General features: G+C 35.9%; 1 pseudogene; it reads right to left on the reverse strand.

Annotated features, from left to right (window-relative positions):
* Window positions 1-25,970: 25,970 nt before the first annotated feature.
* Window positions 25,971-32,769, reverse strand: LOC147917802 (uncharacterized; annotated as a pseudogene).
* Between the last annotated feature and the right edge of the window lie 39,320 nt (window positions 32,770-72,089).

Below are 72,089 nucleotides of genomic sequence, written 5' to 3' on the forward strand. Positions count from 1 at the left end.
ATAAAATGAGTTTCCCTTGAAATTCATGCATTTTAGTTTTGTATTTAAGAGCAACATTCTGAGGAGGACTTTATAGGCTTCCTCAGGCTGCTAAAAAGGTACATGGCACAGAAAAATTAAGATGCCTGGACTAGAGAGAAGATGATACTACTAGAAACACCTGGACTGAAGAATGTCCTACGCTCTGTCCAGTCATATTATTAACTCTTCATTTTTTTAAAAAGAGCTAGAATAGGGATGGACAGATGTGGTAACATGGGGAGGAGGCATTAATTTTCCCTTCCACAAAAATTAAACAGAGAGGAAGACTTTCTTTCTGAGAGTTTCAATTATAGATCCATAGAATGAACGAATTCCTTGGGAGATCAGGCAGGGATATTGATGCCTAATACTAATCTGATGTAGTGAGAGGGCTGGAATCAGCACCATGGCAAAATATAACAGAAATGGCGTGGGGGAGCACTTGCCTTGCCATTTTGGCAAGTATATTTAAGCTTCCTTTTCTATACACACGTTCATTCTTAAGAGTTTCAAAATTTAGAAAAGTAAAGTGAGACAGGATTCAAAGGTGTGGTTCTACTAAACACTTGAAGAAAACAGGTAGCTTGCTAGACCGTTAATGCCAAAGGAGCAATACAAGGTTGATCAAGATGACAGGGAAGATTATGCAGTGATGGCGGGTGGTGGCCGAAAGGTAGCACGTCATGAAAAGGGTTTGGGTCCCACCACTGAGCAGATTAATTTTAGTATTTTAAAGTGGGGAGGAAAAAAACAGAAAAGAGGGGCATATAATCTTTGAACCAAATTAATGTATCAAGTCTATTTGATTCATTTTGAGGCTCACAGAATGTCAGACAGAACCGGGAAGCCACACTGGCTTGTTTTAATAAGCTTTCCTTATTCTAAAAATGAAGGGAGTGGAACAGATACTTTCTAAGGTCACTGCTAGTTCTAAGCTTTCTCTGTTTAGAGCTTGTAAATTCTTTAAGAGCCAGATACAAGGCCCTGTAACTCCTGTTCTTCAGCCATCCCCCACCCCCTGCCCATAGCATGCTGTTCTAAACACATTTCTCAGGTTGGTGCTGAATCAGGGAAGCAGAAATACTGACTCTGATAACCTGTATTGACCTACTATGTGCCTGGCACTGTGTTAAATGATTTTCAGGCATGCCCCATTTAATCATCCTGTAACATCCCTAATGGGTGGATGCATTCATTTTACAAATGAAGAACCAGACCTAAAGACACAGAGCTCTCAAATAGCATAACCAGGTTTAAACTCAGGTCAGCCTGACTGCAGAGCCTGTCTGCTTCACTCTGTCCCTGTGCTGGAGATGCTGTGAAAGGTGGTCACTGCTGAGACCAGTAGAAAAGAGTTGGCTTACTGTGTCCTTGCAGCTGGATCTCCGTAACTTCAGCCAGAGCCAGAGACAGCTTGAAGCAGCTATTATCTGAACCATCTAGATAATCATCTAGTCCTCTGTGTGGACTAGTACTGGCTCAAGGTGACATTTCTAATGACTGTTCTGCACCTGAGAAGGCACCTACTGTCCTGAGGTGGAAAATAATTTTACCCAATAGATTATGGAGGCCCTGAGAATGAGAAGCCTGATGCTAAGAATAGCCAGTTCCCTTGAAAAACTGCTAACATAAAGTAGATCTCTATTTATGTGACAGCATGAATAAAATAGACTATTTTGCATTTATATAGTGCCTTTCCTCACATAAGAGCCCAGGGGCTTCGCTAATACAGCCTTACAATGAAACACAGCCACCTCTGGGAGACCACCAGGCAGACAACTACAGCTGCACAGCCTGTGAGACAGTGGGGGAGGTGAACATGGAGCTGAGGACGTCAGGCGCCTGTTCTGAATTGCACTGAATTGAATGCTGTGATCACAATACACGCTTTCAACGCCACGTGCCACAATATAGACACGCCCTCATCAATTCTCCAACTTGCCAACAAGAAGTAGAGAAGTAGGTACAAAGGTTCTGTTTTGTAGGTTATAAAATAAAGCAATTATTTTTAAAATTGCATTTTCAATTTAAGTTAAAATGGTATAATGTCACTGAAATGATAGCTCCTAATCTATGTAAGTAGCTCTATAGCTCTGCTTAACGTCTGTATATACGTACGTGTATGCGTGTTTTTATGTGGTTGAGATTGTATTGTACATTATACAAAAAAGAACTTTTTTCACTTGGCAGTCCTTAAGTATTTCTGCATATTATGGAAATATTATAAATATAATATAATGGCACATACTATATTTCATTTTCTGTATCATAATCCCATAATTAACTTAACCATTCCCTTTATATTATTTCTTTTTTCTGCTTATAAGTAGTGTGATGTATTTGTATGTAAACTTTGTATTCACTTCAGATTATTTTCCTGGAAGTGGAGTGACTGCAAGAAATGTGGTGAGCATTTTAAAAGCTATTAATACACATTGCCAAATCAGCAAATTAATTTTCTGAAACTCGTACAAATTTATATTCTCAGAAGCAATGTATGTGCCTATCTTAGTCCATAAATGCTATGTATCATTTAAAACTTATTTTCAAATGTGATAACCATATATATCCATTTTAAAGTCTAGCGATTTTTAATGATAATTACCCATTTGTTTCCTTTTTGGTGAATTGCCCATTTTTCTATTGGAATATGGTAGTCTTGTACTGACTCAAAATAGCTTTTTCATATAAAGGATATTAACTCTTTTTCTCTTTTATCAGAAGTAAAGCTTCGCTTGGTGTTTTAGAGTACTACCTTTGGAATCGTTCAACCTTGACTAAGCTCAGCTCACAATTTACAAGCTGTGTGATCATGGACAAGTCGCTTACCTACCCAGCTTCAGTTTCCTAAATTACGAAGTGGGGACAATCGGGTAGATTTACCATGAAGCCCTTAAAGGACCCTAGAATTGGGTTTGCATGGTTATACATTTTTGAAAAATTTCAACAGTAAATTTTGCAGTCTTTTTCCATTCCCATTTTCCTTTTATCACTCTTCCTCTCTATCACACATTTCCTCTATTATATTTCCCCTGATGACAGATTGCATTGTAGTAGCTCCAGGCATATTGGGATCCAGCTAAAAGGATACATTAGTTTGGGTTTAGTGGGATATTTTTATATGGTTCAGCACCACTTTTGTGTACAGCTTGCCTTCCTAGTGGAGGAATGATTTTCTGGAATTTTACACATTTGTGCCAACCTCCTGGTGTTCTGACACTAAGATGTACAGGTAGAATTTCTAATGCAGAATGAATATGTTCTCTGGTGCGCAGCACTGAAAGTGTGTGGTTAATGGGGGAGCACCAAGATTTGAAATGTATGAAGCCAGAAACTAATCTGTGGAAAATTCTCCATACCTTACCACTCATATATGAAAGAAACTTATTAGAGGTTTTCCTAAAGTTGGCGATAATCCTAAACACTTATGTAACATTATCAATAATGAGTTGAGAATCTGAAGAAACTTCTTTAAATTATCAATAATAAAAAATAAAATTGCTGTTTTTCTGAAAAAGCAGAGTCTGCAGCCAAAACATAGAGAAAAGTATTATAGAAGCGTCAGATGATTATTTAATTAAAATATATTTTTTCCAGATTTCATATTTGTAGGATCTATTAGCTTTTTCGAAGTTTGTATTTTGTTGTGATTTTCTCATCCTAAGTTAATATTCGCTTTCATAACTAATTTTGTATTTGTAATATTTTATTGTTAAATAAAATAGGGCACTTAGAATTGTGATAGCGTTAAGTCTTTCAAAAATCTGAATCCATATAGGCTTGCGTATATGTATTAGATAAGGTAAAGATCTAATTTTACTATTTGCCACATATCTAATAAATTTCTGCAACACCATTTATTGACTATCCCTCTTTCTCATTGATTTACAATGCTAATTTATTATTTGTTGATTATTCTATACATCAGGAGCTGTTCTTGGCCTGTTTTGGTAATTGAACTCTGTGTATTTTTGGTGCCAATAGCACAAGGCTTTAATAACTATATAATAATAATAAGCTTTACTCTCTCACAAGATAAATTCTCTCATTGATAACAACTCTGATTTTTATGGAAATATCTATTCTTTCTTGGGGATTATTTTGAATTAATTCTAACATCATTTTGCTTTTTCCCCCCCCGTTTCTTTCAAAAACTCCATTGGCATTTTGTTTGGAATTGCAAGAAGCTTTTAAAATAATTTGCTTAGACTGATCATTTTTACAATATTGTCTTTTCCTGCAGGAACGTGACATAGCTCCACAGTTATGCAAGTCTTCTTTTACGTTGCTCAGTAATATTTTGTAGTTTCTTCAAAATATAGTTCTTTAAATATGAAAACTGTCTTTCCTAGAAAGATTTGGATTACCTCAGAGTTAATTTAAATTACCTCAGTGTTAGATCCAGTTGGACAGTTGCCTGGTTTATTTGGGGGTTTGGTTTATTAAGTAATTTTCTAGAGTAAATTAGGATCCAAAAATGACTTCTTAGGCCTAAAAATATCTTGTTGGTTATTCAAATGTATCAAGACTGCTTCATTTCATCAATATAATTTTAATATTAGTTTCAATGCATTTAATTATGGAATTAAGAATCTGAAAAACATCCTTATTTGAGTAGTGATGCTCAATATTCCAGCTTTGGAACTTTTCTCAAAGGCCTTTCAGGGCAACTTAGTTTTATAACATGTGTGAGGTAAGATCATGCTATGGATCTTTTAAAAACACTTGTGATTAGCTCATGAAATGTGGTTATTAATGGGGAAGGAAAGAAGTCAAACACAAACCCTGTCTCCTTGCAATGTGCATGTTAATGGCTATAAGACTGATTTTTTTATTGACTGTGTTCGTAGGTCATACTAATCATAGCATGAGGTCCTCATTAGTGTTTTTATGACTAGAATATTTGGGCTGTCGATACTGTGGCTCTATCTTATCACACAGAATGACATCACTAATAGGTAAATTATTAAAACTTTCTAAAGAAAACGAGAGTAAGTTGTTGACCTTTGGAATACTTAACAACTCATCTAAAATGTTATATGCCTGTTATTTCCATATTTCAATATTATTGGAAGACTGATGGAAAATTTCTGACCAATTCCCATCCCTGGGAAAATGATAAGGAAATATAATCCACAAACCACTTAATCACCATCTAAAATGAAATAGAAAATGCAAAATAAGAAACTAATTCAAAATATTTCCAAGTTTATTTGTCTTTGAAAACTACAAAAGGTTAAAATCATATAATTAAATCATATAAAGTGCTCAGGACCATAATTTCTTCATCTGAAAATGAGGATATTAAGAGAGATTATTATGAGTTGCTTCTCAGGGGACTATTTGACTTTTTAAAAAGTGGTTTCGCCAGACTGCTTAAATTCTACTTTCAACTGATGGCTGATTCTATAGGTAAAGGGAAAATTGTGGCTCTAATCCATTCTGTCACAGTTATGCTCTTGATTCTGTTTTGGATGAAATATATGTATTCATTACATAGGTGGACATAATAGACCATATATAAATATTAAGGTGGAGAGATTTAACTAATGAATATACAAAAAATTGATATCAATAGGTTAAGTTAACCTGGAATGACATAACAATTGATTTTCCATCATAATTATTCCTGCATTTAATGGTATTTAATAGTTAAATCAATAACCTGAATGATCATGTTCATTATGTGTGCAAACAATACCATACTAGTTAGTAGAATGAGTGTTAAAATTCAGTACAACTAGGACAAGTTGCAAAGCGATAAGACATACAGAATATTTAATAAGAGGAAATACACTTATGGAAAGATAAAATATATAAGTGGAATTACAGATATATTTCTCAAATTAGACATAACTGAGAGTCAGCATCAAAGTGAACCACAAAATGAATAAATATGAAATAAATCTGATTCCATGTTAAAGAAAGTATAAAGCACCCTCAAATTATAATACATAAACAATTAAATTTTAATGTAAAATAAATTAAGCACAGTTTCAGGGCCTATAAATTAATTCACCTGTTCTTAAGTCAGCTTCTACACTTCTGAATCCTTGAGTTTTGTTTGATATGAAATATTTTAGGCAAACATGAAACTACAGATGATTACATAATTAATACCTCTTTATTCACCACTCAGCTTTAGAAATAATTAATACAGAATTTAATATCTTTTCAATATGGGGTCATTTATTTGTATTTACCTTAGACACATATCACTGTTGTCTCTCTTAGACTGGAAGCTCGGAAGCCAGGGACAAAGTCAATTAATTCATAGCTTCTTAACAAAAACTCAACTATATGCATACTTAATACTTTGTGATAATAATAATCCTCACAAAACCTTAAGGTACATACCTAGGCCTTCCCTCTCACTGTTAGTTACCTAAAAGTCATTTACATCTCCATTTATGTCTCTTAATTTTTTTCCAATTTTACTGAGATATAATTGACATATAATATAGTGTAAGTTTAAGGTATATAATGTGTTGATTTGATATACTTATATATTGCAATATGATTACTACCATAGTGTTAGCTAACACCTCTATCATGTCACATAATTACCATTTCTCCAAAGAAAATCTTAATAAGACAGATATAAGACATCTAAGGAAAAGCTGCAGAAATTTAAGTTTTATACTTTAGAAAAAATCTAAGGTGTCACTTAGAAATGGCCTACAATATAACAGTAATAGTAAATACAGGTAATATGCAGTAGTAAATAGGATTAAAGTAATTTTAATGAATAAAGGTAACTAACACTTATCTTAGAGTTCTTTAATCATAATCTTTCAGATGGTAGTGACTATGTCCTAGGCACTATACCAAGTGTATTTTTGGACTATCTTAGTTATTCTTCACAACAACCCTAGGAAAATGGTATTATTATTTCTGTTTTACAACTGAAGAAGCCGAGGCTGGAAAGAAAGTTTAAATTGTGTAAGGCCAAACACCTATGAAGAAGAGGGCTATGATTTTATCCCAGGCAATCTGTACACACTCCTAATCAGTCGAAACATCTCGCAAATTATTGGGAACTTTGCATATATGTAACATTTGTGTGTGTGTATAGTTATATTTTGTAATTAATAAAATGTGCCTGTATCATATCACTAAATAATCAAATGCTTCTTCAATTGCTTCTTTGTTTTTTTATAGCCCCTTTGCCATTTCTGTGTTCATATGGCCAGAATGATTTGGTTACTGCATCATGAGTTGTATCTATGCTTCTCTGAAAAAAATTGCGTCAATACACCATACTATTTCATACTATCACAAAAGTAAGCATTATCTATAAAAAATCATTTCCTAAAGAGTAAACATCATTAAATAGTGACTCAGTGGGGACAAGAGAGAGGAGAGGAGCTACAATGGATTAAGTCTGGGCAGAGGTCTGTTATCAATGATGAGGCCATCACTTATGTTGCATCACTCAGAGTTTGACACATATGGATAAGATAAACCAGCCACAGCAGTTGAAGAACTAGGATTATGGTGTGAAGGGTTGTGTACAAAGGCTGATAGTGGGGAACTTGTGGACCACTGGATCCATAATTTAGCCACTATGGCTGAGTCAAAGAGCAAAGACGCATAGTCAGACCTGGTTCTGTAGAGAGAGAGGTAGTGAAGATAGAATAGTGTGTGTTAGAGGACCCCAACGTAGTTGAGTGGCAAAGGCAGATTGAAGTGTGGGCACGTGGAGCATGTCCATGGCCAGTGTTTTGGATAAGATGCTGTCAGACAAGAGAATACTGGTGCAGTTGTCGTGCTTGTCAGCAATACTCCCCAAACTGCTTGCTTGTCTTTGGTTCTTAAGGACATTGTGAGTAACCTCTGACACCAGGGATATCAGGGACTCTCTGGAGGGCTTTAGGGACCTGTGAAAATTGTAATCTCACTCTCATGCATGTCAGTGAACTCACTAGAGAACTCTTGTGTCTCTCTCTAGCTCGGAAAGTCTATGCTTCCCTTATTCAGGCCAGTGCAGAGCTCTGTTGAAGCGGCAGCCAAATGACAGGTAACACACAAACCCTTGGCTGGATAAATAGACGGACGATCCTTGGAACAGGTTCTGTTCCAGTGATTTCATTTTCCTCAGATGGAGTGATACCTGGAGATTTAATCATTTTCACCAGTGAGTGGATGCACAAAAATACAAGACAAGGCAGGAGGGGGGCACAGCTTACAGGAAATGTTCGCATGTAAAATCTCTCTCTAAAGATAGGCTTTTAATCAGCCTTCTAAGAAATGAGAAAACTTGAATCTACATGATTTTTTAAAATTTTATTCTAATCCAGAGCATGTGGGGTTAGAGTAATTTATTTTTGTCTTTTTATTGATAAATATGTTGCTAATAGATAAAATATAATATTGTCATTTTGAAAATTCAGGGATGTGGAATTATGATCTCTATTGAGAATATGGCGGGCACTTGTAACTTGTTCTCGATGCCAGAGCCTCGGGATTTCTTGACCATCACTTTGTTTGCTTTGGTCCAAATAAACTTTTAAAAATATCAGGAAATCAGAGATCTTTCCAGCTAGGAAATTTTCATGTAGTGATGTTATTATTGCCAATATTTCTTACTATTCTCAAACACACATTTAGGCTGGGAAGTGATAAAATAAAGCACTATCATATTATAATTTGGGGAGAGTATGTAGATTCTAAGTGAATCTTTATATATAAAGGTAGTAGGAATGACTTAAATTTTCTTTTAATTTAATCAATGCATTCTTTGTTGCAAGGAAGACTGGCTCTGAGCTAACATCCATTGCCAATCCTCCTCTTTTTGCTGAAAATTAGCTCTGAGCTAACATCTGTGCCCATCTTCCTCTATTTTGTATATGGGACGCCACCACAGCATGGCTTGATGCATTGTGCGTCTGTCCGTGCCCAGGATCCGAACTTGTGAATCCTGGGCAGGTGAAGCAGAGTGCACGAACTTAACCACTATGCCACCAGGCCAGCCACAATGGATTCTATTTTTAAAATCCCAGTATATCCTTTGGCATATTAATTCATTGATCTGAGCACTCATTCATTTATCTATTCAAAAATGTCTTCATTCTGGTTAATTAAATTTGGAGAGAAGAGCAAAGTTTTGAGAATGAACTCCAGATTTTTAGTATTGAATCACTGAATGGATCTTGTTGTCTTTAACTAGAATGGGAAGCGTAGGTGGACGAGCAGACTTACAACTGATGTTAACGCTTAACCTGTCTTGACTTTCTCAGTGAATGGCATTACCACTACTCTGTGCTCCATCCAAATTCCCAGATGCATTCTTTACTCCTCACTCTTCTCACAAACCAAATCTAATCACAGAGATCTGATGATTCTAATTCCAAAAAATCTTTTTTAAAACATAGTAATTTGTTTTTTAATAACTTTATTGAGGCATAAATAACATACAACAAACTGCACATATTTAAAATGTACAATTTGGTAAGTTTTGATATGTGTACGCAGTCATGAACCCATTACCACAGTTACAGGAATGAACGTATCCGTGTCTCCCAAAACATTCCTCTTACCCCTTATAGGTCCCTTCTTCCCATCCCTGCTTAACCTCTCTCCTTCCTCAGGTAATCACTGATCTGCTTTCTTTCATTATAGATTATTCCCCACATTTAAGAATTTTATATGAATGGAATCATATAGCATGCTCTCGATTTCATCCGGCTTTTTTCACTCATTGTGATTATTGTGAGATTCATCCATGTTGCTGCATGTATCAGTAATCCATTCCTTTTTACTGCTCAGTTGTATTTTGTTGTTTGGCTTTACCACAATTTGTGTATTCATTTACCTGTTGATGCATTTGAGTTGTTTCCGGTTTTTAACTATTACAAATAAAAGTTGCTATGAACACAGTGTAAATCTTTATAGACATAGGCTTTATATACTCTCAAGCAAATATCCAAGAGTCGAATGTCTAGATCAAATAGTAGATATTTGCTTAACTTTAAATTTAAAAAAAACCCTGAACTGCCAAATTGTGTTCCAAAGTTGTGATTGTACAATTTTAGATTCTCATTAGCATTGCATGAGAGTTCCAGTTCTCCCACGTTCTTGCCAACACTAATATGGGCTATTTTTTTTTTATTTTAATTTTAACAGACTTTATTTTTTAGAGCAGTTTTAAGTTCACAGCAAAATTGAGAGGAAGGTACAGATATTTCCCATATACTCCCTGCCCCCAATCATGCATAGCCTCTCCCATTACCACATCCCCCACCAGAATGGCACATTTGTTATAATTGATGAGCCTACTTTATCATTATAACCCATCATTATCACCCAAAGTCCATAGTTTACATAGTTCACTGCTTGTGTTGTACATTCTGTGGGTTTAGACAAATGTATAATAATGTGTATCCATCATTATCATATCATAAAGAGTATTTTCACTGCCCTAAAATTCCACTGTGCTCTACCTATTTATCCCTCCCTCACCCACCCCCAGTCCCTGGCAACTACTGATCTTTTTAATGTCGTCATAGTTTTGCCTTTTCCAGAATTCCGTATAGTTGGAGTCTTACAGTATACAGCATTTTCAGATTGGCTTCTTTCACTTAGTAATTTGCGTTTAAGTTTCCTCCACATTTTTTCATGGCTTGGTCGCTCTTTTTTTTTTTTCTTTTTTAAGTGCTGAATAATATTCCATTGTCTGGATGTACCACAGTTTTTTTTCCATTCATCTGCTGAAGGATGTCTTGGTTGCTTCCCGGTTTTGGCAATTACAAGTAAAGCTGCTATAAACATCCTTGTGCATGTTTTTGTGTGGACATAAGGTTTCGACTCCTTTGGGTAACTACCAAGGAGTGTGATTGCTGGATTGTGTGGTAACGGTATGTTTAATTTTGTAACTGCCATACTTCCCTCCAAAGTAGCCGTACCCTTTTGCATTCCCACCAGCAATGAATGAGAGTTCCTGCTGCTCCACAACCTTGGCAGCATTTGGTGCTGTCACCGTTCTGGATTTTGGTTATTCTACTAGGTGTGTAGTGGTATCTCATTGTGGTAATTTGCATTTCCCTGATGATATATGATGTGGAGCATCTTTTCATATGCTTATTTGCCATCTGTATATCTTTTTAAGCGAGGCGCATCTTAAGATATTTGGCCCCTTTTTAAATTGGGTTCTTTGGTTTTTTATTGTTGGATTTTCAGAGTTCTTTGTATATTTTGGATAATAGTCCTTTATCAGATGTGTTTTTGGCAAATATTTTCTCTCGTTCTGTGGCTTGTCTTCTCAGTCTCTTGACATTGTCTTTCACAGAGCAGAGAAGTTTTTGATTTTAATGAAGACCAGCTTATTTCTTCTTTCTTTCATGGATCTTGCCTTTGGTGTCGTGTCTAAAAAGTCATCATCATATCCAAGATCATGTAGGTTTTCTCCTATTTATTTTCTAGGATTTTTATAGTTTGCATTTTACATTTAGGTCTGTGATCCATTTTGAGTTAATTTTTGTGAAGGGTATAAGGTCTATGTCTAAAGTCTTTTTTTTTTTTTTGCAAGTGGATATCTAGTTGTTCCAGCACCATTTGTTGAAAAGACTGTCTTTGCTCCATTGTATTGCTTTTGCTCCTATGTCAAATATCAGTTGACTATATTTATGAGCATCTACTTATGAGCTCTCTTTTCTGTTCCATTGATCTATTTGTCTATTCTTTTGCCAATATCAACATTGTATTGATTACCGTAGCTTTATATATAGTAAGTCTTGAAGTTGGGTAGTGTCAGTCCTCTAAATTTGTTCTTCTCCTTTGACATTGTGTTGGCTATTCTGGATCTTTTGTCTCTCTATATAAATTTTAGAATCAGTTTGTTGATATCCACAAAATAAGTTACAGGGATTTTGTTTGGGGTTGCATTGAATCTATAGATCAATTTGGGAAGAACTGATATCTTAATTAATGGAGGCTTCCAATCCAAGAACATGGGATATCTCTCAATTTATTTAGTTCTTTGATCTTATTAGAATTTTATAGTTTTTCTCCTACAGATCTTATACATATTTTGTTAGGTTTATACCTAAGTACTTCATTTTTGGGTGTGCTACTATAAATGGTATTGTGTTTTAAATTTCAAATTATATTTGTTCATTGCTGGCATATAGGAGGGTAATTGACTTTTGTATACTAACCTTGTATCCTCAATCTTGCTATAATCTCATTATTTCCAGGAGGTTTTTTTTGTCACTTCTTTTGGATTTTTTACATACATGATCCTGTTATCTGCAAACAAAGACAATTTTATTTCTTCTTTCCCAGTCTGTATACCATTTATTTCCTTTTCTTATCTTATTACATTAGCCAGGATTTCCAACACAATGTTGAAAAGCAGTAGTGAGAGGGGACATACTTGCCATGTTCCTGATCTTAGTGAAAAAGCTTTGAGCTTCTCACCATTAAGTATTACATTAGCTGTAGGCTTTTTATAGCTAATTTTTATCAAGTTGAAGAGGTTCTCCTCTGTTCCTAGTATTGAGAGTTGCTGTTGTTGTTGTTTATCATGAATGGGTGTTGGGTGGTCAGTTTTTTTCATTTTAGCCATTCTAATACATGTGTAGCTGTATCTCATTGTGGTTTTTGCTTGCATTTACCTAATGACTAATGATTTTGAACATCATTTTTATACTTACTTGCTATCCATATGTGTTCTTTGACAAAGTGTTTTTCAAATCTTTTGCCCATTTTTTATTAGTTTTTAAATTTTTCTTATTTTTGAGTTTGAGAGTTCTTTTTGTTTTCTATATATAAATCCTTTATCACATATAGGCTTTGAAAATAATTTCTCCCAGATTACAGCTTATCTTTTCATTCTCTTAATAATTTTTTTCAAAAAGGAGACACTTTGATGAAGTCTACTTTATCACTTTATTCTTTTATGGGTTACACTGTAGACATCATATCTAAGAAATCTTTGCCTAACTCAATGTTTCCAAGATTTTCTCCTAGAATGTTTATTGTTTTGGGCTTTACATCTAAGTCTACGATCTATTTTGAGTTGATTTTTGGATCTGTAGATCAATTTTGGGAGAACTGAAATCTTAACAATATTGAGTCTTGTAACCCATGAACATGGTATATCTCTACGTTTACTGAGGTCTTAATTTTTCTCAACAATATTTTGTAGATTTTAGCATGCAGATCTTGTGAATCTCTTTTCAAATTTATCCAAGTCTTGGTATTTTTGAAATTACCATTTTTAATTTAATTTCTGATTATTCATTGCTGGTATTTATAGATACAATGGATTTTTATGTGTGAACTTAAAACTGCAGCTTTGCCTATTTCATTTATCAGTTCTAGTAGCCTTTTTGTGGATTCTTTTGTGTTTTCTATGTCAAGTTGCCTGAGAATAAAGACTTCTTTCTGATATGGATGCTTTTTATTTTTTTGCTTTCTTTATTGCTGTGGGTAGAACCTATAGTACAATGTTGCATAGACATAGTGAGAGTAGATTTCCTTATCTTTGACCTGATCTCAGGGGAAAAGCTTTCAGTCTTTTACCATTAAGTATGATGTCAGCTGTGGGTTTTTTATAAATGCCTTTTATTAGGTCAAGGGAGTTCACGTCTCTTCCTCGTTGCTGAGAGATCTTATCAGGAGTAGATGTTGGATTTTCTCAAATGCTTTTTCTGTGTATATTGAGATGATAATTTGGTTATTCTTCTAAGTGTGTTAATGATGAATTATATTATTTGATTTTTGAATATTCCTTTGCATTCCTAGGATAAACCCCACTTGGTTATGTCGTATTATCTCTATATTGTTGGGATTGATTTGTTAAAATTTTATTTAAAATTTTTGCATCTATGAGACATATTGGTTTATTGTTTTTCTATCTTGTAATGCTTTTGTCTTGTTTTGGTACCAGTGTAATGCTGATCTTGTAAAATGAGTTGGGACATATTCTCCCCTCTTCAATTTTCTGGAAGAGTTTGTGTGGAGTTGCCAGATATTGATAATATTAACATATACATACCAATACATATACCATACAACTTTATTAATACTTGCTATTATTGTCTTCATTTTTATGGATGAGGAATGTAAATTACAAAGAGGTTAAGTAATTTGCCTAAGCCCACCTGTTGGTAAATGATGGGACCAGGATGTGAAACAGGAGGACTGACTCCAGAATTCATGCTCTTAACCATTACGGAATACTCTCTCTCAAATACAGCAAGATTTCCTAGGTCTGTCTGATTCCTAAGGTTTTAAAGAAAGCAATACTATCTTTCCTAGAATGAGGCAATTTTGGAATGATGGGCCATAGAAATATTCTTTTACTTCTTTTGGCTAACTTCTCATCTCCTCCCTCATACTTTTCCTTCACTCTACTAAAATAAGGAATATCACCTCTCAGGCTAACAACACATAGGCTTGAACACTAACTACTCTCTAAGGTTGCTGTCTCTGCCTCGTAAATTGTTGGCAGGAAGATACTGAAGTAATTAAGGGTTTGCTTCCTCTTTTTTTTCTGTTTGATGAGGTGCATTCTGGAGACGGAAGCAGCTGTTGAGCTCAGCTTCTGTTTCTTCTTCCCACAGCTGAAGACAGTTGACTTCCACCTGTAGGGTCAGCCACACCCTGGTCTTTAGAACAACTTCTTGGAATAGACAGCGAGATACAGGGACTCAGTATCGTGCCACTCTTATTGTTATTCTGATGTAATTTTCATAGTCCAGTTTTGGTGACTGAGCTCCTGCCGTATTCCTACATTATTCCTTAATTTTATAAGGAACCTATGGCCTATCCTAAATGTATACCTGATTGTGTCAATCTCATCTCACCTTTCTCAACCCTGTCTCTCTGGACTGTTCAATTCTAGGACTGGAAGTAAACAACCACCTAATTCAGAACCTGCTCATCTGTCACTTAGAAGGCACTAGATGACAAAAAGAAACACAGTCTTGCCTGTGACTCCCATTCCTGTGTTGGTGGCTCTACCACCTGCTGAGAACACTTCCAGAAACCAAATATTTGCCTGCTGTCTTGACTCTCTGGCTTCATCTGCCCACCCCTCATGTGACTGCTTGCCTGAATTAATTCCTGCAGCCTCACACCAGGCTCTGCAAACACTGTGCCCTGCTGAGAAGCTGTGTCTCCTTCAAACACTTGCAACGAGGTCTTTTTCCCTGGCACTTGTCTGGCCACCTGGGGTTGTGGTAGTTGTGGGCCCTGGATTCCTTGCTGCCCAGTCCTATTGTAATTAACGTAGCCATAGCAAGCCATGAACAGAATAACAAATTCTTAGAGCAAAAATGGCACTTTGGAGTTCATCACCACCTAACTGATTCAAGAATTTCCTCGACTCTCCCCACAAATCATTATCCTCTCTCTGCTTGAAGACTCTGGGGATGGGAAATTGCCAGTCTCAGGAGCCACTCTTTTCTAGCAAGTTCACTTTGAAAATTCATCATTCCATTGAGCCAGATTTTCCTTTCTTTTAGTTTTTACCTCTTATCGAAATTTCCTCATCAGGCTTAAGGCCATTAGTTTTTATCAAAACCTTAACTTCACACAGTGTTTGATTTCAGTACAATTATAAAGCAAATGATGAGTCAAGCTGGTAATCCAGACAACAGCATGCAAAGCTTTACTCAGGCACTGAGGACCTGGTAACCAGGGGTAAGTAGCTTAGCTCCATTTTTTGTTTCTTGTAAAGTGAGAAGCTGAATGGATCAGTTGTTCCAAAATTGTTTATTGGCTTCTTTAATGTGCCAACAGACTTTCAACAAAAACAAAAGTACTCTGTTAAATAAAATTAGAAAATGCAAGGTTAAGTAAATTAAGAGGTTTATTCACTGGAAGATTTCTCAAAACCTTTAGTAAACCAAAGTGTTTTAGAAGGCCAAGAAGGAAATAGATTAAAAAATATTTCACAAAACCTTCTCCGTAGTTTTTTTTTTATTCTTCCATTGACAACCTAGTAACAGGATTCCACTGAACCCTTCAGGAAATGCTGGAACTGATTTCTAAGGCCGAAATAATATGTAATTCTATGATGGAAAAAAGATTGCCTTTGCATAGAAAACTAAAAACAGCCTATATTTACATGATCAGATTTATACAAGATTTATTTATTTGTTTTTGAGGAAGATTGGCCCTGAGCTAATATCTGTTGCCAATCTTCCACTTTTTCTTTTTTCTCCCCAAAGCCCCAGTACATAGTTGTATATCCTAGTCGTAGGTCCTTCTAGTGCTTCTATGTGGGATGCTACCTCAGCATGACCTAATGAGCGGTGACTGGGTCTGGGCCGAGGATCCAAACCCGTGAACCACAGCCGCTGAAGAGGAATGTGCAAACTTAACCACTATGCCACTGGGCTGGCCTCTATATAACATTAAAATATCAATTGTTTAATATACATTTCCAATATCCCCTTTAAATCGTAGTGTAAAACTTACTTCTAAGACTTCCTCGAGTAACACCTATGTATCTGATCACTCCTGAACTCTGTGTATTCATCTGGTAAGAAATCAGTCTGCATTTATTGATTTTTGTATACCCAGGTGTGCCCTGTCTTCCTAACTAGACTCTTCAGGGTGAGAGTAACCTGTTCAGTTATCTTCCTTTCAGAGTGCCTTGAACAGTGCACTTCACATGTAGATAAACTCTCTCCTGATTTATTTATTTTCCAGTTTACTAATAGACCGATGTTTCTGAGAAATTTCTTTCCCAAGACTCTATTTAGTCTCATGATTTTTAAGAACCAACATTTAGCAATGCTTAAATAACTCCTGTCAATCATCTAAGTTGTTGAAAAGATGAGTTGAACTTTAAGTGATATTATTTTCTGTAGAGAACTTTAGTCTCATTTAATACTATACCCCAAGAAAAATATGCTATGCCATTTCAGACAGATTTCAAACTTCCTGTTTATTCCTCCTCCAGTGTGCCAGCTCCTCTGCAGAATGTAATGTCTCCAAATTGCTGAGACTGTAATTTCCATGACAGTGTCGTCCATCTCATTTCTTGCCTGTCCTTTCAATTTTATGAAGGTTAGAGACATTCTTCCTGGGTGTTTGTTAAATTGTTTATCTAGTGTGGAACCAGCTACCCATGCTCTGCACAGAATATTTTATGCAGATTCCCTCTTCCCTTGTTGCTGGGCTCCTCTGAAAGCCCGCAGCCACCGAGTCAGGAAGAGACACATCTTTGATGGCTGTTTCATTTGCGTTTAACCATATTTATTCATGTCAAGTTTCTGCTGCTTACTGGTTGGGCTCAGAGTATATGCTGTGTCAACAGACTGGGGCATTTCCTGTTTGGTCACGATTCTGCTGTATTTTTCTGTCTCACTCCAGTTCAGTGCACACAGTGGATCTGAGGTTCCACTTCATCAATATTCAAACCTGTTGTTCCCATAAGAAAGACAAACACATATTCACATGTTCTCTCTCTCCTCTCTCTTTTCTCTCTCTCTCTCCTTCTCTTGCAAGAAATTATGTAAAAATGAAATACAGTTTCCCCTACCAAATATTTAGTGAAGTGTGCATTTACATAGTCATTCGCTGATTCATGCGCTCAACAGTTATTGATCATGACTATGTACTAGGCAATTTGTTTAGTAGTAGGAACAAAAAGACAAATAAGACAAGATTCTTCCCTTTGAAGATTTTGCAAAGTGTTTTGTTTGGGAGGGACCAACATGGTAGCAAGAAAGTGAGGTGATCTAGTTAGGATTGGAACTCAATATCTTTTTGAAACCTTTATGGCTAGAAATGATAAACTTATACTCCAAAGCTGGTGGCAAGTCTTCCATTCTGTAGGGAAGAGCTTCAACTTCTTCTTTTAAAGTAAATTATCCTCGTGCATCTTGGGTAAATGTCATTATACATTTTTTGATATGCAAATGTGAAGCTACGATACTAGCCCAGAACGACAAGGATCCAGGCTGTGAAGACCTGAAGCATTTCTCGTAAAAATATGGACAATTATCTTCACTGTGGAGCTAGATTCTTGCAAAATAGACTGATCAAAAGTGTGGTCTTAAACCTGGAGTAAGAAGGAAACTGAGATTTTTCCCTTCTGTTGGGTATCAGGAATGGACTTCCATATAGGAGGTCATATTTATAAACAGTCATATTTCAGATCAAGTTTTTTGGTGTTACTGGTTTTTTTCTGAAGTTTAATTCCTCTCTGTTACCCCAAGATATTAGTCAAGTTTTAAGTTTTGATAAATGTTAAAAAGCCTGGCCTTGGTAGTGCTTTGGTGAATTAGGGAGCAGGAATGTATTCTCATTTAGGGTAAAATGGTATGGGAACAGCAGCAACAACCCATTATGCAATGGCTAGAGATGGTTGCGGGAGCTGAACAGAAGTTCATTGCCAGTCTGTCCTACAAGGTTATGAATGAATGCTAAGCAGGGCCTGTGTAACATGAAAACATTCCTCACAGATGTCCAGAGATGTGTGAGGAAAAAACATGATAAAAGGCTTGGATTTCCTGTGGCCACATAGTGTTAGTGCTCAGATTATTACGATTTGGGAAATGAAAGGAAAGATCACCATTTCTGAGGACGGTCCAGAAAAACTACAGATATTTTGGTATGGTGCACTGAAGTGCCCTCTAACTATATCCACAACTAGATATTAAATATATTACAAGAAAACTACTTTTTGATGCGTTTCTTGACTCTAGCACAAATAAAGAGGACTCCTAAGGCCAAAACAACCAAGGTTTTGAAACACAATGAGCAGAAACTACTATGAGTAGCCATGAGCAGCGAGCAGGAAGTAGAACTAGGATTGTCCTGCGGTCACTGGAATTGGGAAACAAAGTCCTGGGCCCACCTCAAGATGAGGGAATTGAACCTGATGCTAAAATTGTTTCCAAATCAGTAACCTCTCCACTCCCAGGAGTAGAAAATGCAATTCCTCTCCGTAGGAAAGCACCTTCAATTTAGGCCCTCAGAGTTTCCCCAGACTACATTGAGTGATATGCGAGCACATACTAAAATCCTCTAACACATAAAGAAACAAGATGCCATGACTCAGAGTCAATAGGAAAAAGTTAACGATAGATATACACCCCCTAAAAATATTGCCATTATCAGGTGTTTACTACTAAACACTATGTTTGAAATGTTTAAAGAAATAAAGAAGAAATTTAGAAAAGCAGAAAACAGGAGACTATAAAAAGGAACATATTTAAATATAATCAATTATAATGTTTAGAGATAAAAATATAATTGTTAAATTAATATTAGTAGATGGTACAAACAATAGATTATAACAGGCTGATAGAATGAACTAGACAAGCACAAGGAAAAAAATATGGAAAGTATGAAAAAGATATTAAAAGATGTGAAAGAATGAACCAATAAGTTTAACACGCACCTATTCTGAGATCAAAAGGAGAGGATAGAAGAGACGTAGAAGAGGTAATATGAAAATAATGCCTCAGAATTTTCCAGTTTTGAATATGCATATATATATACACACACATACAGAGTACTCAAAACTGTAGAATATATTGGTGGTGTTTGGTAGAATAAAAATAGTCAAAGAGGGGGCCGGCCCAGTGGCACAGCAGTTAAGTTTGTGTGTTCCGCTTCGGTGGCCTAGAGTTCGCCGGTTTGGATCCTGGGCGTGGACCTACTCACCACTCATCAAGGCATGTTGAGGCGGTGTCCCACATAGAAGAACCAGAAGGACCTACAACTACGATATACAACTATGTGCTGGGGGCTTTGGGGAGAAAAAGGAAAAAAAAAAGAGGAAGATTGGCAACAGATGTTAGCTCGGGGCCAATCTTCCTCAAAAAAAAGAACGTGTCGAAGAGGAAAAAGATATATCTTTTAAGGAATGATAATTAGATTGACAACAGCTTTCTCAACAGAAACAATGTTTGGAAAATTCTCAGACATTATTTCTTCAAATATGACTCTCCCCATTCCTTTTCTCCTTTTCATCTGGAAGTTTAATTAGATATATGTTGAACTTCTCACTCTCTTCTTCATGGATCTTAAGCACTTATTTATATTTTTCCACATCTTTGTATCTCTGGCTGAATTCTGGATATTGTCTTCAAATCTATGTTTCAGTTCATGAATTATTTCTTTATCAATACCATCTGCTTTTAAACCCATCGTTCATTTTTTTGAAATTCAATTTGAGTCTTTTTCAAATCTATTTGGACAGTTTTATAGTCTCATATTTCTAGCTCATATTTTCAATCATTTCTTTTATATTTTAAACAAATTGAATATACTTATTTTATAGTCTATTTTAATATCTGAAATTCTTAAGGTATAATTTATCTTTTTTCTGTTGGTTTTTATTTATGATGCTCTATTTTTTTGTGAGGGGTGTGTGTGTGTGTGTGTGTTTGTGTGTTATTGTGAGCTCATATTTCTATAAAGCTAATCCATAGCAATACTTTGAAAACTTCATAGAAAGTAAATGCCTCCAGAGAGAATTTTCATTATCTTCTGCCAAACCTGTAGAGGCACTATCAGCTCAAGAAATTTTAAATTAAATTTTAAAATTGAGGTTTTTCAAAATACTTAGGTAGTAGGAAGCCAGGCTTCATATCTGTATGAGGGCCAATTTGTAGTTATAAATATTCAGAGGATATTTCCTTTTCTTTTTACAATGCTGAAGTTCAAGATGGACACTTTTCTAAAGAATCACGGCAGGTTTGTTTGTTTATCTTTATAAGGAGAACACTGGAATCAGAGTCTTACGTGGTATGGGAGGTTCAAGTTCCTTTCAGACTCTTCACATCACGTAGATGCTCAGATGGGCTGAAAACTGAAAATTAAAGTTCATCCAATTTGACAAATTTGTTCATTGTCAAAGTCAGTTTTGATTCTGTGCTTTCTTCTCTGGCCTGCCTTTCTTTTTTTGCCACTAAGAATTTTTTTTTACTTTATTGCCAATTCAGTGATGCATTTAAAAAAAGATGTTAGTTGATGTTACACAGAATTTTAGTTGTTTTTAAGAGATGTTTTATTCAGAGTAACAAGTTCACTTCAAAATAGGCAAAAAATGGAGGAAAAAATCAAATAAATTTGATGAATATGAAATAAGCAAAATAATTTGAAAAGAACCAAATATTTTAATAACTGTAATACATACAAATAGTCAGAATTGCCCATTAAAGACAGAGAGTATCAAAATTGATTTAAGAAGGAGTCTAGATGTATTCTTTTCACTAGATACACATTTAAAACATAAGGACACAGAAATAATGAAATCAAAGAAGAGAAAAAGATGCCAGTTAAATACTAACCAAAGGTAATCCGGAAGGGTATATTAACAGACAAAATATAAAACAAATAGCATTATTAAAGATAAAAATAGTCACTACAAAATGATAAAAAGATGTTCAACTCACCTGGAAAATGCGAAATATCTAACTTGTATGCATTTAATGAAATAACCTCAAAATTTAATCAAAAAATTGATAAAACTACAAAGAGAAGTTGACTCATTCACAATCAGAGTTGGAGCTTTCAATACACTTAGTAAGATGAATTAGATAAGAATTTCCAAAATTATTGAAGACTTAAACAATAACATTAACAAGCTTGACTGAATGGTTTGACATATGTAAAACCTCATATGTAACCATGCAAAAATCGCATTCTCCTTAAACATCTATGAAATGCGTACAGTAGTTAACTAGGTATTAGGCCATAAAGCAAATTTTGACAAATATAAATGAATGGGCCATAGGGACGACATTCTTTGAAAATAATGCAATTAACTTTAAAATTGGTAGCAAAAAAAAAAAAGTAAAAACTACAATCTTTGGAAATTACAAAGTGCTTCTTTAACTTGTGCATCAAAGAAGAAATCATATTAGAAATAAAATTAGAAAAATTAAACAACAGTAAAAATATTGTGTATACAAAAGTTGTAGAAGGAGATAAAAGTGGCACTTCAAATTAAATGTATAAACTTTAATGTTTATTAGGAAGGAAGAAAGGTAGCAAATGAATGTGCTAAGTTTCTGATGTAAGAGATTAGGAAAAAAACAGTGGAATATAGCCCCAAAAGGTAGAATAAAGGATAAAATAAAATTAAGTGCAGAAATCACTGAAATAAAAAACATATACAGAGGCAAATAAATAATAAAATGCACTTCTGTCAATACTGATTAATGGAAAAAATATTTCTACAAGTTCACCAAATTTTCAATAAGTGAGTAATTGCTGATTCACGCAGACATTTTCTTCAGAAGGTGGGAAAAAGAGGACATACCACAACTCATTTTGTGAGACTAGAATAACACTGACTCAAAAGCTCATTAAGATCTGCAGGAGATGGGAACATTATAGATCAGTCTCATCATTAAAATATAGATGCAAAAATCCAAAATAAAATATTATCAAATCAAATCCAGAAGTATATAAAAACAAAGATTAAACAACACAATTCAGTGTATTTATCTCAGAAATATAAAAAGAATATTATAGTAGAATATCTGAAATATTTTTCACTGGATTTATTCATTAAAAGAGGAAATATGATTATTTCAAAGGAGGCAATATAAAAATTTAACAACTATTTATGAAAAAGGTAAAAACAAAACACATACAACGGAGGTATAGAAGTTAATTTTCTTAATCTGGTAAGTATGTTTATAAAAGTCTTATAAAAATGACCTCATTTTTAATGTTGAAGCATTAGAAGTCTTACCTAAAAAAATCAGAAAAAAAGTATGGATCAATATTTTACTAGAGGTCCTAGCCAGCAAAATAAGGCAAGAATAAATAAGAAAAACATAAAACCATTTGGAATAAAAAGCAAATTGTCAATATTCACAGATGGTATGACACAGAAAATCTAAAACAATGTACAAATCAATTGTAAGACTCAATAAGAGTTTATCAATTTGGCTATATATAAAATAAAATTCCATTTCTGTATTCCAGAAACAAGCAGGCAGAAAAAGTCATCATTTTCATTATATTAACACACAGTTTGACAAATAGACCAGTGTAACATAAATAGCCCAGAAACAGAACAATACACATGAAAAAGTTTACTTATGACAAAGTCAGTGCTTTATAACAGTAAAAAAAGGACCATCTTTTCAATAAATGGCACCACATAAAGGCAAGGATGTGACTCAGTGGGAACCCTTATACACTACTGGTGAGAGTACAAATCCTTTTAAATATATCTGTAAACTATTTTTATCATCTGTAGAATTAATTAAAAAACATTTTAACCTCTACCCATATGGTAGATATTATTATGTTACACACTTATGAATACAACTGAACAAAACAGGAATAAGATTCTGCCTTTATGTAAGTTACATTCTAGTGAATATTCCCATATTCTATGTTTCAGAAATTCCACTCTGGGATAGTCTTTTACCATGGAGATTCACCTAAAAATTAAGCCCCTGTGCCCTAAGGCATCCAAAGAGTGTAATTAATTTTTCTCCTATGTATCTAGAATGACACTAGTTATGCATCATCCTGGGAGAAATTGGGACGATAATCACTCTCATCATTTTCTGTTTGTGGTGCATTTGAGGAACCCCAGTTGAGAAAGCCTGCAAGAAACTATTGCAGATGTTAGCTCAGAGCCGGTCTTCCTCAGCAAAAAGAGGAGGATTAGCATGGATGTTAGCTCAGGGCTGATCTTCCTCACAAAAAAAAAAAAAAAAGAAAGAAACTATTGCATACGTGCATTAGGATGAAGGCCCAAGAATATTCATGGTAGAGTTACCAGATTAAGCAAATACAAATGTATGATGTCCATTTAAATTTGAATTTCATGTAAAGAATATTTTTTAGCATAAGTATATTTTCCACGAAATCTTTGTATTTTATTTGAGCAATCTTATTCCTGGGAACATTGTTTATTAGATACACCAACACTCCTCCCTGCCAACTACAAGGATGCCAGCAATTAAAGAAACTACATTTCACTATATTGACAGAGAAGGTGCTCATGAACTACGAACCTCACTCACAAAAATGCCTAGGAATAGGAGAAATAAGACCAATTCCATACAGAATTACTATAAGGGAAAAACAGAAATGAGAATCTAAATATTTCAGCTGATGAAACTTTCCCCTAAAAATCAACCACAAAGCAGAAGAAAACTATGAGAAATTATTCCAAATCAAATTAAATATTCTCAAGCAAACATTGTGAGATATAAAAATCATTCCTAGTGTATCAAACAGCATTAAATCAGAGAAGCAGAGTATGTATATATAAAACAAGGAGTTAGCTTAAGCAATGGTAAGGGCTTACAATTAATTGCAAATTACTGAGGGTTCTCCAGAGAAATAGAATGAGTAGGATATATATACATATATATATATATGTGTGTGTGTGTGTATATATATATATTTATACACAGAGAGAGACAGAGACATTTATTGTGAGGAAATGAATGGCTTATGTGATTAAGGATGCTGAGAAGTCCTACAATCTGCTTTCTGCAAGCTGGAGACCCAGGAAAGCCAGTGGTTTAACTCAATCTGAGTCCATAGGCCTGAGAACTAGGGAAGCCGATGGTTAAATCCCAGTCCCTGGGCAGCAGAAGATAAGATGAGATGTCCTAGTTCAAACAGTGAGGCAGGATTGGAAGGGGGGATTTCCTCCTACCTCTACCTTTTGTTCTATTCAGGTCCTCAATGGATTGGATGATGCCCACCCACACTGGGGAGAAAATCTATTCTATTGAGTCTACTGATTCAAATGCTAATCTCATCCAGAAACACCTTCATGGTCACATCCAGAAATAATGTTTAACCTGGGCACCCCATGGCCAATCAAGTTGATACATAAAATTAACCATCACACTGGTTAAGTGAGTCTGAAGTCTGTAGAGCAGGCCATCAGGAAGAGATCACAAGCAGGTTAGACCTCCACGGGAATAGGCTAAACCTGTTGTCCATAGTGAGAATTTCTTCTCCCTTTTGGGAAAACCTCAGCCCTGCTTTTAAGGTCTTTTGACTGGTTAAGTCAGGCTCACCTGGGATAATCCCCCTTACTTAAAGTCAACTAATAGTGATTTTCATTACATCTGCAAAACTCCTTTTTAACAGTAAGTAGATTAGTGTTTGATTTAATAACTGGGGAGTATAGCCTAGCCAAGATGACGCATCAAAGAGCCATCACCAACCTCCTCTTGTCAAGTTGGCACCCACAGAATACATGTCCTTACCTATCCTTAATTTCCAAATAAAGAAAATAACAAAGTCATACTTCCTTTAAACATGATACAACTATCCTGCATACTGTTCAAAACATACTCACCCTTTCTCCAGAGAAAGATACCAAGTCTCTGGGTGATGTTCTCCTTTGAAATATTGTAGCTTAAATACTGAGATATACAGTTAATTGTTATTAAAACATATTATGTTTGATGATCAGTGGATAAAAGAGGAAATGAAAAAAATATTTAGTTAATATATGTGCAAACATAATTCATATCAAAATAAGGGAAAATATTCATAACTATTACTATCTTCATTTTGCAATGTAGTTGCAGCTGGTATTTGTAACTGCCTTCTTTGCTGAGGCAGACAACCTCAGCTGGTTATGGTTCCTTCTCTGGTGTGGTGACCCAAATCTTCACTGCTGAAGGGTCTGGCTACTAAGAGTCCTGCTTGAGTTGCTGTGATTTTCCATTGATCTTAATTACAGAACATAAGAGTACTAAGAGATACCCTAAGGTATCTCCTACAATCCAGACATACTCCTATTACTCCCATTGTTTAGTAACAACCCGAATTCTCCATAGTAGTAGGGACCAAATGTCCCCAACAGTAATCCCCCTTCGTTGCTTGTTGATTGAGAGTCATGAGGAGCCCTAAGTTTCTGGGAGGCAGTCTTTATTTGCAATTCAGTGGAGTCATTGTTGGGTTCCATGGTAGAAAACTTCTTCTATTTGGAACTAAGACATCACTTTCAACGTTACAGGGACAGGAAGCAAAACTTTCTCTTATGCACCACTAGAAGTAATAATGAGAGGGTCCACTCCCATTTCCATACCTTGATTCTTGGACCCATGAATCCTGGGTGAGGGAGAAACAGCACCATATATGGGATGCTGATTCAGAGATGCTGATACATCTCATCTGAGAGGACAGTGCCTCAGTTCTTCAAAATATTGCCACCTAGTTGGCACCATAGCTGAGTCTTCAAAAGGCCATTCCACATTCTATCACACTAGCTTCTTCAGAATGATGAGGAAGATGGTAAGAACAGCGAATTTCATGAGCATGAGTCCATTGCCACACTTCATTTACCATGAGATGAATTTCTAGATCAGAAGGAATGCTGTGTGGAATACCATGATGGTAGATGAGGCATTCTTTAAGTCCACAGATGGTAGTTTCAGCAGAAGCATCGTAGGCAGGGACCACAAATCCATATCTAGAGCAAGTGTCTATTCCAGTAAAAGCAAAGTGCCTCCCCTTCCCATAAGGGAAGTGGTCCAATGTAATCAACCTTCCATCAGGTAACTGGCTAATCACCCTGCGGAATGGTCCCATATCGAGGGCCCAGTGTTGGTCTCTGATGCTGGTAGATTAGGCACTCAACATTGGCTCTAGCCAGGTGGCCTTGGTAAATGAGAGTCCGTGTTGTTGAGTGCAGCCATAACCTCCATTGCTGCCACCATGGCCACTTTGTTCATGAGCCCATTGGATAATTACAAGAATTACTAGGATAAGAGACTGACTGGAACCCTCAGAACAAGTCATTCTATTCACTTGATTATTAGAATCCTCCTCTGCTGAGTCACTCTGTGGTGAGCATTCACATGAGACACAAATATCTGCATATTAATTGCCCATTCAGAGAGGTTTATCCACATACCTCCTTCCCCCAGATCTTCTTGCCACCAATTTTCTAATCAAGTTCCTTCCAAGACCCTGATCAACAAGCTAAACAATTGACCACAGTCCATGAAATGATACAGATTCATAACTCTGGCCATTTCTTCTTCCAAGCAAAATGAACAATCAAGTACACTGCCTAAAGTTCTTCCCAGTGGGAGGATTTCTTTTCATCACTGTCCTTCAATGGTGTCCTAGAACAAAGCCGTAGTGCTATTGCTGTCTACTTTTGAGTGGCGCTTGCAATATCACACAGAACCACCAATAAACCAGGGTCAAATTTTTTTCTTGCTTAATCAATTTGTGGTAGGGGACTCTCCATGAAGATATAGGTGCAGGCTGACAGAGAGAAAGTAGTGTAGTAGGAGTCAGGCATGAACCTTTGGGCCACTTCCTCATGAAACTTACTTGTGCATTCAGGGTCTGCTCCAGCCCAATCTCATATATACCAGTTCCATTTGATAATGGAGTCTGGCAGTGAACACACAAATTTATAGCTGGATGGGTCAGACAACATCCAGTTCATGATGGACAGCTTAAGTTGCATGGTACCTGGTGGCCTATGGTTAAGTATTCAATCTCTACTATAGGCCGGTAATGAGCTAAAAGCTGTTTCTCAAAAGGAGAGTAGTTATTCACAGATGGCGTGGCTTTGCTCCAAAATCCTAAGGGTCTGTGTTGTAATTCACTTGCATGGGGCTGCCAACACCTCCAAACAACATCTCTATCTGCTATTGACACTTCAAGTACCATTATATCTACTGGATTATATGGCCCAGGTATCAGGTGGCTTGCATGGCAATCTGGACCTCTTGAAGAATCTTCTCTTATTTTGGATCCTTCTCAAAACTAGCAGCTTTCAGGTCAATTGATAAATGGGTCATAGTAGTACATCCATATGAGGTATATCCCAAATCCAAAGAGGCCCACTGCAGAAAGGACCAGATGCAACAATTTATCTTTCACCTTGGAAGGGATATTTTGACATGTCCTAGGTCACTAGGTGCCTAGAATTTTCACTGGGGTGAAATACCCCTGAATTTTTGTGTGAATGGATATTAAGAGAGTAAAATCAAAGTAATTTGTTATGCAGCAGTAGAAAACTAATATACCTAGAATCAGAACTTCAAAAATGAAGAGAAATTGATAAAAATAGGATGAAATGAAATGAGATTAGATCATACTCAATAAAAAAGTGAAAAAAAAAAGAAGCCAGGAAAAGTAGATACAACATACTTTTCCTTCAATTTCCTGAAGAGGAAAAATAATACAACAAAAGAAAACAGATGTTTATAGTTATCATCCAAGAAAACTTTCTTGAAATAAGGCAAAATCACAACATACATATTAACAAGGGCCAGCTATGTATCAGAAAGTTGAGACAGAATGGTCAACTCGGGGGCATATTTTAGCAGACTATTAGACAAATCTCACCTCCGAAAATCCTCCAAGTCTCTAGGAATAAAAGTAAAAAGTTACTTAAAAGAGTAAGAAAATGTGATTGGCACCAGACTTCTCAAGAACAGCATTTCGTATAAGGTAAGTTTGGAAAAACATTTTCAAGAAACTCAAGAAGAGAAAGTACTAGCCAAAAATTTTATAACCAGCCAATATACCATTCAAGCATCAAGGATATAAACCATTGTAAACATAGAAGAACTCACAGAATTCTGTACTCATGAACACTTCATCCAACCCAGCTGCTACAGGATGAGCTTCATCCAACCAAGAAATTAATGACAAAAAGCATGGTGGTGAGTATTTACCATATATAATTATAGATCTAAAATCAAAACAAGGGTGAAGAAAGGGTTAAAAGAGTAATATCTACATGTTATATGTTCTGACAAAATAGAAATAACACAACTAGAAATGTGAGGAGAAGAGAAAAAAGGAGAGAGTAGAATAAAATCATTTATTACTGTAAAGGTGATAGATGGGAATCAAAGAATACTAAGTGAAACTGACAAACCAGTTAGTAAAAGATTGCATGAGGAAAAAAGAGGTGGTGGATTAGGGATTATAAAATGTACAAATGTATACATTATAAAATGTACATCATAAAATGTAATGTAACTATTAGAACCAAAATGCAAATCATAAATACTGAAAAAAGGAAAAAAGAAGAGAGCAGAGAAGACACACCACTTAGAAACACAATAAATATAATATAATATAATATAATATAATATAATATAATATAATATAATGTAATGTAATATAATACAATATAATATACACAGTAATTATAATATATGAGAAGAATTGAGACCAAATATTCTAACTTCATCAATAAAACTAAATGAGCTTAACTGATACAATAAAAAGCAAAAAACTTGTGAATTGACACATAGAGAAACCCCAAATTTATGGTGTATAGAGACTCACCTAAAATAAGTGATTCAAAAAGACTAAATTTAAAGGGATGTGCAAAGATATTTCAGGCAAATGGGGGGGGGGGGAAACGAAAGCAATTTTCGTAATACTATTACCAAATAAGGTACACTACCAACCAAAAAGCGTGAATGCAGATAAAATAGAACACTTTAAATGCTAAAAGCCATGATTTTCAGTGAAGATATAATAGCCATGAATATTTCTGCATCATATAACATTGCAGCAACCTAAAGCAGAAACTGCATGAGATTGAAGGAGAAAACAATAGAAACATATTAATAAAAGGAGACTTGAACACCACTGTCAGTATAACACAGGTCAAATGCTAAAAAACTAATGAAGGATATTGAAGATATAAACAACATCATCAATCAAATTAACTTTATGGATGTGTGAATGAGTGTGTCTGTGTATAAAACGTTGTGAAAATAAAGAATACACCTTCTTTGCAATTGTACATGGAACAATCATGAAAACTGATCACAAAGAAAACATCAGTAATTCTCACAAAATAAAAATATTACTAATGACAATTTCTGATCACAATGCAACAAAACTAGAAATTAAAAATACTAAGTTTAAGAAGAGGACTTCTCTCAGGAAAGTTAAAAATCCTTTTAAAACTCTTGGTTAAATGGAAAATACAAACAGAAATTATGAAATGTTTGAAAAACAATGATGATGGAAACATTATAAATCAGACTTTATGAGATTTAAAACTGTGATCAGAGGAAAATTTATATATGTAAGCACCTATTTCAGTACAAATAATAGAAATTAAAAATTAACTTGTCAACTCATAAATCTAGGAAAAAAAACAAAGTAAACCAAGAGAAAGCATAAAAAATGAAATAATAATAATAAAACCAATTAGTGAGGAAACGGAAACAGTAGAACAAATTATATCAAATCTTGCTTCTTTGAAAAAAAGGAACAAAATAGACAAATCACTAGTCAATGTAATTAAGGTGTAAGGAGAAAGCACAAATACAGAAAATGAGAAATGACAGAAGAGAAATATCTATTGATACAGGGGAAATTTGTGAAAAAAATTATGAAATTCTACTTTGCACAACTTTATGTAAATAAATTTGAATACTCAGGTAACACAGGTAATTTCCTAAGCAAATACAGCATGCCAAAATTGACTGCATTAGAGATGGGAAACCTAAAAGACCAATTTCCACAGAAGAAATAAGAACGTTGTCAAGGAACTATTCTACCAAAAAGAAAACAAAAACAAACAAACAAATAAAACTACCAGGTCCAGATCCTTTTAGAGGGGTGTCCTATCCAACCTTTAGAGGCCAGATTGTCCCAAGCCTACATAAATTGTTTAAAAGCATAGAAAATGAAAGGAAACTTCCAAATCCTTTTTATGAATCAAATATAATATTGATATCCTTAACTGAACAAATATGACTAAGTAAAATAAAAGTATAGAACAATGGTATTTGAGAAAACGATGCAAAAATCCTAAATCAAGTGTTGTAAACAGACTTTATTGTTAAAAAAAAAAAAGCCAGGTTAACAAACGTTATTGTTGAAAAAAAAACGAGGCTAAATTAAGCAAATAATATACCATGGCTAAGTAGAATTTATACCAGAAATGCAAACATAATTCAGCATTAGGAAATCTATTATATAATGCATCATTTTAATACATCTAAAGACAATAAAAAATCATGATTATTTCCTATAGATGCTAAAAACACCTTGGAATAATTTAACATATTCCTTATAAAAAACACTTGGGAAATAGGAACGGATAGATAACTTCCTTAATACAAAAACTAGCATTTTACGTAATGAGAAACCAATAGCAACACTCTCACCAAGGTCATGAAAAAGGCAAGGATATCCACTATCTCCATCACTATTTAACAGTGTATTGGAGGAACTAGCTGATACAATAGGGAAAGAGAGAACCATTAGAGGCATAAGAATTGCAAAAGAAGGGAAACTATCTTTATTTGCGGATGATTTCATATTTTCTGTAGATCTTGAGAATCAATGGTAAAGCTAATTCAAACAAACAACCAAAAAAAGAATTTAGTAGGATATGAGGATATAAATTTACGTGCAAAATCAATTGCCAGTTAGAAGATATGAAAGAAGAGAAAACTCCATTTAAAATAGCAACAACAACAAAAAGCTAAAATACTTAAGAATATACTTAAGAAAAAATGTTTAAAGCTTGTATTAAGCAAATTTAAAACACTCCTGAATACACAAGTAGAAAAACATCCCTTATCCTTGGGTAGAATGTCTCAGCATTATCAGATCCTTCTAAGTTAAAGTTTATTATCCCAATATGAAATACCATAAAGTTCTTGTGGAAAAATTAAAGTTCTTGTGGAAAAATAGTCACACAAAAATAGCTGGGAAAACACTGGAAAGGAAAAAGTATCAAGTATTAAAACATTCCACAAAGTCTTAATAATTAAAATAGTAGGGTACTCAGCGTATCAATAAACAACCAACGGAATAGAATATAGAGAGTCCATAAATAGACCTAAGTGCATAAGGACTTTTAGTGTATGATAAAGGTGACATCTTAAATCATTGGGGCAAAGTTGGAACTTTTTTCTTAAGTGCTTTGGGACAACTGAACAGCCATTCGAAAGAGATAATATAGAACTATTTGTCACACTGTACACAAGAATAAGCTCTAAAGGAATCAGAGATCTTGATTTATAAGGTGAAACTGTAAATGTACTAAAAGATAACATAGATGAATTCCTTTATAACTTAGGTATAGGAGAGGGCATTTTAACTCAGAATTCAGGTGCCACACAAGGAAAGATTGATAAATTTGACTCCATAAAAATAAACAGCTTTTGCATGGCAGACAACACCATAAGTAATGTCAGAAGGCAAATGACAACATATTTGCAACATATATTATGGACATAGGGCTAATATCCATTACAAATATATACTCACATATTCATGTATGCATATATTGTGTGTATGTATTAATCTCTCTGTCTTGTAAACCAAATTTCATGGAGCACTTTTTGGTGTTTCATACATTTGCATTTGACTTTGCATTTGAAAGATACTTGAGTATTTGTCTTTTTTCTTAAAAGAGAGTGTTTTCTGTTAAACACATCATATAACTTAAAAAATAACTAACAGTAATTAATTGAATAAAATATGCTATTTGATTTCACACAAAAGATAATTGGATAGCCAATGTACTGTAATTGTGTCTACTTTGTACCACCCTCCATTACCTATTTTATTCACAGCTAAATTCCAGACTCCTTCTAAAGAAACTGAATTTTAACTCATTCCATTCATTAATTAACTTCTTGCTCAATACTGGTTTCCATCTTCATCACAAGGAATTAGGGCAGGGGCAGAAATAGAAGTATGAAAATTAAGGAAAATAATATCACAGAGGTAGCGAGCCAACCTTGAGACAATGTAATAAGCTGTAATTTATGTGCTTTGTGACCCAGCCTCTACTTACCTTTCCTTCCTCACCCCTGAATCCATCATCCCTTACAAGCCTAATGTCCAGCCATATTAAGTTCTATGGAAATCTAGAGGGGCCTATGAATTGTGTCGCTCTAGTACTTTTTGCAATCATAATAGCAATGATTAGCTTCTATAAACGTAGCTAAAAGTCCCACTGTTATCTGACTGAAAAGGCTTCCTCCATTCCACATCCAGTTTAACATCAGTTTCTCCAGCCTTATTTTCTTTCTCTAGTCTCTATAGGGCCTCATTCACACCTTTAAATTTCAGCCATCTTATTGTTATAATTATTTACAAGTCTAACTCCTGCAGGACTTCTCCAGAATACAGCCTCTTCATCCCCAGCACGGTGCACAATGCTTGACCCAAGCAATCACTTAATGAATGCTTGTTGAATAGTAATTGTAAATATTTGTAGAGTGCTCTACAGTTTATAGCACACTTTCGTGTACAAAGTCGTATGATGTTGTAAGCCTCCTTATGAGAAAAAGGATATCCTACAGCTGAGACTATGTGCAACAGTGTAGCCCCTTTCAAACTTTTAGGACCAGATTGGGCAGCTACCGCTGTCATCCCATTTACACATCCCAGTGCCCTTCTTCCCCTTGTACCTTTCAGCGTTGTGATGGTACAGAAAGAGCTAGATTTGAAGAGGAAGTTCAGTGAACATGTAATTGTCAATCACTAATACTAGTAATAGCTAACATACCTGCTGTGTGTCAGGCCACATTCTAAGTGTCTTACGTATACTAACTCATTTACTTTCACATCCTCCTTATAAAAGCCATACTCTTATATATCCATTTTTATGGAGAAAGAAACTAAGGCTTAGGAAGGCTAAGAAACTTGCCCAAGGACACAGGTAGTAAATAGTAGAGCCAGGATTCATACCCAGGCCTGGTATGAAATTTTATTGTAAAAAAAATCTACAATATTTTTAAAATTCCAAATAGTGACTCTGTAATGAGTTGCAAAATAGTTTAGGGTCATGACCCGCATCAAAAAAGGTAGAAAAGATTAGAATGTATTCCACAAAGTAGGGAATTCTTTTTGCGTGTGAAACATTTGTTTCGGAAATGTAGAGACATAACACATTTTCCCTGGTACGGTTGCACAGTTTGCGCGCTTTACAGGGGCACCCAGATTTGGGGTGACAGGAAATAAATGCAGTGCCAAGCCATGTGCCCCACGGGTTATATCTGCAAAAGACGGCATCTGTTTCTAATTTGCCCACCCAGAGGGAGCACCTTTGTCTAACTTTCACAAAGTCACCGTAAAAACTAGCAGTGCCTCTGTTCACACACATGCATATGCTGGATCATGATGTAAAATATTATGGGCCATAGTCTAGAAAATTTTTAAAAAGCTTCCCTACACCATACCATCAACAAGAAGTTATATGTTTTAAAACAATAAAGACAGGAAGCTTGTAAACCACATAGCATTTACTCTAAGGATAGGTCTTACTAAAGCTGTGTGGAGGACGAGGATGCAGCAGAAAGCTTCTCTGATATTTGTAGGATTTAGAGGTGGTTCCTTCAGCAGTTGCCCAGCCCTGATCACAGATAGTGGACATAAAACTCTTGTACTGTAAAAGCACTCTCAGGACACACATAATTTTCACCAATTGGAACGTAGAGTTTAGCCTGATTACTTTTTTTTTCTTCTTTTCTTTTTTTTTTTTGTGAGGAAGATCAGCCCTGAGCTAACATCCATGCTAATCCTCCTCTTTTTGCTGAGGAAGACCGGCTCTGAGCTAACATCTATTGCCAATCCTCCTTCTTTTTTTCCCCCAAAGCCCCAGTAGATGGTTGTATGTCATAAGTTGCACATCCTTCTAGTTTCTGTATGTGGGACGCGGCCTCGGCATGTCCACAGAAGCGGTGCGTCAGTGCGCGCCCGGATCCGAACCCCGGGCTGTCAGTAGCGGAGCGCGGGCACTTAACCGCTAAGCCACAGGGCCGGCCCCTAGCCTGATTACTTTTTAGGAAAGTTCTATTTAAAAATAAAATGCGCCCGGGGACCGGCCCAATGGCACAGTGGGTAAGTGCGCACACTCTGCTTCCTGGGGTTTGCAGGTTCGGATCCTGGGCGCGCACAGACACACCACTCGTCAAGCCATGCTGTGGTGGCATCCCATATAAAGTAGAGGGAGATGGGCACGGATGTTAGCTCAGGGCCAATCTTCCTCAGCAAAAAGAGGAGGACTGGCATCAGATGTTAGCTCAGGGCTGATCTTCCTCACCAAAAAAAAAAAAATGTGCCTGGAATTTCTGTAATAATAACAATATTAATAATAATGAGGAACAGAAGAGGAGGAAGAAGAAAGATGATGAATAGCAGCAGCTAATAGATATTGAGCATTGCATATGTTCAAGGCACATTCAAAGTGCTTTGCATTTAATCTTCACAACGGCATCATGAATAGGTCCTGTCATTATCCTCACTTTATACACGAGGCTGTGGAGGCACAGAAGAATTAAAGAGCTCCCTCAAGGTCAAATAGCTGGTAAGGGTTGGACCTGGCAGTTTAACCCAGTCACTCTGGTTTCAGGGTCCAGATGTCAACTACTCTTCTATTCTGCCTCTCCAAACTAGTTAGAAAGTTATTCTGGTTCCATGATGACCACTGAAATTGGTAAATACTTTTCCAACTTTCTAGACTAGATTTTTATGAAATATTTGTCATAGCGTAGTAAAATATTCCAAATAATCCTGTCGGTGATTGCGCATCACAGAGTGGTTATTTCACTCTCTTACTACTAAAAATACTGTGAAGAAACCAGGATGTGATTGTTCAATAATTAATAATTTCAGACTGCTTATCAGGCACAAAGTCGGGCATTGCCTTTGCGAGTGTGACATCATAATGTTCGCTACCTCTACTAAGTACAAGATTGCACTTTCAATTGAGTGAGTCTTTAAGAGGCCAAGGAAAAAGAGTGCTGAGACCTCATGATCTCATTTCGACACATATGCCGGCAAGTGATAAAAACCTGAGAAGTGAAATAGAGAAGTATCAGTTGATAAAGAAACAAAATTGTCTCTAAATGCTGTGTCTTTCAAAGTTTTCCAGGATACATCCCCAGGTCTGTAAAGACAGACTTCCCTTCTTTAAAGACAGGGTCAGTCAAGGGCAGCCACTCATTTATCTCAGAGGTGGCAGAAGTCTATAACTTGAGAACACCCCACTTGAAAATGACAGTCATCTGGAGGCTCCTTTTATGATATCGCCTTCTTTCAAGCTGATAAGAACAGAACTTGGTAAGGGCCACTCTGTGCCATGAATCAAATCATACATCACAAAAGTCATTTCCTATTGATGTTGATGTGCCTGTTCCTCATTTATATTGATCAGTGGACATTTGTTTGCCAAGATAAAACTAAAAGACATTTCCTGGATGCCCGGTGACATTTTCAAAGGGGAAAACTCATTCTTTTCAGTATTCTGTATATGACTGGGTTTCAGAAAGAGGGAGTTACTAATCTTCTACTTTAGAGATGTCTGGGATGAAATGAGGAAGATAATGTTTCTGGGGCACGTCCTGTTTCCCAAGGACCATCTTTACAAAATGGGAGTATGTATCATTTTTTTTTAAATGAAATTGGGACCGTCTATTCATTCAATTCAGTTAGGTTCTAGGATTTGGATGCTTATAATCAAATCTTGACACATCACACACAGCGAGAATAGTTGAGTTCCAGAAAAACCTCAAAGCTGTGCAATTTTTGTGGATGAAACAATGGCTCATGATCATACAGAATTAAAAGTCCTAATGTGTATTGCATGTATACACATACATACATATTGTGTGTGTGTGTATTGTATGTGTGCATGTGTGCAGTGCCCCTTGAAGCTGTGGACTACAGAAAAGCTGAATGCTGATTTGGGAAAAATACTGATTTACATTCAGTTCATAAAAGCAAGTGATCAAATCTGTTGCACTCAGAACATCGATAACTGTACAACTGTTACCTCACAACAAAGTTATTTGCATAAGTAGTTTATCAAAATCAAATATCTGCTTTAATTAGAAAGAAGCTACTTTGAGAAAGAAGCTAAAAGTCATGGATTAATGCATTCAGAAATGGAGACTCAAACCAAATGCCCATTAAGCAACAGTTACTGTATTTCATCTTGACAATAAAATGTATAAGGGCATTGAGAAATTGACCTTTTGTGGTAATACTGTATGACAACACATTTCTCCAATTGATCTTGGTGATACTTCAGGTCACATACAAATCTTTTATGACCACCTGAAGAGGCGAGCAATCAAACTCAATCACCAAATTGAGAAGAACAAGATGCTCTTTTGAAGGTCATCACTAATCTTCTGGTTACAAAAATCCGTGACCTTTCCTCAGTTTTCATGATTTCTACATTTCCTTAGCTTCTGAAACTAAAGATGGCCCTTTTACCAGAAGCCTCCTTGTTTTTTTTATGTTCCATGATAATGTACTCTCCATGTTTTCTTCTTAATATTCCAACAGTTCCTTTTGTTATCTCCTTTTTGTCATTTCCCAATTGAAATTGGGATTTTCTAAGATCTAGTCCATAGCTTTCTCTTTTCTCATGTAGTGATTTTGTTTTTTCTCTTGAGTAAACATCTGCTTGTTCCATTTGTGCTGTAATTTCTCACCCTTAGGCTTAGCCACAACTGGCTTTTACGCGATGTTGGGAAAGCTAAAATACTGAGTTCAAGTAGATCTATAGAGCCAGGTAATGGCAAGATTTTAGAATATTAGAGCAGGATGATTGGCTGGTTATTCAAGATATTAAAAAAACAGATGAAAGTCTGAAGGCAAATGCAAAGCTAGGAACAGTCTTAGCAGTGGAGGAGAGACTGGACAAGAATCACTTCTACTTCTATGCAAAAGAATATCAAACCTACACCGCCAGCCCTGGCTGCTTCCCCGAAAGCTGATTCTGAATTTCCAAATATTTTCCTCGATATCCCATTAGAATGTCAAATTCAACATATCACAAACCAAATTTTTACTGCTCATCACTGGATTTGCTGCCGTCCTGGATTTCTCCTTGTGTTAATGACAGCACAGCTGTAAAAAGGAAAGCACACATCTGCTCCTGCTTTGGATAGGTTCCTCCTATCTTAGATTAGATAAAATTCTTTGGCTAATGATGGATCTGTCTGTCCAGCTCTCCTTCACTACTAAGACTATACTTCCAGTTTTGCATTTGTCTTTAGGCCATTATTCTTGTTTTTACATATTTCTTGAATAAAAAACACATGACCTTGTTCCAATATTCTAAAACCCAGTCTTTTCCAGGCTCTATAGTTCCACCTGGATGCCATGTTTTAGCTTTCCCAACATTATCTAAAGCTCAGCTGTGACTAGGCCTAATGGTACAATACCAGAATTATTTCTCTGGGACATCCTTCCGTTTTGCAAATACTGTGAAGATTATTATTCATCAACTCTATCTGTGAATCCAACACACTTTAATTTCATCTAGTTAGCATTTATTCATACTCGTTTATTCATTCCTTCGTTAGAATTTATTGCCTACCTACATTTTGCCAGGTACCATGCTAGGCATTGAAGGTACAAATCTAATGAAGACAATATCCTTTAATAGGCCTCAGTCTCATGGGGTAGAGAGACAGATAAAGGGGTAAATCAAAGTATGCCTGGAATGATATGTGAGACAGAGAAGTAGAGTTTTATCATCTAAATAAGTAGGGTATCAGTAAGGTTAGGAAACCTTCCCAGATGAAGGGACATTGGAGCATCTGCAAAACCCCTGAGGCATAAAATACATGGCCACAAAGTTCTGAATGACTGGGGCAGAAGGCATTATTGAAAATTCATAGGAGATGAGTACACAGAGGAAGGTTTGAAATAAACTGTGAAGGAACTCTCCTTGGGCGATGTGCTAAGAAATTTGAACATTGTCCTGAACACTATGAGAACCACTGAATGATTTTAAGCAGGCTAGTGGCATGAATAGATAAGCACTCTAGAAAGATCACTTTGGCAGAAATGTAGAGAATGGATTTTAAGCACACAAAACTGGAAATAGAGAAAGCCATTAGAATCCAGTAGCAATCTAGGAAAAATATTTTGAGAGTCTAGACTCAGGTCTTGATAGTATAGATGAAGAAGTAATGACAGATTTGAGAGACATTTACCTGGCAGAATTACAGGTACTGATGAGTAATTGCATTTGGGGGTTGAATGAGTGGGAGGGAGAGAAAAGTCTATGATGAATTCCAGGTTTCTGATTTCCATGATTGGATATGTAGTGATGTTTTTCACTGAGAAAAGATATAGAAGAAGAGAAACAAGTTTTGGGGGAAAGATGATGAATTAAGTTTTATATCTGTGGAAATTGAGATGTCTGTGGAACACTTAAAAGGGAATGTCTGGGAGCTCATTGAGTTCTGAAGCTTAACAGGGAGATCTAGGCTATAGATATAAATTTGGAAGTCATCTCTCACATATGGTACCTCAAGCCATGAGAGTAGATAAAGCCACCCAGGAAATGTATGTAGAACATGATCAAGGGCCAGAATTGGACCTCAGATATACTACAAATTCTAAGGGCTATTTGAAGGACACATAAGCCATGGCAGGAAGGAAGGAAAGAAGAAAACAAGGAAGGAAAAAAGGAAAGAAGAGAAAAAAGAAAGAAAGGGAAATATTTTCTTTATCCTAGAATGTCAGCTAATAAATAAAGAAGGAATTAAATAATCAGTAGCTAAAATTAATGGATAAAGTTTAATAAGGAGCGGGGCCAGCCCCGTGGCTTAACAGTTAAGTGCACGCACTCCGCTACTGGCAGCCCGGGTTCGGACCCCAGGCGCACACCAACAGACCGCTTCTCCGGCCATGCTGAGGCCGCGTCCCACATACAGCAACTAGAAGGATGCGCAGCTATGACATACAACTATCTACTGGGGCTTTGGGGGGGGAAAATAAATAAATAAATAAAATTATAAAAAAAAAAGTTTAATAAGGAGCAAGTTATTACACAACCTTAAAGTACCTCTCAACAATTTACTTATTTGTTAAAAAAGAAAACAGTGACTGTATGGTGAATAAATCTGGTGGACATCATCTTAACCAGATAGTCAAAGTTTGCAAGAGCAATATTGAGACAAACCAATATCAAACACCTCTCAATATGATACACTGAGAAAGACAGCACAACACTTCTCTGGTGTTTCTCCAGAAAATGCATAGCCTTAAACTTCAGAGAAATCCCAATGAAGGACACTGTATAAAATATTTAGCCTGAACTCTTTAAATGTAAAGATCAATAAAAACAAAAACAACTGAGGGATCATTCCATAATAAAGGAGACTACAGAGACATGAAAACTACACAAATGCTTAACCTTGCATTGGATCCTGGACCAGAAAAAAAGATCTCTAAAGTGGCAATTGATGCAATTTGAATATAGGCAGTGGATTAGATAATAATATTATATCAGTGCAAAATTTCCTGATCTTGATAATTGTTCTATGGTTATACAGCACAATGTCCATGTTAGGAAATACACACTGAAGTATTTAGGGCAAAGAAGCATGCTGTTTCCATTGTATTCCTAAATAGTTGAGAAAAAGAAAGTTTAGTTAGATAATGATAAAGCAAATTGCTCATAATGTAAATAATTGTCAATCTCTTTAAAAGGGTGTACAGAAATTCCTTGTACTAATCTTGCTACTTTGCTACTTTTCTCAAAGTTTGAAATTATATCAAAATAAAAGTAGCTCGAAATGTACAATATGATATGGACAAAATAGTACACTGATAGTGGGCCAAAATATTTTTTTTTAGTTTAGTGATGATGTCCCTTTGGTTGTCTTTTTCATTTTTCCTAGGTTCAGTTCTTTTTTTTTTTTTTGTGAGGAAGCTCAGCCCTGAGCTAACATCATGCCAATCCTCCTCTTTTTGCCGAGGAAGACCGGCCCTGAGCTAACATCTATTGCCAATCCACCTCCATTTTTTCCCTTTTTCTTCCCAAAGCCCCAGTAGATAGTTGTATGTCATAGTTGCACATCCTTCTAGTTGCTGTATGTGGGACGCCGCCTCAGCATGGCCGGAGAAGCAGTGCGTGGGTGCGCGCCTGGGAACCAAACCCTGGGCCGCCAGTAGCGGAGCACGCGCACTTAACCACTAAGCCATGGGGCCGGCTCCTCAGTTCATTCTTTTAACATCTTCCTTCTACTCTCTTATAGTCTCTGTCAATCTTCTGTAGAGTAGGACCATATGGGGCGGTGGTTGAGAGCGAGGGCTCTAGAGCCAGACCATCTGGTGTGACTGTGTGACCTTGGACAAGATACTTAATATCTTGGTTCATTAGTTATTGTTGTTTAATCTATAAAATAGGAAAAATCAGAGCACCTATATGATAGGGTTATTATGAGGTTCTTAAAACATTGCCTGACTTACAGTAAGTACTCAGTAATTTGGGTCCTTGACTTGCGGTTTTCTTCTCCCAAGTTCTTTCTTGTCTTTTGTATTTTAACTTCAAGAAGGAGCAACACATGGGAAATTGTATTGTTTCCAATTTAATTCATATGATGTGATACGTTATTGAGCCTCTATCTTCCTGGATTGTTATATGTTATGCTGCCCTGTTTTTTCAGCATGATACTAGAATTATCCAAGAAGTTAAATATGCTGACTGAGGTAAATGGACTTCTAATGCATTGGGTCAAAAATATTTCTCTTAGGATCCCAATAAAATGTAGAATGCCTCAATTTGTTAATGTAATTTCAACTCTGAAGATCTCATTAGTTTAAATAGGCCAGGAGAGTATCCATAAAAGATTATCTCTCAATAAGATCCAAAGTAGAATAATTTCTACTTTGGATTTTTCTGTTAATCAATGGAGAAATATAAACTTACACGTGTATATCGCTAAAAAGAATACACATTGTTTAAATAGAAAATACAGTTAATGAAGGTAAGAGGGCAAATACGCGCAAGCTACGTTCAGGGGAAATAGGGCTTGTAGACTCAGTTTCTCCAGCGCAACCATTCTAAGAACGTATATTCTACGACGGGGGAATTTTTAAAATAAGGCAGTTGTTAAGTCCTGATTTTAAAGCGGTGCCAACAAATGGGTCAGGCCAAACTTCCCCCTTTATTTAAATTATCCAGTAATGTAAACAAAACTTTCAAGTGCTTCTGCTCCACCCGCTATCATAGTCAAGACACCTTATCATATTGTGAGAGGGAATAAATTTGGATGTTAATGGGATACCTTCCGGAGATTTTAAACATTTTCTGATCAGTTTGTTTAAAGAGATTACTTTGTCTGCTATGCTAAACAAACAAGCAAAAAAGATAGTGTGCAGATCCAAGTTAAGAGGCTACATCATAATTTCAGGTAAGAAACAACGGTGGAAATGGACTTCTTATTCATTGGGATCCCCCAAATTCCTCTCATCATCCCAATAAGCCATAGGCATTATGCTGCTGAAGAAGAGCACACAGGACTTGAAAAGATTTGATATGGGAGCTCAAGAGACTGGAATCAAAGATGACACCTGGGTTTTGGGGCTTAAGAAGCTGATTAGACAACGGTGCCATTGTGATATGGAGAAGATAAAGAACAAGTTTGAGTGTTAGGGAAATAAAATTTTCTTTTTGGTCACAGATCATTCAATTAACATAATTTGACCTTTGTTCAAATGTTATTTGCTTTTCATGGCTTGACAAATGTATCAATAACTAAATAAGTATATATTATTATTAATTTGATGGTGTTAATCGAGCCTACTTTCTTATTGTAGCATACTTTGTTTCTGTAGAAAAAGCTATAATAATATGCTAGCCAAGACATCTCTATGTGATGTTTCCAACTGTCATAGTATGACCTGTGCTTTGAGTGGGCTGGAGTCGCAGCGACCCATCCATACTCCACTCTGTCATGTCCTGCAAGACCAACACAACACGAGTTCAGAGAGGAATCAAAGCCACGAATTGCTCCCATTAACACAGGACATTTATCAAGAAGCTATCCTCATCTTCAGAATAAATACCAGAATATAATAAATTTGTGATACTGTCAAATCAAGTGCTCAGAGCCACCCTAGCCACTGAGATAGCAAACTTTACTGGCTGTCACTCCATTCCACCTTGAGTTCAGCTTCAATGCCGGAGGACAGACAATCTCAGGCTGCTTCAACCTAGTAGAGCGGCAATATCAATAAGCTCTACTGTTTTATTAGGTTTATCAAACAGCAGTCTATCTGGTCTGCTGGCCAGGATGCGCAGATCTGTTATCATAGCTCTATCCCACTTTACTTCACAACAGTGGTCTGTGAATAGCATCTCACATTCATGCTTAAAATATGACTGGCATTCCATTAAAGCTCTAGAGAGTCCATTCAAAGTGCAGTAGAGGCAGGGGCAGTGAATTGTACTTATAAAGGGAAATAGATTATAGTTTGATCCTCTTTTAGCAGTAATAAAATTACGTCCTGAGGCCTTGTCTTTTTTCTAGAGAAATAACTATTACATTTGCTGGTTGTGTAGGAAAAAAAATTACTGGCACTTGTGTAGTGTTCTATACTTTACAAACCACTTTCATACTTTTTATTTTACTTGATTTTACCAACAGCTGAAGATTGTCCTAGTATTAATTACTTTTACAGAGAAGAAAACTGCACGCAGTGTCAATCAATTAACTTGTTAAAATGAGGGTAGTTAGGGTGCAATCTTAGTAGCAATATTATATTTAGGGGTATAATCCACAGCAGCTAAAATAGCATATTGTTCATACACCTGTTCTATTTTCTAATGCAATAAATTTTTTCTTTCTTTCTTTTTTTTTTTTTGTGAGGAAGATTGGCCCTGAGCTAACATCCATTGCCAATCCTCCTCTTTTTGCTGAGGAAGATTGGCCTTGGGCCAATATCTGTGCCCATCTTCCTCTACTGTATATGGGATGCCGCCACAGCATGGTTTGACAAGCAGTGTGTCGGTCTGTGCTGGGATCCGAACCTGCAAACCCTGGGCCGCCGAAGCGGAGTGCGCAAACTTAACCGCTATGCCACCGGGCCAGCCCCAACAAATTTTTTTCTTAAATATGTGGAATGCCTATTGGTGGGTGACGTTCAACCTCTACTCATAACCACACTTTCAGCTTCATCAAAAGCAATATTAAGGCAGTTTTTCCACTGGAGGACTGAGGAGAAAGAAGAAAAAAAATATCAGTGGTACTATACTACTATCTTTACTCCAGTTATATGTTTTCTATGGGATTGTGTACAAGGTCAGAAATATCAGCTAGTAATCAGTGTTACCTACCCACTGATGGCATTTGTCTTCTGATGCAGCTTCTAACTGTGTATCACCTCCCTTCTTATACATGGAAGTTGTAAAATATTTGTCTAACCTGACAAACTACAACTTTTTCCTAAAGAAGCCTTTCATATCGCTCCCAGGCAGAATGTCTTGTCCCCTCTGTTTGTTAACATTGCCCCTTCTACTTACCTGCTTTGTCACACACATCACACCGTTCTGCGAGAAATTGTAAGTAGGATTTTTTCCACCACTAAACACTCAAACTTTTTTTTTTTGTGAGGAAGGTCAGCCCTGAGCTAACATCCATGCTAATCCTCCTCTTTTTGCTGAGGAAGACCGGCTCTGAGCTAACATCTATTGCCAATCCTCCTCCTTTTTTTTCCCCAAAGCCCCAGTAGATAGTTGTATGTCATAAGTTGCACATCCTTCTACTTGCTGTATGTGGGACGTGGCCTCAGCATGGCCGGAGAAGGGGTGCATTGGTGTGCGCCAGGGATACGAACCTGGGCCACCAGTAGCAGAGCGCTAGTGCTTAACCGCTAAGCCAGGGGACCGGCCCCGACACTCAAACTCTTGATGACTTTTTTATTTATCTTTGAATCCTGGATACCTAGCCTGGTGACTTGGCATAAAGTAACTCTCAGAAGTACCTTAAACAAGTTTTGTTGAATGTAATAGGATGTTAATATAGAATTCCAAGCCCAACTTTGCCCCAAAGACCAATACAATAGAAATAAGGTACCAAAGTCATTGAAGGAAAGACCCTTACCACCCTCACCCCAACTCCACGTAGAATTTACAAGGGAAATATCTGTAAATCAGGTAATCTACAATTCTTTATCCTTTAACAGATCAAGAAAACAAACTGGAGAAAAGATTTTGAAGAGGATTTTTTCAGAGAGCCCCTACTTTGATTGGGATTTGGTGGGGGTGTGCTACCCCCTTCACCTGAAAACTAGAGTATGGTTTAGGGTTAAAGAGAAATAAAAGGTCGCTAGCAAAGGATCTAGAAGCAAGGAACTATTATGTCTCAGATTTTCCAGGACAGCTCTAATATCAAATAGCCTGTCCTGTTGTCCCCCGTAGGTAAACTCATGCTGTCAGACCACGTTTTAATTTTTGTTGTAAAATATAGTTACTCCATCTAAAGATGACTCAGAAATTTTGAAATGGTGATAAGATTTTCAGATTCTATATCTATGGAGCTTGAAAGAAATGATAAGGAGAAAAATGGCTTGGCAGTTCAGAAAACGCTGAGTAGTTAAGGGTATTTCTGATGATCCTTTTAGTCATAGAGATTTACAACACTTAGAAGTTGACTTCTAAGAGGCATTTCCTGGCTTGACAATCACCTTAAACTTCCACCGAGGCTGAATTGGGTGGTATTTAAAATTTTAAATATCTTTGCTTTAGTTAGAATCAGTCAAACCTAAGAAGAAAAGAGGTGGCGTCTGGGGGTGAATTAGAAGACCATAGATGACTGTAGAAACTCAAAGCCAGGAATGTGACTGGAAATGGGGAAGCCATGAGGAACTTGAAGGATATTCTTCTTGTTTCTCATTTCAACTTCATCTGCAAGTCTGTTTCCTTCTTTTCTGTTTGTAGATTATCTTTCTCTAATAGTCAAAAATAGTGTCGTTATGAGCTGATAGTTATTGAGCATTTGCTTTATGCTTCATTTACATGGTAGCTAACTTAATGCCCACTGGAATTTTATGAGATATTCCCATTTTACAAATGAGATGAAGGCTCAGAGGGATTAAGTAACTTTCCCAAACTCTTAACTGATAGAGCCAAGTTTTGAAAATAGGCCATTCCGACTCCAGAACTAATGCTATTAACCACAATGGCACATTCCTTCTACCTGGCAGTAGGCGCTCTCCCTTTATAAACATCAAATTTACACATTAGAGGTCAAGGTACTGGAAATGTATAACTCCAGTTCCTCAGTTCCAGTTCTGGGTCCTTGAGGGACAATATCTGCCTGGTCAAGATTCAGTGAGATGGCATCTTTTGAGGATGGTCAAGCTTTACAAACTGAAGGTGCATCCTCTATAACCAGAAGATCTTGATCTGAGTAGTGGTCCATTTCCTGAAATGGAGACTCATACCCTAGAATATATCTATTATACTCTCCTTTGCAAATGGCATTTCAAATTTCTGATTATAGGTTAATTTGATTCTACTCAACAAATATTTACTGAATACCTATTATGCATATGACATTATTTGGGTTGCCCGATTTAGCAAATAAAAATACAGGACATCTAGCTAAATTTAAATTTCAGATAAAAAACCTTTCTTGAGCATGTGTATGTTCCAAATATTGCACGGGCTACCTGTATTTTATATGGCAAGCCTAGGCATTATTTTGTACCCTTAAGGTTATAGTGTCATGAAGAATAAGAAAACTGGTCATCATTTTTACTTAGTCATTTTTAACTGAGTCCAGACAGTTTAACTTAATGTAGACAGCCTTGATAAGTATTATTCTCTCTCTCTATTTCAGTTTGGATTCACTGCCAATATCAGCTATCACTTTCTTTTCTAGACAGAAGAGATTATTACCCAAGTTATTATCTGTGGGGTTATTTTGGTAGTTACAAAAGGAATTAGCCCATTGAAGAGCCCTCCAACCAAGTATCATTAAAATCACAGATCTTTGGATTCGGTATAGGCACCTAAGATTTTGAATCTGTTCCCACGTCTTATTTAGGAAATTAATTATTTAGAAATATTAAATGGGTTGGGAATGGCTAATTTAAAATGATTAAGTGGTCACTAATTAAAATCAACTTTATGTCCAGAAGAGACTTCTGTCCAGGTGTGTGTTATGTCAACTTGGCTCTCCAAATATCAACTCATTTAATTGTCTCCATGTTGCTCCTCTTATCTCACCATGTCTACTCCCTCCCTCCCCTTCACCACCCACACAGGCACACACATGTGTGCACGCATGCACACACGGGCAGACTCATGTGTGGACACACACATGCACACAGACACACACACGGTTGAGCGCACAGTTGGAAAGACTGCCCAGTTTTTACTTAGAGAAGGGAGTTTATGACTCAGCTGTGTACACCTACAGTACCACAACATTCCCCTGGAAACTCCCCCTCTTTTCATGTCTGGCTCCTGACCACATCCAGTATACCTGAGGCACCGGCTGTGCTTTATGAAGTCTAAAATTTTCAACTGGTTGTATCTTTCCATGCAAACTCATTAGGCACTATTTACACCCGCTGCAGCTGCGAAGAGAGAGGTTCTGAACTCTGGCATTCTACAGTAGGCTTTGTTTCTCATTTACATTTGCATATTAAAGTGTTTGCCTGAAATAGGCTATTGAAATTAATTCAGGATTAATTGGTGTCTTTATCTCATTAGGACAATCTAATTTAAGGATGATGAAATTGTTTAGCCTCCCGTTTGCATAATTAGATTGCTTTGAATTGCTGTCATTATTGGCTCTTTAGCATCATCTGTAGGCCTCAAACAGACAGGAGCTTCAACCTCATAAAGACCAATCATGTGTTACAGCAGAGGGCTGTTAACCCCTTTTAACCCAAACTCACTTGGATTAGCAGTCACAATAGACAGGCCTTGGTCCCTGTGAGGCTTGAGTAACTTCCTTTTTGAATTCTTGATGTTCAGACTGATAAATTTCCTTGAATTTATATGTTTGGTTGTGGAAATAGTTACAGCATCTCTTCTGGGATCCAAAGCGTTCACAAGACTCCTCTCCCTTGAGCACCACCGTCAATGTTGAGGTGACTTCCCTTCACTGTAAATTTCTCTCTTTCTACCTCCTTAGCTAATTGGAAATTCTTCCATGAACTCAAAGTGCGACAATGTTCCTAGCATCTCTGAGAGGGTGTTGGGCTTCCACCAAGCCCTACACTCTTTACTGGCCCTAATAGTCAGCAACAAGTATTGTAGTTATTTCCGTGAAGTTACAGAATAGATGAGACACAGGAAGCCATTACTTTTTCATTCAACATTTGACGAATATTTTATTGAGTACATTTGATGCGCCTGATATTGTGCAAGGTACTGGGAAATCATCGAGAAAAGTCACAGGCTCGTTCTGCACTCTGTTGTGGGGGAAGGGGAACATAGAATAAGTGAAAGGAGAGGTTCTGGAGCCAGCTTCGTCACTAACTGCTTTGGGAAGTCACAGAATCTCAGTGAACTTTAATATCTTTATCTTGTTTCATCAATGAAGGCTTGTACTACATTAATAATTCTCATCCCTGGCTACCCATTGCAATCACCTGTGTGCTTTGGAAAACTACCAATTCCTGGGCCCAACCCTCAAATTAAATTAAAATCTCTAGGAATGGGCATGGACCTACACACACACACAGACACCCCATATTCTTTAAAATTAGTTGAATCTAATGAACCAAAAGCCAGTCTCCTAAATTATCTTTAAGCTTGCTTGTAGTAATCAAAACAAACAAACAAAAAGATAGTATTTTCACTTTATGCTAAACTCCTGGTAAGGATGCTTGCTGAAATGCAAAATTAGACTTTAATTTCTTCAAGTATTAAGAAGAACTAAAATTACAGAATAAAGAGAATTTTTAGATTTCAAACTGAAGAAAATAAGAATTACAAAAATCAATTCTTTATCTAAAGCATATGTACTTAAAGAATTTAAAGAATTTAAGATTAATACAAACAATGTAAAATAAAACAACAAAAACAGCATACATGATACATTTGGCAATATTTTTTTTTCCTTGAAAACTGAAGTAGTTTATAGAATCCTTAATGCACTTAAAGATTCTTTATTCTCATGTTAGCTATATTTCTCTTGTATTTCTGGCTCTGCAGTCCTGAAAGAATAACCAATTGCTCCACATTATCAGCTAACAAAACAATCCTAATCAAGAGCAAACAGAAAAGAAAAACTTTAGACACAAAATTATAAACTACATTCCTTTGTGGAATTTTTTCACAGGACAATCAAAGAACTCTTTATGAAGACTCTTAATCGATATTCCTTACAATAATATTATGATAGAGTGATGTATTGTTTCTATCACCCAAGTTTTATAAAAGAGAGAACTGGAATTCAGAAAAGGAATAATCTGTCACAAAGAATTATAACATCTGATTTTTAAAACCTGTTTTTATTTTCATTGACTTTAGCTTTAAATTTAACCTGGCTTCAAATCTAAAGGGCTGATATTATGATTAGGTATTCATATTATGTCCAGATAATGAACTCTTGGTTTCCTGAAATACAACAATGTACCCAAGGAGGAGGCAGGAGCCTTGGGTCTGAATAACAAAATGTATTATCTTGGATAATTTGCTCAACTTCCGTGCCCTCAGTTGCTTCAACTTAAAATGAAGGGAATCTGCAAAAGCCCAAAGGGCCCCAAAGCTTTGCTGTATCTAGAACCACACTTCAGAACACTTATTACAATTGACTGTATCCCAGGCATTGAGCAAGTCCTAACAAATATGAAAGAATTGTAATCATACATGAAATCAGATGACCACAGATGTAGGAGTGTAAGTAAGGACTATAGATAGAAATGCCATTTTTCTCTCATTATTATATACAGGGAATAATATCACAACACAACATGACAACAGCTACCATCACAACAACTAAAAGAAAAAACAAAAGTACGTCTAAAGAATGGCAATAAACCCAACATGGGAGCAATAAGTAACAGAAAATATCTGTGGAGTAAGTGATAATGACTACTCCATTATTCAGCTTGAAAAATATAATTGCTCTGGAAAGTGATTGACTTCAATCTGGACAACAAAACCTCTCAGCTGAGTGTGAAGAACTAAATGGACCACCAGCTTCTCTGAGTTGGGAAGCAAGACAGAGCAGAAGAGAGGCTGCTTTATGAGTCAGTTCACGTTTGGCAACATCTGGTTATGTCTCATCACATTGCAAATTTATGACCCTGGAAACAACATGTTGATGTTGATGATCCTTTGCGAAGAGAAGCCTGAACTATAAACTTATGACCAGAGCAGTGGCAAGAGGCTGTGGCTGCTTTCACTGATCTGACAACTCTCTGGCTTGGGTCAAACAGACAAAGACTTGGACTGCTGACCCTTCCTAAGCAATGTCGTGGATGAATACTGAATGAAAAGGACTGGCTGACAAAAGAGCAGAAGGTTATGAGGAAGTAAAGCTTGACTTCCCTCAGCAAAGCCCAGTGAGATTTAGCAATGGCCAAACCTCACAGAAGTCGAGCAATGAAGACCTATCACCAACCAAACCTAGAATGTTTAACTTACACAATGGCAGATTCATCAAATTACAAAGCAGATCTATTCTCAGAAGGTAGCCGAGTTTACTTTTGATAAGGCTGAAACTCAGAGGGTCAAAGGCAAGCTGTGAGTATGTGTGTGTATTATAATTACCTTGGACTTCTCATCACAGCCATGTTACAAGATGAGATACACTCCAGCTCTCAAGCACTATATTTTCAACAGCAGGAGACAAGAAAGATCCTTTCCATGAAGGATTCTCCTTTGAGAAATTCCTTCTCTCAAATGAAACTGAAGACTCTAACAATTTCTCATTTAAAGTACACTCAAAAATATCCCTCAAATTCTGCTTGACAATCTAGGTAATGGAAGAATGATTTTATTTCTGTGTAGTACTATATTAAAATGTCTTATTTTTAAGACTGCTGGTAAAAGAAAGTGCAGTAAAATGTTTATTCCATATCATTCCCTGAAACTTGCTCCACAAAAACAAAAAGATATTTTTTAAGAAAAAGAAAATTCCACTTTCCAAGAAGATAAGTATATCAGCCAAATAGAGTGAAGATTGTAAAACTAAGGCATAAGGTAACACATACTACTTTAGATCTCAGTGGAGTGCATATTTTTCTGCAAGAAGTTGGAGAGTCTTGAAAGATCCAAGTAGTGATGATTTCCTTGGAGTGATGAGAAAGATATATGGGTGGGTAAGGAAGGTGGGTACAAGAGATGTAGAAGGCATTCTTAGAGCAACCCAGTTCCACCCAGAGAACAGTAGGGTGGAAGAATATTAATGGATGGATTTGCCTATGTTTGCCAGCTTCCTTCTCCTCACCCACTTCTCAAAACAAAATGCATAAAATATTTAGAGAGAGAACTGCACAGTAAACAACTCTAAAGTTCTGTAAAAAGTCAGCTGAACAGAGACAAATAAAAACTAATAAAACAAACAAACAAAATGTTCACAGTGTGTCATGCAGTCTTCTTGTCTGGGTAATCTGCTCATCTCAAGAATTAAAATTGCCATGTTCAGGAGAATTGTTCACCCACACTGGAGGATATGGCAGATTTGATGAAAAAATATTTTAAGCAACATAGTTGAATTGAAGAGATACAGACTTCCCAGCTCATTTTCTCAACTCATGTTAATGGTGGACTTAGACAGAGTTCCCCCTTTTAAAGAGGATTAATATGCAAAAAAAATTATCCAATACTTTTCCTATGCAAAGCAATCACTTTAAACAAGGAAAAAACCAATGAGTTGAAGACATTTTACAAGAATAGTTATAAGAGAAAATATATGAATTTCTTACACACAAATGAATTACAAAGAATATTGTCTCATTCAAATAAGAAATGTAAGCACAAGTAAAAAAATAATAGAATAAACAATAGAAGTTGTTAAAAAGTGACATGGCTGAACTCAAGAAATATGTATATATATACATATTGTTTTTTAACTATGGAAATGAAAACCATACTGGGACTATTCAGAATTAAAATAGATGATGCTTAAAACAGAGTCAATGTCATGAACTATGGCTTGACAAAAGAATATAAAACAAAATAGAGAAGGGCAAAAAGCCATAAGATGTTATTACTAGAAGAGAGAAAATGGAGATCCAATACTTGCATAATTGGCATTCTTGAAGAAGAAAATAGAACAAATGGGAAAGTAAAATACTCAAAAGATATAATAAAATAATATTTTCCTGGAATAAAAAAAGAACTGAAACTATAGATAAAAGAGAAATGAATTAAATTTAAAAAGCATAGTCGAAAATTTCAAGAGCAACATAGTTTGAGAAGTTACTGAACTTCAAGATTCAAGGACCAAGAAAGAATTCCATCAACATCAAAGCATAACTAAGCCACAAATAAAGAGAAACACACACACACTCACACAAAAACTTGACAATATAACAAACCAAAATTCAACGCCATGTTTAATGGTAACATGGTAGAAGCAACCCCATTGAGGACGAGGACAAACAAGAATGCTCACTTGCACCATGATTCTTTAACACTCCACAGAAAACAAGTGATGGAACGAGTTTTTAAACTCAGATATTCTGATCCGCAGAATTTATAGGAAGTCTATCTGAAATTCAAATTGAAGTTATTTTATGACTGAACTCTAATTACCTACAGTTCACCACCACTCTTCAATAAAATCTGTATAATTAGCAGCATTGATTTAGTGTTGTTATAAAGAAAGAAGCAAAAGGGTTATAGTCTCAGAATTTCAAGCACGAGAAGCATACAAATGAGCAGAAGTCTTCATGGGATGCAGGGAAGAGTGGAATGCAGAGTAAACTCTACATAGGAGCTAATATGGGAAAAGGATCCTCTCCTCAAATATACCAGAAAAGAATATGTTTGTACATGGAGAAGCAGCAGTTGACATACTGCTCAAGGAATTCTATTTAAACTTTCAAGGAATGGGAGACCCATGAAGGCTGAAGAATATGGAGAATATGTGGTTACAAAAATAACAACAATCTGGAAAAAATAATGGAATAGAAGACTTCATTCACAAAAAGGGAAAGTACAGCTAAATGAATTTAAGAATGTGAAAGACTTGTATGAAGAAAAATTAAAACTACATAGGAACATAAAATAAAATGTATAATTTGGAAAGCAATATCTTTTTCTTGGATAGGAATACCCACTATTGAACAATGTTGATTTTCTCAAAGTTTATCTATGAATTCACTATGATCCAAATCAAAACATAAACAGGATTAAAAAAAACAAAAAACTTCAAAATGATCCTGATGGGAAAAAAACATGCTAGAATAGCTTTTAAAAACATGAAAATAAAAGATTATAAAAGGAGGATTATTCCTATCAGACATTAAAAATCATTTTAAGGTACAATAGTTAAAACAGCACAACTCCAGTGCAGAAAAAGACAGATTATTGGGGCAAAAATAAACATAAGTTCATATAACTATGTAGTATGAGATAAAAATTACTTTTCAAATTAATGGGGGAAAATGGATTCATCAATTTTTTAAAAAGTATGATAACTGGCTAGCCTGTAACTTGACTGATCAAGAATAAAAGAGAGAAGACTCAAGTTACTAAATTCAGAAATGGCAGTGGGTACATCACTGCTGACCTCACAGAAGTAAAAAACGATAATAAGAGAACACTATGAATAACTGTATGCCATCCAATTAGACAACTTAGATGAAATGGATAATTTTCTAGAAAGACAAACTACCAAAACTGACTTAAGAAAAAATTAATAATCCAATTAGAGACCTATAACAAGTAAAGAGATTGAATTAATAATTTAAAAACTTCTAACAAAGAAAAGCCCAGGCCAAGATGGGCTTTCATCGTGAATTCTACTTACAAATATTTAAAGGAGAATTAATATCAACCTTCACAAACTCTTCCAAAAAATAGAAGAGCGTGGAACAATTCTCAATTCAGTCGGTTGGACCAGGATTATCCAGAAGACAAAGCCAGACAAAGACATCACTATAAAAGAAAACTATACATCATTACCCCTTGTGAATATACGTTGTCACAATATTCAACAAATTATTGGCAAACTGAATACGGCAACACATAAAAAGTGGGGTATATATATCAGGAATGCAACATTAATTTAACATTCAAAAATCAATCAATGTAATCTCATATTAATAGAATAAAATTCAAATTCTATACAATCACCTCAGTAGACGCAGAACAAGCTTTTGACAAAATCCAACTCACTTTCATGATACAAACAAAACAAAACAAAAAAGGAACGGAAAGGAACCCAATAAGGAGCATCTATGAAAACCTCACAACTAACATAATTAATGGAGAATGGTTGAGTGCTTTCTTTCTAAAATCAAGGACCAACAAGAATGTTTGTTTTGAAACTTCTACTCAACATTGTACTGCAGGTTCTAAGGCATAGGCTAAATAAATTAATTAATAACTTAGTTAATGACATCCATATTCCAAAGGAAGAAGTAACCTATTGTTATTCACAGATGACAAGATCATATATATAGAAAAGCATAAGGATTAAGGATTCCACAGAAAACTCTATTAGAATTAACACATAAATTCATCAATATGGTAGGATACAAGAGGAATATACAAAAATCAATTATATATCTAAACATGAGCAGCAAACAATCCAAAACTAAAACCAAGATAAAAATGACGTTGACAATAGCATCAGAAACAATAAAATGTTTAGTGATAAATTTAGCAAAAGAAGTGCAAAACTTGTACACTGAAAATTACAAAGGATTTTCAAATAAATTTAAAAGGACTTAAATAAACAGAAAGATAACCCATGTTTATAGATAGTGTTAAGGTGGCAGTACTCCCAAAATTGATCTACAGATTCAATGAAATCCTTCTAAAAATCCTACCTGAATTTTTTTTTGGCAGAAATTGACAAGTTAATACTAAATTCATTTGGAAATGCAAAGGACCAAGTATAGCCGAAACAATCTTGAAAAAGAACAAAGTTTCATATTTCTGAATTTCAAGCATACCACAAAGCTACAGTAATCAATATATTTTAGTAGTCATAAGGAAAGACATATAGATAAATGGTATAGAATGAATGTAGAAAAAATCCTCACATTTACTATCAATTGATTTTCAACAATAGTGTCAAGACAATTCAGTACGGAATGTATAGTCTTCACAACAAATGGTATTGAGACAACTGGAAGTCTGTTTGTAAAGGAATGAATTTTGTCCCTTACCTCCCACCATACACAATAATTAACTCAAATGGATTATAAATCAAAATATAAGACAACTATAAAATTCCTTGAATAAAGCATAGGAATAAGTCTTCATGACATTTGGTTAGGCAATTGTTTTTCAGACATGACACCAAATGCATAAATGACAAAAGGAGATGTAGGTAAATGGGACTTCCACAAAATTAAAAATTTTTTAGTGTTAAAGGATACCATCAAGGATGTGAAAAGACAACCCACAGAATGGGGGAAAATATTTGCAAATTATGTATCTGACAAAGGACTTGTGCCCAGAATATACAAAGAACACTTAGGAATCAACATTAAAAAGACAAACAATCCAATTAAAAATGGACGAAGGATTTGAATTGACATTTATCTAACAAAGATATACAAATAGCCAATAAGCACATGAAGAGATAATCATCTTCAACAGTCTTTAGGGAAGTGTAAATAAAAACCACAATGAGATACCACTCCATACCCACTACAATAGCTAAAATAAAAAAGACAGACAATAACAAGTCTTGATAAGAATGTGGAAGAATTGGAACCCTCATAGATTGCTGGTGACAATGCAAAATGTTGCAGTCACTTTGAAGAAAAATTTGGCAGTTCCTTACAATGCTAAACATAGAGTAACCATGTGACCTAGTAATTCTTAGTAGGTATGCTTGAGAAATGAAAACATGTCCATACAAAAACTTGCATACAGGGCCGGCCCCGTGGCTTGGTGGTTAAGTGAGTGCGCTCCACTGCTGGCGACCCGGGTTCGGATCCCCGGCTCGCACCGACGCGCTGCTTCTCCGGCCATGCTGAGGCCGCGTCCCACATACAGCAACGAGAAGGATGTGCAGCTATGACACACAGCTATCTACTGGGGCTTTGGGGGAAAAAAATAAATAAATAAAATCTTTAAAAAAAAAAAAAAAAAAACTTGCATACAAATGTTTATAACAACATTATTCATAATAGCCCAAAAGGGAAAACAATCTAAATGTCCATCGATGGATATCCGTGATGGATGTCCACCATGATAAGTTATGGATGATAAATCATAATCTATGATAAATGGATAACCAAAAGTAGTCTATCCATACAATGGAATATTATTCAGCAATAAAAAAGAAATGAACTACAGATACACCCTATGTGTATTAACCTTGAAAATGTCATGCTAAGTGAACAAAACCAGTCACAAAGATAATATATGATATGATTACATTTATGTGAAATGTCCAGAATATGGAATCTATAGATACAGAAAGTAGATTTATGTTTACCTGTGGCTGGGGCAGGGGTGGGGAAAGGAGGAATAGGGAATGACTGCTAATGGGTATGTGGTTCTTTTTGAGTTGCTCAAAATATTCTAAAATTAGATGGTGACAGTGCTTACACAGCTCTGTGAATTTACTAAAAACCATTGACCAGCGTATTTTAAATGGGAGAATTTTGTGGTATGTGAAATATATATCAATAAAGCTGTTAAACAAAAAAAAGTACCGTCAACTCAATAGGGAAAAAAATTTGTAAAAATTCAAGAACACAGATAAAGAAACATAAATTGTTAGAAACTTTAACACAGATGATGAACTATCTTCATGATTAAAAAAAATTTTTAAATAAAATGCCATTTTCATTTGTTTTTGCAAAGACTTAAAAGTTTGATAATGCTCTGTTACACAGTGGTGAGAATGTAAATTGGAGCAAACATTTTGGAAGGCAATTTGAATAGATACATAGATAAGATGTAGATACAGGCATAGATATAAAAATACCTCAACATTTGAAAATGTATATGTATATTAACTCAGCAATTCTGTCTCTAGAACTTTATCCTAAATATCCACAAATAGATAAATATACAGGATACTTAATTCTCTATTGTTTGGTGTAGTGAAAAAATAGACATAATGTAAACATTGATAAATAGCATATAGTTTATGCAACATTTGTTCATAGAATTAAATATACTGTGCAGCCATTATATATTGAAAGATCTATAATAATGATATAAAATATGGTATAAAAATAGTGAGAAAGTCAAGTTACAGTAGAATGGTGTAATATCATTTGAAAAATAAAGTGACTGTATTATATACGAGTATACAAATGCTTTTACATGCATAGAAAATGCCTGAAAATATACACATGTAACAATTAAAAGTTGTTGCTTCTGGGGTTGGGATGGGCACCTTTGTTACTGCATACACGTGAAGGCTTATAATTTTTATAGCAAAGATTTTATAAAAATGCTTGAAATATATATTGGGTTGGTGCCACCTAGTCGAAACATAAATGATATTGATATTGATATCACCACATAGCTACTGATGTCTTCAAAGTGGAAATTTTTTTTCTCTTAATATTTCCAGTGTTTGCTTATAGAGTTTGTATTTGGTAGGCAGTACAAGACTGTACTGGCAGCTCCGCCATTATTGATGACTCAGGCTCTGTCTGTCTTTCTGTTGTACCATCCTAGCAGATCCCAGCCTTAAGATCACTGCACCATCCAAGATGGAGGCTGGAGGTCCTGGTGTCACACATTTTTTCCTAACTCCTCAGTTCCCTATTTAAAATGTGTTCTTTTAGAGTTAAGTGTTAACCACAATCACAAGAAAATTACAACTGGCCAATTTCTGTTGTAATTATAAATAATGTCATGGGTTAAAAATTCTGTTCACATTGGTCTTTTTCATCATTGCTTAGGCACATTTTTTGCTTACAATATAAAGTGCTATTATACTATTCTACTGCAACTTGACTTTCTCACCATTTTTACATCATATTTTATGTCATTATTATAGATCTTTCAATATGTAATGGCTGCATAGTATATTTAATTTTATGAACAAATATTATGTATTTAAACTAGACACTATTTATCAATATTTATATTTTTCTGTTACTCAACAATATGCCTTGTCTGTTGGTCCCCTCAAAATTCTTATCTACTGAACTCATTGTTTCTCTATTTCTCCATACTTTCACATCTAAAATCTGGATGTTCCACAGTAGAACAGAATTTTGACAGTTGGTATATCATCTCTGATATTCACATCTGGCAGCATTATAAAGTGACAGGTCTTTCATAATCTCTTTTGAATTCATTCTGGTAATGTTAATCATAAGTGATGAACTTTGTGTATTCTATAGACATAATGGGCAATTCTATATGACTGAGACTCTAATTTTACTCTATACTAATGGGCACTAATTGTAACAATCAGTGATTATGTCAGTTAAAGGCAGTGCCGATGGCAATTGATGACAGCAGTGAAAGCCCTTACACCATTTTGAAACAGAACTTGGAGCAGCCATTTGCAAAGGTGGGAGATAAAATTGAGTATCAGTCAATTATTTTCGTACACTTGTTTATCTTATAATTTTCTTCTATTTTTGAATACCATGTAGCATGTTGTTCTTAAGTCCTAATGGCTTTCTCAACTCACTTTTCTACCTATTATAATAGTATTTCTATTATAATAGACACATTACTTTCAAAACACCAAAGTGACTTAAGGGATTTTTAAGAAAGAAAAACACCCTTTAAAAAATAACTCTGAATAGAATTGTCTCTTAACTTAAGGGCAAGATATGGCTAAGGGAAGTGACAGATGAGTACATAACCAGTGGAACGTCTGCATTGTGTGACATGCTAGGCTTACAGTCTACTTCCCTGTCAATATTCCATGGGTGTTTATAAGTCTTCTGCTGCCTCTGAATGGAAGCAATCCTTTTTAGGGATAATTAAATTTGTATCCTATCTAAAGGTAGGATCTAGCTCCAAAGTTACAAAATATTTTCAGAGAGGAATATTACTTACCAATTAGGTAGAGAACAGATAGTTTTCATGGACACAGAATGAAGTGAGAAAGCAACAGAAATCAATAGTAAAAAAGAACAAACTGTTATTGAATATCTGCTATTGACAGACAACTGCTAGGTACTTTATGCACACGATCTTTGTTAACTCCAACAACAAACTGATGCGGAAAATAAGGCTAAGAGATCTTAAGTATTAAGCATAAGTATTCAGGGTCACACCGACCACTAGTAAGGGCATACCTCCTACACATTCTTTAAGATTCAATTTAGTTTGATGTCATATTTTTCAGAGACCCTTCTTTGACCACTTCTAGGCTGAATGTGAATCCCTATCTGCCTGTTTCCATAGTGTCCTGTGCTTCCTTCTATTGTCATGTTCATCACAGTGCACTAAAACTTTCTCTTCATTTTTTGATCTCCTTGGTTGATTCTAACCCCTTAAAACAATGACTTTATTAGTATTTGTAGCCCCAGGCCCTTTAGCATAGTATTGGGGTTGTAGCAGGAATTCAGTGAACATTGAATAAGTGAGCAAATGAATAAGTAGAGCAGAGATTAATAAGACAAGGTCACTATCTTAAGGAAACAAATCCACTGGAGGTGGTCAGAGACGAGTCCAAGAACCTCGAAACCAAGCAACATCTTAGCCCCTATTGCTGCCTGTGTAGTGTGATTTTCTGGGTGAATGCATTGAATTTCAGTTGTTCTTCTTAGGTTAGCTTGATTTCATATTACATTAGATTCACCACACTATACCACAGATATCTTTGAAAGGTTAATGAGACATTGTAATTATAAAAGGCTTGAAGATCTTTATAAGAAGTACAATTTAAAGGTAAATGATTATTACTCACTTTATTATTTCCTGCATTATTGTCAGCCTGAAGCTAATAACAAATCCACCAAGATTGAGGTTCCTTGTTTCGTTTTTATATTCTTCAGGATGAGGATAGCACTAGAAACTAACAAGTTGGTAACTACTTACAAAAGAATTTGTGATTAGCAAATCAATTTCATTCTATTTTGTGAATTAAGTGATATAAAATAGTAACATACTATTTTATATAGAAAAATATGTTTGAACATATAAGTACAGAGTTATTTTCTACATATATGTGTGTAAATATGTGTATTTTGACAGTGAATATCTTTAAATTGAGTGATTATTGGCCATTTTAATATTGTACCTTATCTATCCCAGCCTTCCACATTTTTGATAGTAACCATGCATTACTTAAAGTAATTACAATAATAGCTAACATTTTTTGAGCACTTATTGTATGATACTGCCTAAAATTGTTGCATGGATTTTCTCATTTAATACTTACAATCCCAAAACATAGGTATTATCCCTACTTTATAAGTAAGGAAACTGAAGCTTGAAGAAATGTGTTAACATTCCTGTGGTTAATAAATGATGGAGACAGAATTCAAACTCAGAGCCCATTCTTTTAACCAATACATGCCATATTCACTGGAAAAGAAAATGAAAGAGAAGTTGAAAGAGAGAGAGAAGGAGAGACAGACAGACAGATAAGGTCAGCCATTTTGAAATTGTTTTGCACTAGTGAGGCAAATGTGGTTCAGTGAAAAGATTGCTAAACTGAAGATATTGAGCTATGGATCTATCTGGATGCATCTTTTTCCCTAAAATAACTAATGTGGGCTTGGACCAGATAAGCTCTAATGTATCTTCCAATCATAAATTCTGACATTTCAAAGCACAGGTAACTTGGGTGCCTGAGCACTTGATAGGCCTAATCATAAGCTTTCTAATTTGATAATAATATACACAGAGAAGACATTATTCTTACTTAGTAATAATCATATTTGGAACATCATTGTATCTGTCAACTACATGGGGCATTTTGGACTCAAGCACACATGTCTTGATAACAGTATAACCAGCTTCTGATTTTTTAAAAAAATATTTTGAGATGAACTCTTTTTAGTATACTCTAAACAAAGTAAAGAGATGATAACAGGGGGATGGAGTCTGGGGAGAGGTTGAGGAGGGAAGACAGTGAACCAAATAAAACCACTTGGTGGTATACAGGCTGTGGTTTAGTTGTCTTCCCTATGTGTTCACCACTTTCCAGATTCTACTGTGATACTTGGAAGATTCAAGTACAAATGGGTTCTCTTGGTCCTCACTCCACTGCACTGGGTTGTTCACCTGGTCTTCCCACTTAGGCAAAAAACCTTGACTATAATTGACAATTTTGTCCACTTGTTTCAAAGAGCTCTTTTTAAGATATAAAACTATAGCAATTCATAAGGGTGTTCTTTTCTTGGAACTCTTGTGGACTGATTCTCTGCTGTTTGCCAATCCACTTGGATATCTTAGTCTACATCTCTTCCTGGTTCCTCATAAACTCGTCATTCCTTATAATGGGGACATGGTATAAGAACCCAAATTCTTGTTTACTTTGTCATTAACCAGAGTTCGGTATCTAAGGCACAAAGTCTTCATAAGCTTAATGTCTATAAATCTGCTGATTTTAACTTTGATTTACAACACTAGTCATCAATGGAATTTCAGACTTCTTTCTATTTTCCTCTACAGTAGACTTGTTAAATATGCCCAATGCAGACGCCTAGGAACAGCTTATTTCTTTGTCTATCTGCTGTGGAAACTTGCCCTTGCATGCTACCCTAATATTTGGCAGGAAGAGAAAAACCTTAAGAATAAATGGTGCCATAGAAAGTTTTCTCCTGTTGGTCAAGAGATTGTTCATCTACAGTTACTTCTTGTTCACACTATTATAGATCTCAATAGCTCTGGAATTATCTGCATTTATGCCCGTGACTCCAACTACAGTCTTTTTATATTGCTCAGTCTTGTGAAGACCAGGTATAAGATTGCATAGTTAAGTTGTTCCTCTGCATGCAGTTTGGGTTTATGTCATAAGTAAAGAGGTTCCTACCAATAAAAAAAAAAAAGCCTGTCGTTCAAGTTTTCTGACCTGGCTCTTATTAAAGGGGAAAAAAACATCTTAAGTGCTTTCCTTCCTCCACTGGGAGCCTGTCTGAGGATGTGAATGTTATGACCTGGCTCCTTGAGTTGGGTAAGTGTTGGGGGTGGGGATCCTATAAGCCATTTCTAAGTCCAGTGCTTCGTGTAGGAGATGTGATCTGAGACCCATGAAAGCTTGAAGTCACCAAAGGATACCTTAATAAAAACAACTTGATAAATAGTCAACATTGTGTGGACTCCTTGCAATCACCCAGACACGGGAACAGCTTAGACACAGCTGGAAACTTGAGTAGTACAAGAAGGCCAGACCAACTGGTTTCACTGACTGCTTCCGCTAAAATTGAGAGGTCACAAATTAGAAAGATTCCTAGAGGTATCATTTAGCAGCCATCCACATAACATGCAACTGATTTTTGTGACTCTCTGCACTTATAGGAAGAGAGGTTATGCTTTCATGAAGCCTTATAGAATTGTGAAGGGAGGGGAGATGTACATATCTGTACAAGTGGAAGGACTTTGTGCTGATGAAGATTTATTAAACATTAGAATAAAGGCATATTTCCATATATCTCTTAAAATTTTAATAGAAATTGAGCTGTTTAAATTGCATAGGATATATGACATTCAATCTATTTTTTTTTTGTTTTCTGGTATTAAATGTTCTACTTTATCCTGAATTTATACACAAATAGCATTTTGTCTAGGTCTATATTTATTTTTACATATTTATTATAGTTTTGCTTCTAAGATATTTTTCGATACTGTAAATAGAACTATTTAAATCTTCTACATTTGACTTAAAAATAAAGTTAAATACTTAAACAAATTCTTAGCTCTTTTCTTCAAGCATGTGATAGGTACCAAGAAGTTCTGGACTAGGTCCTAGATTAGGGCTGGAAAGAGTAAAAGTGAAGAAAATAATAATTAATTTTGAGGAATGTTCAATCTACTGGGTCAAGTAAGTGGGAAAACACATATGAACATTTCCATCAGTAATAGATGTCTATGTTCCTACTGAATAGCTCTAAGGATACACACATATGAATGTTGGAGAGCATTTCTGGAACAGATTTAGGAGTCTAACAGTGTGTATAAAAAAATATAAAAATCTCCACTGAGGAAGTGAAGATGAATTGGCACAGAAAGAAGCAGAAAATAAATTCCAGAAGTACGAACTTGAAAATTGAAAAGATCTGATGTGATTGGCAAGAATTATTTGGGGAGTCAGTGAGCAAATCTTTTTGGTCACATAGAGAAAGACAAGCAAATGTTTGCAGGAACAATCATTCTCTTCCATCTTCTATAATAAGCAAATAAGATGTAGGGAGCACATCTCTGCTATTCTAGAGCCTCAAATCTGCTCAGGAAAGTGCACAAGAGTCCGAGCTGGCCACAGACCAATGGAAATGTGTTTGGGTGCTCTCCATGGTTGTCAAGTTTGAAAGGTGATCCACCACATTTTTTTCAGAGCAGTGAAGTGAATCCTTTAAAATGACAATCAAGGGTATGGGATTTTCTGCTAAGTATGGGAACAATGAGTGAATCTTTTTCATCTTGGAGTCTTGTGGTATATATATACAATGGAATACCACTCAGCCATAAAAATAGACAAAATCATTCCCATTTACAACAACATGGATGGGCCTGGAGGGTATTATGTTAAGTGAAGAAAGCCAGAAAGAGAAAGACAAACACTGTATGATCTCACTCATATGTGGAATATAAACCAACGCATGGACAAAGAAAACTGTATTGTGGTTACCAGGGGCAATGGGGGTGGGGGTGGGCACAAGGAGTGAAGTGAGACATATATATGGTGATGGACAAACAAAAATGTACAACCCCAAATTTCACAATGTTAAAAACTATTAAAACATCAATAAAAAAAAAAAGAGAGAAAAAAAAATAGTGAAGAGTTTTAATCAACACCAGGGAGCAAATTGAGAGAAGAATAAAACATCATGAAAGGGAAAGACTTAAATCTGATGATAGAAAAAATACTCTTCTGATATCCAAATTCCTTATTCTTCAGAAATTGAAAATTTGTTGGAAGAAATAGAGATAATTAGTTTGGGGAAGAGAACAAAAATGAGAAACATGACATCTAATTCAAATATAAAAAGCCCAATAAAAGAGAAATGGGCTTAGTTTTGGCTAGAGGGTATAATTAGGATCGATGGGTAGAATAAACAAGGAGGCAGATTTTGGCTTAATATTAGGAATACTTTCAAATAGCATTTTCCAATACCATCATAGACTGTTGAATGAATGTCCTTTAGCAGGACATGTCAAAGCAGAATCTCTTTGATCATGTGTAGAAGTGTTGAAGAAAAGATTGGTAAATTACTTGGAAGTTTGTTTCAAAATCTGATCTCAACGGGTCTTTTAATTTTAAGACTCCTAGCATAATAAAAGCAATGGTTTGAGATTGCATTAACAAGAACAATGTGGAATCATAGGAGGAGCTAGATTCTTCACAAAGCTCTAACCCTGCCCAGAGCTAGTGTTTATGGGGGAAACAGGGAAGGGAAGGATGCAGGGGACATCAGGAGGTATAATCATTGTGATGTTGTGATTTATAATAACAAACATATATTTGGTCTTTGTCCTCATTTCTAGCAGAGAGCTCCTAAAACTCTTGAAATTTCTTAAGTGAGGTGAGTAGTAAAGGTATCTTTTGCTATGTTAATGAGGTGACTTTTGGAAAGCACTTAAGGATGAGGGCTGGTTGCCAGGAGAACCAACCATAGGATTAGAGGATTGGAACATTCAGTTCCACCACCCCCCCAGCCTCCAGGGAGGGCTGAAAGTTGAATCAATTGCCAATGGCCAATGATTTAATGAATCATGCTTATGTAATGAAGCTTCCATAAAAATCCAAAAGGACAGGATTTGAAGAGCTTCTGGTTTGGTGAACACGTGGAGATTCGGGGAGAATGGTGCCCTCAGAGAGGGCGTGGAGGCTCCTCGCCCTTTCCCCATACCTGGCCTTATGCATCTCTTCCATCTGGCTGTTCCTGAGTTATATCCTTTCATGATAAACTGGTAGTCTAGTAAATAAAAAGTTTCTCTGAGTTCCGTGAGCTGCTGTAGCAAATTAATTGAACCTAAGAAGAGAGTCTTTGAAACCTCAAATCTATAGCAGGTTGGTCAGAAGCACGTAACAACTTGGACTTGCGAATGGCATCTGAAGTGGGAGGGGGGCAGTCTTGTAGGACTGAGCCCTTAACCTGTGGAATCTGATGCTATCTCTGGGTAGATAGTGTCATAATTGAGTTAAATTGTAGGACACCGAGCTGGTGTCCAAGAATTGCTTGGTGGCCCACTCCCAACACACGTACACATTGCAAGTGAGTGCAAAACATTTAACAGTGAGGAATGTTGGCAACACGAGGAATCTGAATTGAATGAATAGACTAATAGTAATCATTAATATACATAAATCTTCTGCAATCCCAATTCTACCCATTTTTCAAATTTTAGTTCAAAGATCATCTCCTTAAGGAACATCTCCCTAATCTTTAGCAGCTCCAGGTACAAACACTGTCCCAGGCAATGCAATTTGAGCTGATTGCTTAAACATTTGTAATCTGATCTCTGACTGAAAACTTGAAGATTATCTAATAAAGACTTAAAATACTAAAATACTTTTAAAAAATATTGCTTTAAAAGCTCTGCTGCTAATTTATTTGATCACCGAATAGCATTTCCTCATTTTTACTTTTCTTTCCCTCAATAATATCATTTCTTGATACTTAATGATGATGATTTCACTAAATCTTCTTCCTCTAAATACTTGTCCTTGTTGTTTGGGTATAATTAAGTTTCCAGGTTGCTTAGGAAACTAAACCTAGGCAGCAGCTGCCAGGGCTTAACAATGAGGTCCCACTCCAATTCAGCTCCTTTGTCAGAGGTTAAATGAACAACCTTTATTATTTCAGAGGAAATATTTTTTAACATAGTGTGTTTAGTTTAAATTTAAAAATATATTTTGCAATGTAATAGTCCAATAAATCCTTTTTTCTGAGAGTTGCTGAAGGAAGAGAGGGCTGCATTACTGTTACAAGCACATATTCTGGGATATAACAAGCCATTGTATCAGATGCAGGCAGCACTGGGGACCTGGCTGGGAGTGAGATGGGAGCTATGTTTGCAGGAGTGCCAGCATCTCTGGACAGGCAAATGAAAACCACCTGCCAGAGCAATGATACCCAGGAGCCTTCCTCAGGCCAGGCAAGCCGAGTCAATTGTTCTTAGAAAATGAAGGAAAAAAAGAGTTTAGCCTCATAGAAATTAAAATGGTTCAAGAGATGAACAACATAAGGATAATGGCTTCAGCTGTTGCTTTAGCAGAGTTATCAAGCTTTCATGGACACTTTTTCTGCATGTTTTATCATCATAATTCAGAGTCATTTATTAAAGAGCCAGTTCTTTGTATCAGTTTCTAGGCACTTTATATATAAAAAAGTATATCATTTTTCCCTCAAGTATCTTAACATTATTGACTGTTATTTGTGCCATTTGTTATGCATGTATTAATTTACTCATTAGACACTTGTTTACTGAAGGCCAGCCATGTAATGAGAACTGTGCCAGGTACAGAGTGATACAAAGGAGCAAAGAACAAACCTTCGCCTCAGGAAGCTCAAAGATTGCCCTACAGAATAGTAATAAGGCTACATCAAGACACTGATAAGCACCACCAAGGTAAGGACAAGGTGCTATGGGGGCATTTAAGACAGGCAACAAACCCAGCTTGGGGTGATGGCTAGGAAAGATTTTCTAGAATAATCTAAGCTAAAGCCTGGAGATGGCATTTAACTAGTATGTATAGAGCTGAGACTTCCATGTGGAGGAAAGTAGCCTGAGATGATGTTAGTGATAAGAGCAAAGGGCACATGATGCAAGATTTTGTACGTCATGCTAGATATTTGCTTTACCAGGAGGATAATGAAGAGTTATGTAAATGTTTTAGACAGTAGAATACATTTGTTTTTGCTTCTGTTTTATGAAGAGTTTATTTTCTTTGTGGAACTTGGATTAAAAGTGGGAGGGCAAGAAATTGAAACCTGTGAGAAGTTGTTATTGTAATCCGGTGATGAGATGCTGGTGGCTTAAACTAAGATAACACCAATGGGGATGCAGATAAGTGGATAGATTTGAGAAATAGTTTGGAGGCAAATTTGACAGAATTTGACTTTTGGGTATGGGCACTGAGTGAGATAATGAAGCAAAGGTTCAAGCTGAGATTTCTGAGGTGGGCAGATGCTGTGGTGCTAGGGCCATCCTTTGAGATAGGAGAACATCAGAGATTAAGCAGACTGTGGAAAAATATTTAGTGAGCACAGGCCATAGGTCATGTACTGTCCTAGATACTGGAGATACAGTGAAGAGCAAGAAAGACAAGGATCCTGACCTTAAGTAGCTTATGTTTAAGTTCAGAAAGCATACGTAAATAAACTGCCAAATGCATAAATATAATAGTTACATAGTGGTGACTTATTGAAATGATAAGTAGGAAGTGCTAATAAGAAGATTGATAAGAAGGAAGAGAACAGGGATGTGATGGAGAGTGATTGGAGGTTGGAGAACATAAAGATTAGATGATAGAGAGTCTTCTCCAAGAAAATGTTCTATCAGCTGAACAATGAGATGGAACTAGACTTGTGAAGACCTGAGAACACAGCATCACAGGCAGAGGAACCAGTGAATGCAAAGGCTCTAAGGTGGGACTAAACTTGACATGCTCCACAAACAAAAGTTCAGTGTGGTTAAAGCAGGTGGTTGCAGGGAGTGGTAAGTCATGAGATCATCCAAGTAAGCGGGGATCCCAACATGTAGAGACTTGTAGGCTTCGGTAAGTAATTTCAATCTTATTGTGCTAGAAATAAGAAAACAACGGAAGACTTTAAGTAGGCAAGTGACATGATCAGACTTCTTTTGGCTGCTGTGTAGAAAATGGATTAATTATAAGGAGATATAACAACAGGATACCAAGTAAGAAGGATGTAGTTATGTATGAAAATAGATTGGTAAATATAGTGTTGATTAGGTGAGACTTTTTCCTTCTTATTCCTATTATTTTCTCAAAGACTTATGAGGCAAAGTATTGATTGAGAATAATAGGTGAGAAAGGGAGTTTTGGGGGATTTGAGGAAAGAGGACAGGAGCAATATTCTGTTGCTTGAGTGCAAGTGAAGAATAGCTATGTAGTTGGATTTATCCATATTTGGAATTTTGTTAAGCCAGCATGAAGGAATTAAAGGAGGATGAAGGAATCAATGATGTCTGCAAGTGTAAGATTATGATATTGTATCATAGAATGAGCACGAATGAGTGATAAATAGCAGAAACTGACCAAAGGATTGGAGATCTTTAAGTGGGGGGGACAACTGTTGGGCTGGAGTTATTAGAGTGAGCTGTAAACAGAGGACATATTAGAGAGAGACAGATAGAAAAAGAGAGAGAGAGAGAGATTGTTGAAATTGAGATTTCAGAGAAGGTGCAGTTGGAGTTGACATGGAATTGAGTAAGTGAGATGAGTGGAGAACTTTGTCAATGGAAATAAGATGAAGCAAATGAGAGGCCAGGGAATTGGATGGACCATTCAAGCGGCTGTTGAAGTTACCAGGCATCATGATGGAAGCAGGAGCAGAGTATAAAGTGTTCCAGATGCTAAGTCATGAGTAAATGAAAGAGGAGTCACCAGGACACAGCTAAAAAGGGGAGTATAATTTGATTACATGAGCTTCAAATTATCTTGGATGCTTGTAGGAGGATAGGGGGAGAGTCATTTTGCTAGAGCATGTGGTTTTATGATGACTTTCTCAGACACAGTGAGTTTAGCCAGTAAAAGTGTGAAGTCTATAGGACAGCCAAGAGGATTTTTAACACGGATCTTGAAGTCAAGGAAGTGAGATGAATAAGAAGTAAGAATTTGATGGCAGTTGAATACCTTGGAGTGGTGATGAGAATTCTGAGAGACACCACTCTTTAGGGGACGAAGAGAAAAAAGTACCATAAAGGAGAATGAGAAGTATTGAAGGGTAGAAAGGGTACCACAAGTAGTGTTACAGAAATCGGAGAAAGAAAGCACTTCAAGACAGAGGTAGTGGTTGGCATTGTCAAATACTGGAAATGTTGTCAAATAAGATAAGAACTGAAGAATGTCCTTTGGCTATAGCAATGTGAGGTCATTGGTGACTTTGGAAAAGTAACCTCAGTGGAGTGATGAGGAAGAAGACAGATTTCCCTGGTTTGGGGAGAGAATGGGAGGTAAGACATGGAGTCATTAAGTATAAATAATTCTCGAGAAGAATGAAGTCTGTGAAGGGAAGAAGAAAGATAGTTGAAGGGAGTAGTGGAGTTTAGAAAGGATTTGTTGTTGCTGTTTTTTTCAATATAAGCCCTATAAATTCTCCTCCATTTTTATTCCTACTGCATCTATTATGGCACTGAACTCATTAAATTATAATAATTTCTTCATAAGTCTACTATTATACTCTACTATGAGCTTATCAAAGGTAGTAAACATATTTTATCCAATTTTGTACTCCAATTTTTGACCACAATGGGACATAGAAACATTAAAAATATGTTTTTTGTCTTTGTGATACTATGTTTGACAGGGAAATAGATATCTAGAGAGAAATGTAGCCTGAATTGACCGTGTGTGTTGGGGAGGGGCGGTGTTGGAAGAATGAGGGTCACAGGTGGAGTGGTAGGTTTAGGAACCATTGGAGTGGAGGAATAGGTTATCTTGAAGGGAAAATACTGAGATGTCTTCCAGAATGGAGGAGTGGGGAATGCAGTGGACTCTCTTCTCGGTAAATAACCATTTAACCAGAGAAAATTATTTAAAATATAAAAATATATAGTCATTTAAATTCTCTGGAAATTGTCCTAAGCGCTTACAGAAAATGGAGAAACATTCCCTTGAGAAAATCTATTAAATCTCTATGAGAACAGCAAGAGTCTGAACTGTGACCCACTTCCCTCTTACACGAAGCTATATCTTATGGAAACTACCTAAAGAGCTCTAATCCAGATGGATGTGGTCAAGAAAATGGGGCTCCTTGTTTTTCCAGCTCCAAGTCTGGGACCACAGATTTACTCTGGGAAGGGCAATGCACTAGTGTTTTTTGTTTTGTTTTGTTTTTTTTGTGAGGAAGATCAGCCCTGAGCTAACATCCATGCTAATCCTCCTCTTTTTTTTGCTGAGGAAGACCAGCTCTGAGCTAACATCTATTGCCAATCCTCCTCCTTTTTTTTTTTTTCCCCAAAGCCCCAGTAGATAGTTGTATGTCATAGTTGCACATCCTTCTAGTTGCTGTTATGTGGGACGCAGCCTCAGCATGACTGGAGAAGCGGTGCCTCCGTGAGCTCCTGGAATCTGAACTCAGGCCGCCAGTAGCAGAGCTCATGCACTTAACCGCTAAGCCACGGGGCCGGCCCCCACTAGTGTTTTTTAATCTCTCCTAGCTCTGTGTTGCAGAAGCTCTATTCTGCATAACCAAGACTGGGCTCTCTCCCTCCACCCAGTCTCTACTTGTAAGGCAGAAGCTCTATCCCAAGTGCAGCCAACTGAGAACACTGGGCTCTGATCACTTCTGCCACAGCTCACTTGTATGGTGGAAGTTCCATGTTGGAAGAGGCAAGCCAAGAATGCCAGTGCCACCAGCCTCTCAGAGCCTGCTTGTGGAGTGACAGTGTGGTACTGGCATAAGAACAGACATATAGATCAATGGAATAGAATTGAGAGTACAGAAATAAATCCATACATTTATGGTCAATTGATTTTTGACATAGGTACAAAGGCATTTCAGTGGGAGAAAGAGCAGTCTTTACGACCAATGATCCTGGGACAACAGGATATTCACAAACAAAAGAATGAATTGTGTCCCTTACTTCACACCAAACACAAAAATTAACTCAAAATGGATCATAGACTTAAATGTAAGAGCTAAAACTATAAAACCCTTAGAAGAAAATATAGAAGTAAATCTTTGTAACCTTAAATTAGACAATGATCTCTTAGCTATGACAACAAAAGAACAAGTGAAAAATATGTATAAACTAAACTACATCAAAAATAAAAACTTCTATTCTGCAAATGATATCTTCAAGAAACTGAAAAGACAACCCTTAGAATGGGAGAAAATATTTGGAAATCATGTATCTGATAAGGGATTGATACACAAAATATATATATATTAAAAAAACTCATACAACTCAATAATAAAAAGTCAAATAACCTAATTTAAAAATGGGCAAAGGATTTGAATAGACATTTCTCCAAAGAAGATATACACAAATAGTCAATTAGCATATTAAAAGATGCTCAATATATTTAGGTATCAAGGAAATACAAATAAAAAACACAATAGATACCACTATACAACCATTAGGATGGCTACTATAAAAAAAAAAAAACAGAAAATACCAAGTGTTGGCAAGGATGTAGAGAAATCAGTACCTTTATACATTTCTGTTGACAATGTAAAATGGTGCAGCCATTCTGGAAGACAGTTTGCTATTTCTTCAAAATGTTAAACATAATTACCATGTGATCCAGCAATTCCATTCCTAAGCGTATACTCAAGAAAATTGAAAACATATGTGTACTCAAAGACTTGTACATGAATGTTTATAGCAGCATCATTCAGATAGCCAAAAAGTGGAAACAACCTAAATGTACCTTAACTGATGAATAGTAAAAAAATGTGGTATATTCATACAACAAAATATTATTCAGCAGTAAAAAGGAATGAAGTACAGATACGCGTGAACACATTGATGAACCTTGATGAACCTTGAAAACATGTTATGTGAAGAAAGCCAGCCACCAAAGACCACATATTTTCTGATTCCATTTATATGAAAATTTCAGAATAGGCAAATTAATAGACTGAAAGTAGATAAGCAGTTGCCTAAGGCAGAGGTGGAGAGAGGTAGGAATGGGGAGTGACTGCTATTGGACAGGAGTTATTTTAGGTGGGGTGATGCAAATGTTCTAAATGGATTATGGTGATGGTTGAAAACCTCTCTTACTATACTAAAACTATTGCAATATACATTTTAAATGGGTGAATTTTGTGCAATGTGAATTATACCTCAAAGATGCTTTAAAAAAGAATGGAATGTCACAAGGACAAGCAGAGAGATGAGACTGTGTAAGAATGAAAAGTTATCTAATTGGCTGGAAAAAATGATAAGAGTGTGCATTGGGGGGTGAGTAGTGAGAAAGTAAGTTAGAAATGCAGGATGCAGC

The sequence above is a fragment of the Ceratotherium simum genome, chromosome 2, assembly GCF_057802395.1.
Source record: "Ceratotherium simum simum isolate JZ-2026a chromosome 2, ASM5780239v1, whole genome shotgun sequence".
NCBI lineage: Eukaryota > Metazoa > Chordata > Mammalia > Perissodactyla > Rhinocerotidae > Ceratotherium > Ceratotherium simum.